Below are 69,269 nucleotides of genomic sequence, written 5' to 3' on the forward strand. Positions count from 1 at the left end.
ATAAGTTGTAAAATAGAATGATATATAGATCATAAAGTATTATAACATAATGAAAACATGAGAAACAAACATATAATGTGTGTTCATCTAAGCATTCAAAATGAAAGTTATGTATTTTCTATTTAAGTGAGAGTCGCAACCTAGGCAGGTTTGGGCAAGTTAGGCGCCCTTTTTAATTGTCAAACGCTTAGGGATTAATCAGGGCATTGGTCAGCCGCCGAGCCCCTAGACAGTGCTAACCGAAATTTTTTAAAACAGTACTCTCAACCACTAATGCATTGTTAAATTCAAATACATCAATAGCTAGAAGTCGTCAACTCACATGAGCGACTACACAACAATTCAAGGGTACATTATTATTAGGGAGTTTTAATGAAAAGCTCACGGTATTGTTCACTTTAACGAAAAACCACATTTTTACACTAAAAAATCAATCCTGGTACTATTGACTTTACCCTTTATTTTGTTTTTATCATTAAAACTCAAATTTTCAAGCTATTTTCATTAGTTTTCTTTTATTATTATAATTATTATTATAATTGTTATTTTAAGTATAACAATATTTGTATACTAAGAGAAGGGAAAGGCAATGGTACATTGTTAGGACTTGGGCACATCCATAATGAACCGATGAGTAGTGGTGACTTTTCTTTATTTGGGCAGCTTTATATATTGGTGGGGAGCACTTTATGTCGAAGGCATAGGAATAAAAAACCAAAAATGGTACAAAGGCTACAGTTTTTTGATCATCGAGTCACAGAGCAATAGCAGCAGCAGCATAGGGAATGTCTCCCTTGTGTGTGGTGTGGTGTTGTTTGCAACTTTGCCTGCTTTCAACTTTTTCACAGTTCGGATAGTTCTCAAAATTGGGTCGATGGAGAAAAAAAAAATGACGAAACATCTCTTTCACTTACTTTCTGTGAGCATCAAAAGGAGAGAGAGAAAGTGGCAACCCATGAATTATGTGAAGCAAATGGGGAACACAGCAATAAAACTAGTTGGCTACTCTTTATATACACACACAAAACCGATACATTCTCTCAACACTTTTTCAAAATAATCGTGATCAGGTGAAATAAACCTCTTGTTGACAAAACATAACACTCCGTCAACACTTTACTAGGTTTTTAAATCTTTTTCTTTCTAGTGAAATGATATAATATTAACGAATATATTTATGCAACATGACTTTAATTCATCCACAAAGATCTAACATGGGTCACAACTTAATATTAAACCTACTAGAAATATCTATTGGCATTGTGTTGAGTGAATCGAATATGATACATGCTCAGACCAAGTGTCACTCAACTAAAGCAACTGATTTGCACACATTCTCTTTGGCCTCACACACTTCTTTTTTCTGTCATTCGAATGAGAAGAATTATCGAAAATAATGGACATGAGTGTATAGGAGGAGAAAATAACTGGCAAGTAGTATTGTGTGATCACGATTTTTGGTACTTAAGAGCATCTTCAAAAGAGATCAAATTTAAAAAAGCAAAATGATATTTGATGCCTTATATCGCAATTTGATATTTTGTACAATTTTTTGCTCCATTCAATATGTTAAATAATAATGTTATTCTACAAATTTTTCATCTCTTTGTGGGGTCTAATTATTGAGACAATCAATCAAATATTTGGAACACACAACATTTATTATATAGTGCATCACATCTATTAAAAAAAATTATATATTGCATCACAACATTTATCAAACGATAGATTTTATCAGATTATATGTTATATTAGCCACCAGCGAGGTTTGAACTTGTCATATAAGGGCTCGACACCTTTCCACAGTTGTAGTAAAGGGCCACTTGCAAGGTTTGCCTTCAATTGACTTAGCGATTGAAGACTCGGTTGGAGAGAATTTACTGGTTTTTTTATTTTATTTTTGTGTATCTATATGACAATTTTGACAATTCTTTTGGAGATGTTCTAAGACAACTTTTGACGCATAAATAACAAAGTAATCATATAATTAAAGAGAAATGCTAAGCAGCATCTCTTAAAAGTTAAACTTTATATAGACTCTCTGTCACTTTATGAGCATTAAAAAAGAATTGACGTTAAATTATGAGATGACAAAAAATTCATAGAAAGTCCTACTTTTAAGTAAATCTCCATAATACTTCTTTGACTAAAATTACCATACTTACATTAGTGGTCCATTGTGCTGGAATATATCCGATATAGTTGTACAATATTATAAACTGCAGGTTTTACCAAGCTCAAAGATTGAGTAGGAGTAAATAATGGAGATGGACCATAACGAGGAGAGGCAGTAAATAGTAAATAAATAAGACCGTATCGAATTGTTTGCACGTATCTCCGATGCATGTCTTTTATTTAAAAAAACAAACCACTAGTGTCTAAGTCACCATATAGTACCATAATTATTATTTGAAAATATGAGAGAGGGAGACAAGAGCATGCAAAGTATCGAGGGCATTGCCATTGGCATTGGTAGTCTCATCTCATGTTTGGACCCCATAACTGAAAAGTGGAAACTCCGGCGCACGTGTGCTGCTCTTGACTACTGTATACTAGCACTACATTTGCACAATCTTTGTTCGTGTTCATCATATTTTACTCATGTCTCGAAAGCAAGGAAGGAAGATCATCTTCAATCGAAAAAATTAAATATAGTTATGTTCATAATTATAATTTTGTAAAAAAATATTTTTAAAATAAATAGTATCATGTCATATTCATATATCATCTTCAATATCTATCATTTTTAATTGAAGGGGTTAAACATAACCTCTAAATAATTGATTAGTTTTAAAGTTTGTACTTTAAACTTATTGATTAGTTTAAGGGAAATGTTATTAGCACTAAAAAAATCTCATTCTCGACTCCAAACTTTCTATATTAGGAAAGAAAAATACACTTGTGAGAAGTGTAGAATAAGATTTTTAAAGTGCCAATAACACTTCTCTAATTTAATTAAACTACCATTGAATGTTTTCAAATCTAGTCATTAAATTTGAATTAATTATTACAATAAAGGAGTTGAGCGCCAAAAAAAGACTAAAAGGGGGCTACACTTGACCAGCATGATGCCCTTTTAGCCAATAATGGTCTAGTGGGCTCTAGGGAAGTCATTAGTTGAATATTTTTTTTGAGAAAATCAAGCAATTTTTTAACTTTTGAACCTTTAGCCATCTTCATTGGATATGGCCTAAGTTGGGTGGATTCATGGAAGCGATTTGAAATTTGAGCTTGTCTTGTTGCGATTGAAGAAAACTAACGAAAAATCTAAAAAAACTTTAGTTTTGATGAAAAATGACAAATAAAGATGTAATGAATAGTACCAGGGAAAGGTAAAAATATGATTTTTCATTAAAAGTGAACTGTACCAGAAATATTTCATTAAAACTCCTTTAAAAATAGGCATATGGGCGGAGAAAAATGTTACTTTGATAACATTTGAGCTTTAAGAGCTCATTTGAGACTATTTTTTATGATAAATATTAATGTCAGAGGTGATTTTCTTGCAATTGCTTTCAAAAACACTTTCAAATTTTAGCGTGTTCTTAAAAAGTTTAGTTAATCTTGTGATTATTTTAATAATTTAACTAAAAAATAATAGTCGTCTATTTGATGAATAATTTTTTTATAGAAATAATTTCTTAAAAATGTGATTAAAAAAAAAAATACAGTTCAATGCATGATGAAGAGCTTAACGAAGATGATCCAAATTAATTCGACAAAAAATAAAATAATAAAAAGATCCAAATTAAAAGTGCTATTTTTCAAGGCCCATTAGGTCCCAAGCCATATCCTTTGAAATCGTATAATCATATAACAGGATTCCATCAACTAATAAAAAATCATTAGTTAATATCACCCGTACATATCACGTGTCACTAAATTTAAGCACAACAAACCGGCACAATCAAGCTCAAACACTAGAAAACTAAGATAGCCTTGGAAAAATTAGAAGAGAGATTATATTCACATACCTTAAATTATTTTTTTTATATTCGTTTAATTTTTTAATATTTTTTTTATTAAATGTTAGTGATGTATAAAAAATATTAAAAAAATTAAAAGGGTATGGAAGAAATAATTTAGGATGTGTGAATATAATCTTACAAACTGGAATTGACTACCGCATGCACCCTCTTGCTTGCAGACATCAGCCAAACTGTATAGATGTAGGAATAAAATGATGGAAAGGGATCCTATTTGGATCCTTTACACCAAATCTTCTTAATCAATCAATCTGGACTTTTGAAATTTGATCCAAGGGTTACAAATAGGGGGCTCCTTTAAAAGTTATGATAACTTTATCCGTTAAATCAAATTTCAAATATCCGGATTAGGTGATTAGGTGAATTTAGTGGAAGGGATCCAGAAAGAATCCCTATCCTAAAATGATGATTATACATATCCGGTACAAAACTTAATCCTTAGTTAATTCACTTTTGAAATACTCTCTCTAGAAACGCTCTTCGGAAAAAACCCTAGCAGCTTTTGCAAGCACCGCTGGCCTCCGGTTGAAGGGCCAGCGGCTTTCTCTCATTTTCTCTCCTTTCCTCCTCCGAGTCCTTTCCCCTTCCCAGTTCCCACAGACACCTCCCCCTCCCCCGACTGGGTTTTATTTCAGAAAATCCCTCTTTTCTTCTCTCTTAACGATGATTAAACATATCCGGTACAAAAAAAAAGAATTGGAAATAATAATTAGGCAACAAACAGCGGATATTCTTGAACCAAGCAAGTAAAAAGCTTTCCCTGTTTCCCATATTGCATGGATACGCTTGCTGGACCATCCTATCTATTATTATCTCTCATTGTTTCTTTGACTCACATATTTAACTATTAATTCTTCTTCTTTTCAGATACTCCCTAAACTCCCAATACTATATGACAGAAATTTAATTATTTTTTTTCAAAAATGGTAATTCAAGTAGCTATAAACTTGTAGAAAAATAGGGCATAGTTTTTATCCTTCTTCCTCTTTTGTTCCATTTTTTTTCGTCCCCCTCATCCTTCTCGTCATTCTTCTTCTACATTTCTTTTACTTAATTTTAATTTTATCAAAATAAAATAAATTCTTAGTTTATTAATATTTAGTAAAAAAAATTAAATCCAGTTGAACGAGAACTGGGCCCCGCATCCTGTCACGTCATCATTTAATAGTCAAATTGATAGAAAATTTAAACGATGTTTGACACTACGACGAATTCCTAAGTTGAGGTATGTCATATAATGTTAAAAAGTTGGGGTATGAGTTTATTACATGACCTAAAGTTAAGGTGGTAAAATATAATTTTATTCTAAAAAATTAAAGTGGCAATTCACACTAACTACCCTCAAGTTTCGCCACAATCGCACTTTACTACACTTTATTTTTTTCGTCTCACTTTCATACTTAAAGTTTGATTTTTCTACCACTTTGATACCTCTAATAAGTACTAGCCCACCTCTTAAATTTTCTATTAACTGATAATGTGGTAGAATCTTAGTCTACCAATTCTTATTTTACTACTCTCAAGTATTGAAAAAAATATTAAAGGTTGCAAAGTGCGAATTTCACGATATTGAACAGTAGTAAAGCGAGATGAGTGGGCCGATATTCTACCATGTCATCAGTTAATGGAAGTATCAAAATAGTATAAAAATAAAACTTTAAATATGCAAGTGAAATGAAAAAATGTAAGTATAATAAAGTGAGATTTTAGTGAAACTTGAGGTAATAAAATAGAAATTACCCAAAATTAAATGAAATTGACCAGCTGAATTTTTTGGACTGAATCCAAGTACCTCTTTTGGAAATCCCTCTTTTGTGTCACAGCTTATTTACTTGTACCTTTCCCACCATAGGCTCCCATCGCCTTCAATCGCGCGTCATGAAACACTGCATTCGTCCTGTCATCCACGTGTACGGCCCACGTTCATTCTCATCCTTTACAGGGACTCAATTACCCCATCACCCCCAACGAATTAACTCTGTCCCACGGTAGAATACTAAAATCTGTTCAGGCCGGGGCAGTATGGTAATTCAAAGGTGTGTATAGATGGATAAAAGTACATTTTTAGCCACTTTGGTATGAAAAAGAAAGTAGTGGAAAAGGAAAAAAGGCAAGCCCAAGGCCATCTGTGATCTGTCCTTTGCCTGCTTTTCTTTCGACTATAGCTACCCAGACTTAAAATCTCAGTACCATTTTCCAGAGAGAGATAGAGACAGAGAGGAGGGAGAGAGAGAGAGAGATGTACTATTACTATTACTCGGTAAGATAAGCATGGAATTTGACCAGAGGAACAGATAACCAACCCATATCTCCCAGTCTTTATTCACCGGAAAACCACTCGTCTCCTTACTTCCTTAGTGGTTTTCCGGCACCATCCACCACATGGCAGATACCGGCTCTCTACGTTTTCCGGGAAATCTGGACCCCGCAGCCCAAGAGTTCAGACCCAGTAACCCAAATCGGCACCCCAACCAAATACCCATTTTTGGGCCTCCTCCGCCGCTGCCACAACTCCTACCACTTTCTCCGTCTCCCCACCAGGTTTACTATCCCTACCCACCACCGCCAATCAGCGAAGTTGTCCCGTACGCGTCGTTCTCCGCACCGGCCACATACGTTAGCGCGGCGGCTACTGTTTGCGCACCGTTGCCGCCTCCGACAGCGGCGGCGACGAGGGCAGTGCTTTTGAACGGAGTGCCGAGTGACGTCAGCGAGGGGATGGTGAGGAGGGAGATGGAGGGGTTCGGGGAGGTGAGGTGGGTGCAGATGGACAGGGCGTGCGACGGGATCGTGACCGTCCACTTCTACGATCTCAGGCATGCAGAGAGGGCGTTGCGCGAGATTCGGCAGCAGCACATGCAGCTGGAAGACAGGATTCGCAACCACTACGCCGCCTTGTCGTTCGCGACGGCTACATCAGCTCCGCCACTTTCTATTTTCCCGCTTCCGTTTCCTCCGGGTCGCGGGCTCATCGCCGGGCAGGCCGTGTGGGCCCAGTTCGTCATTCCGGCCTTGAACGCCGTCCCGGACGGCCACAACCAGGGCACAATCGTCATTTTCAATTTGGACCCGGCCGTCACCACCTCCTCTCTCAAAGATATATTCCAAGCTTTTGGTAACATTCCCATCATATTAATTTGTATTTTCTCGTCTTTATTTTTCCGTATATTTGTGGTTGTGGGGATAATTAAGGGGTAGGTCTCATGCGTCTTTGTCCTACGCTTTTCATGACCAATGGGAGCACATGGGACCTGGATTTTATTTCAATTTTGTAATTTTATCAGGTGCTGTAAAGGAATTGAGAGAGACGCCTTCGAAAAGGCACCAAAAGTTCATCGAGTTCTTCGACGTCCGAGACGCAGCGAGAGCTCTCGAGGAGATGAACGGCAAAGAAATCAACGGAAAATCAGTTGTGATTGAATTTAGTCGGCCTGGCGGTCACAGTAGGAAATACTTGAATGCGGCGGCTCACACTGCCCCCACTCTACTCTCGCCTCAGAATGCCATTGGACCGCCGCAGCGGGCGGAATCGGCCGTGAAATTCTCTAGGCGCTCCAACAGTTTTAGCTTGGCGACTCCGCCGCCTCGTTTGTGTACATCCTCATCACAGGTGCAGTTTTCGTCGAGTAGGAATAGTAATAGATCAAATAATTCTAGCAGCAGCAAGGGAATAGTAATTAGCAGAAACAATGTTGAATCTAAAATGGCGGGTTTAAATTTGGATGGAATTCAAGAGAAGAGGTGTTCGTCTTCGAAGAAGATGAGTTGCGAGAACTCGGAGAGCCTGCAGGCCATTGTAACGAGTCCGAAGCAGCCGAGGAGCAGTCGGGGGAAGAAGGGAAGACAGGCGAAGAAGTTCGATTCAAAATTTTTAATAAAAGAAGAAGCTATATCGGAATCCACCAGCGGAGAAACCAGAACCACCGTCATGATCAAGAACATACCCAATAAGTACAGGTACCGTATCAAAATTTGAAGTGCAATTCATAATTTTTTCTCGTGTTAATGTTGGAATTGTTGATTTGGTGGTGGTGGATTGTGGCAGTCAGAAGCTGCTGTTGAACATGCTGGACAACCACTGTATTCACTGCAATGAGCAGATTATTAGCGACGGCGATCATGGTGGTGATGATGATGAAAAGCAGCCCTTCTCCTCCTACGATTTCGTTTATCTTCCCATTGATTTCAAGTATTTCCATTTTCCCATCTTTTTCTTTTAATCTATTTATTGTTAATATTTGCATTTCTTTCTGAAAAATAGGGGATTGGCTGCAATAAAATGATGAAAATATAAAGTAATTCTACATTTACCACATTTGTACCACTAACAGAAGTAGAGTCCACATGTGTAGAGGCGGTACAAATGTGGTTAGAGTAGCGATTTTGTAAGTTTTAATTGCTGAAACGATCAAAATATGTGAGTTTGTCTATAGATTTCGATTGATAAGTCGTCGTTATTTCATATTTATCATTTCATTCATGGAGTTTTGTAAGTTAATTGTCGGTTATATTAGTTAATTGTATAATAAGTTAGGTATAAAAATACTAAGCGAAATACACACGATACAATTGGTTATAAGGCAAAATGCACACGATACAATGTTCGAAATACACAAGGTTGATATGTTACGTGCTTAGGGTGTTATGTGTTATTAGCTTGTAAATATTTAGTAAATTTTTGCGTGTAGAACGCCGTGAATAGGTTGATAATAACACGCAGTTATATTTTCACACCACGAATCTTTATACGTGTATCTCCGTTTACACTCTTTTTTGTACACATTTCTAACATATCAAATTCGTGCATTGAGGTCTTATGTGAGTGGTGTTATTTGTTTGTGGGAAACAACAGTAACAAGTGCAATGTGGGATATGGATTCGTGAACATGACATCCCCGGAGGCAACATGGAGGCTGTACAAGGCCTTTCACCATCAACATTGGGAGGTCTTCAATTCCAGGAAAATATGCGAAGTCACATACGCTCGAGTTCAGGTACCTACTAATTAAATTTAATCAACATTGTTTGTTAATTTTTTTTATTTTTATTTTTTAAAGAATGATAACTTGCTACAAATTACGATTATCCACATGTTTCGGAAGCAGGAAAGACTCAATTTCAACAGTGTTTTTTAATTAATAAATATATTAAAGGATTATTAATTTTAATGAAATATGATTAACTTTGAATGAAGGGATTGGAGGCGTTGAAGGAGCATTTCAAGAACTCGAAGTTCCCGTGCGAGATGGAGCACTACCTGCCAGTGGTGTTTTGCCCGCCTCGGGACGGGAAGCAACTGACCGAACCACTTCCCATTGTTGGCGTTGGCGCCCAGAATAATAATAAAGCCCACTCCTCCACCACCACTTCTTCCTCCTCCAGCTCCTCCATTGCTCTCCTGCTCCCGCCACCTCACCATCACGATATTGATCACGACGCGCCTCTGTCCGCGTGTGATACGGACGAGGACAGCAACCGGAACGCCGGCATCATGGCTGACGATGATGACGAACGATGCAGCTAGATAACCACCATCTCCTTAGCTAACAAGGAAGAAATCAAAAGGCTTACTAAAAGCGACCTCCACCGCCGTGTTGTATCAGTCTCGTCAGTCTGCAGCAGTATATATCGAACCTCATTGATAGATGTGATGGCTACCCGCCGCTGCTCCTCTAGGTCTTAGCTTCTGCTCCCGACCACCACCCTCCGCGAGTTTTCGTTGAGCTCCGAGCCTGCCCGCCCTACCTCTACTTATAAGTCATAGCTGATCTCTCTCTCTCTCTCTCTCTCTCTCCCCCCATCTGCCCCTCTCCTTATCCTGTCATTCTCATCAGGTTTAGCAGCTGACTTGACCCGTACCCGTCATTTCCATTAATTAGTAATTACTCTCTTTCTCTTGTTTTTTGTTTTTGTGTTTTTGGTTCTTTCAAGTTTGACCAGTGTGAAGTTTGTACCACCAAAAATGTAAGGCCTAATGTTTATTTCTTAATTTTCTAAATTATATGCAGTATTAATTTTAGTGTGTAATTTCTTCTTTCTTCTCCATTTATTGTTGGAACGATATTTGACTACTCAATTATGAGTAGGAACTTACTTAAAATTTTTCAAAATTGTTTATTGTTAATTTATAGAACTTCGTATTTATAATCAAGACAATTCATATTATAAATTATTATGTACATATTGCCTTTGTAATAAATCAATTAAAACTAAAATCGTTTAGTTATCAAACTATTTAAAAATAAATTAACGGTATTGCACCGTTTATGTATTTGCTAATATATTGACTAAATGATTTTAGTTTTAATATAAGTTTTGCACAGATGATTTTTACAATGTGATTCATAGTATGAACGGTTATGATCATAAAAACAAATCTCTTCGATTAGAACACTAAGAATTTTAAATATGAGTATTTACTCATTTTTAAGTAACTAAGTGTTGTTCTTTATTGATTTGCTAATTTAGAAGATTTAATGTATTTTCTTCTTTCTTCTTATGCTACAGAATTTATAATTGTTCAGAAAAAAAAAATTCAAGTGGTTTGAACATTTATAATTGTCCGTAACTTTTCATCCTCTTGATATGTGTGTGTGTGTGTCTATATATATATATATATATATAGTAGCTAGTTTATTTTAGTCGAACTGTTTAAACGCCAGTATATCCGATACATCAGTTTCGACGTTGTTCTTAAAATTCATGCCAAGTTTGTCAATCTTTATTCATTTTAAAATTAAGAAATGATGACCAAACATACCTAGACGCCAGCTTACTCTGTCTAGACTTTCCTATTTCACTATTATTATTTAGACAGAAAATATAAAAAAATTATTTTATATTTTATTTTTTTAAGAAATTATAAGAGATTTATTTAATACTTGGATGAACACTAATTATACGTTTGTTCACCATTTTTTCAAGATGTTATATTACTTTATAATTTATGTTTCATTTTATTTTGCATATAATTATGTATTTATAAGTAAAAGTAGGCATTTATTTTTTGTAAAACTTCATTTTTATTGCTTTAGGATTAGGGCGAAGGTATTATTATTATTATTATTATTGGTTCGTTCTTTGTTTCCATAATAAGAAGATTTGAGAAGAAAGAAATAGTACTTTCAGGAATAAAAGTTAAACGATGGGGTCGATAACACTGACGATCGCGTCTGTGACTGTCCTGCGGAACCCAGGAGTATGCATGCATGTCTGCAAGTTTAAAGGGAAAAGATAGAGAAACCGCAGAGATTACATATCTTATTGCAAATAATTAATCACTGAATCCAACCAGTATCACAACCCTAAAGTGTAAAGAACGACCTCATATATCATTACATTAATTGTAACATTTTGTGTCAATAATATAAAAATATTTAGTATATATGTCCTCGTATCATTACCTTGTAATTCTTCTCCTAAAGTGTTTGAACAAAAAGCAACTAAATTTTGCTAAATATATAGCTTACAAAAGTAAGCTGCTGAGTCCCTCTTTTGCCATCGCTTGTGGAGTTTGGCTCTGTTATCTGCGCAGAGGGAGAGAGAGGGGCTTGCTCGTGAAGTTGGTGACAGGTAATTCGAATCCGATGATAGGAAAGTTGGGTGATATGGCAATATATGTCTTCAATATTCAACGAAATCGAGTGATTCAAAACGAAAATCATACTTCTTGACGAGACAAAGAGCATGGTACCTTTCTAGACAGTTAAATCGCCGTGGTTTGGCCGGAAAATGGTTCGAAAGTGACTGTCTTGGTCTCGAGTTAGCCACTTTCGAGTCATTTTCCGTCCAAAATACGGAGAATTATCCGTTAAGAAAGGTACTATTCTCTTCGTCTCGTTGAGAAGTATGATTTTCGTTTTTGAATCACTTGATTTCGTTGAGTATTGAAGAATTTATGAACGTTTAAAGTTTACCCAGTTTTTGACGAGTTTTCCAGTTTTACTGCAGACCAGTCACCTTTTAGGCTATTTTCTGGTTATCTCTGGCAATCATTGGCCTTCCAAATAGGTATAATTTTGTTCTACACATTCTTATCTTTATTTTGATATATTATGGGTTGAATTTGATTAAGAAACGATTGAGTCGCGAAGCTTTAAAATTTACCCGAACTTCCGGCTAAGAGCTCCGAGACACTTAACCGAGTTTTTAACAGAATGACTAAAATAATAAATAGTAGATAATCTCAGATATCATTTCTATTGATTTTCAATCTCAAATATCAAAATAATGTGTTATGAAAATCTCATTACATGCTAAAATGCCATATATTTAAGTGGCTGTAGAGCCTTTGACCCTCAATGATCCGTACCAGCTAGGGTTGCAGAGTGCCAGGCCCTCCTAACCCTAATGCCCTTCACTTTATAATTTCTATCTCATCGACGTCATTGCATTACTGAAAGCTAGCCTTTCAAGAAAATTTTCAAGTGTACTCTAGTTGCATAATAGCAACCTGCACAATGAACTATCAAAAATTAGTTTCAATCGACTAATTTTGATCTTTTTTTCCCTCTTCGTACACAATGATTTATTTATTTAGATCACATTCAGAAGATGACTTTCTACGCTTTTTACATATATTTTTGCTAACATGTGCTTGTCTTCACCAACTTTAGTATGACATGATTCCCTCCGTCTACGTCTCATACTGCTTTGTTTTCAAACTATGCTGATTTTCCTGATTATCGCTTCACAAATTAATTTGCATATACAAGTTTGACTCACTTTCTTGTTTTTTTTCTTCATCTTGTGATGTTACTTAATTTGTTATGCAGGTTTAGACTGTTGGTTTTAGAAGAGTTAGGTTTCATGTCCTTCCCATCTTTTCCTTGTATTTTAATTGTTTGTGTTTCTAGAATAGTAAAGTTTATGTCCCTTCTTTTTCATTTTTTTATTCATTTTTCTTGTATTATGAGGATTTAGGTTTATATACTACATAACTAAGTGTAATTTCTTTTTCGATATCAATAAAATTTTATTCGTAGTGTCGATGTTTTATCAAAGAAACAAAAAAACAAAAGAAAACAAAACTATTATAAATTAGTTAAATATGAAATTACTTAGTAACATATTATTAAGTTAAACAATGAAAGTTTGGTAGTGTTAGTTGAATAGTTAAATAGTTATAATTTAGTTAATTTAAAAAAAAAAATTGATCTATAAAAGACGAACCGAATAATAGGCCGTTTTGAATATTATACAATACTGCAGAATAAATAGAAGAACAGAAAATTTACAAGGAAAAGTCTGAGTTAGAATTACAGTAGCATCCCTCCAATCCATATGCATTCTCTAGAAGCACACCCATCGGACCATTAGACATTTCTCGTCCCCTACCCTGTTATAACTTTCACACAGTTCTTTCTGCACTCGCAGGGTAGGCTATGGACACCGAGATCCTTTTAAGGGTCTGTTTGATACTCTACTTAAATTTAATTTTTTAAATTTAAAAGTAATTTTGAAGTTTTAGACTTTAAAAACTTGTTCGGTAGGTAGAATTATTTTAAAAAACTGAACTCAAGAGTAACTCAAAAATATAATCTATTCTCTAAAACATAAAAAGTGAGTTTTTATAATTTTTAAACTTAAACTCACTCATTTATTTTCTTTCCCTTCTCTCCTCACTCCAAATCTATCTCTTTTTTCTATTTTATCTTTTTTTTTTTAACATTTTTCATCTTTCCTCTAATCTGCTTTCTTCATTCTCTCTGTTCTTTCTCTCACTCATCTTCCTCTCAATCTCGTCGGATCCTCTTTCTTCTTTGTCTTTCTTTCAATCATCTATTACTTTCTTCCTCCTCTGTCCTCTTTCTCCCTATCCTGACCTCCTCTTTTAAAATTTTTTTATCTAGTTTAAATCATAAGATTTAAAATTTAAAAATCGCAAACCAATTAAATTTTTTAATTTACAAAAAAAATAATTTTCAAAAAATGTTTTAAAAAAAATTAAATAGAATACCAAATAGATCATAATATTCCGAGCTCAAAAATTTTTAAAGGAAGAATTTTGAACCGTTTGAGTTTTAATGGATGAACGAATAAAAATATTGAAATTAAAATTGAACAGTCAGGTTTTGAAAGTCCTTTGGTTCCGGAGAGGACCCATTTAATGTCACGTCTTGTATCTATTGTGGGCCACTTGTTAATTGTCCGGCTCCTGCCAAGGCTGCCATAATCTTCAAGTGATGCTCTGGGGATTTGACACGTGGAGCCCCTGATGTTCCCCACGTCCCGGTTTGAATAATGAATCCGATCGTATGTACAGTAGAGTGGTACTCGCGGGCATATGTGGTGGCGGATTGTGTAAATCTCGCTGTGCCTTTGGGCCCAACTCAACCTCGTATTGTTTGCGTCAACATGCTGACACCTTTGACCGATTCACTCACTTAGCCGTGCAAGACAAATTTCTACAACAGTCGCACCACCATCATGCCTTCGCGTACTTTTACCGTCATTGTTTAGAGATTCAAATTTTACTACAATTTAGAACTTGATCGGTTGAGAAAATCTTCAATTAAATTGGATTATCGTGGAGCTCAAATTGAGAAGAATTAACTTACATGACACGAGAATATAGAGGTGTTATAGGCATAAAAATGTTGTCCCGAGCAATTATGTTTTATTTTATTTTATTTTATGTTATACCAATTAAATTACTACTTTTTAATTGTAATATAAAAAAATGCTAATGAAAACAAAAGCATCACTGGAAATAAAAATTAAAAAAAAAATATTTTTATATCAATATCGTCGAATGAAAAAAAAATCTCTTGAATTAGAAAACCGAAATCAAGAAGAAAACTAATTCACTGGCCAAGCAGATCTTAAATCAGCTATTTCAAACCAAGAAAAAGATGTTGAAGAAGATTATACGGGACCGGACATGAAAAAACATAAAAATAAAAACCAATACAAGATCAATACAAAAACGAAGTTTGATTTCTTCCTAAAAAGGTATTTGTATTTTTAATTGAGATGAGATGATTCTTTAAATAAAAATAATAATAAATAACATCAACGTATACAATTCTGTCACATCCCGGCCCGGGGTGGATCACTTCCTGGGCCTACTCCACCACAGTAGCACGATATTATCCGTTTTAGGCTCTGACCACGCCCTCACGGTTTTGTTTCTGGGAACTCACACGAGAACTTCCCGATGGGTCACCCATCCTGGGAATGCTCTCGTGCGCTACTCACTTAACTTCGGAGTTCCCATGGAACCCGAAGCTAGTGAGCTCCCAAAAGGCATCGTGCTAGGTAGGGATAGGAATATACATTTAAGGATCACTCCCCTGGGCGATGTGGGATGTTACAATCCACTCCCCTCAGGGGCCCGACGTCCTCGTCGGCACACACGCAGCCAGGGTTAGGCTCTGATACCAATTTGTCACATCCCGCCCCGGGGTGGATCACTTCCCGAGCCCGCTCCACCACCGTAGCACGATATTGTCCACTTTGGGCCCCGACCACGCCCTCACGGTTTTGTTTTTGGGAACTCACACGAGAACTTCCCGATGGGTCACCCATCCCGGGAATGCTCTCGTGCGCTACTCGCTTAACTTCGGAGTTCCCATGGAACCCGAAGCCAGCGAGCTCCCAAAAGGCCTCGTGCTAGGTAGGGATGGTATTATACATTTAAGGATCACTCCCCTGGGCGATGTGGGATGTTACAATTCCATTTTTGTCTAAATTGCGGAGTAAATGGGCTTCTAGATGCAGTATTTCGTTAGTGATTCTTCAGGGTCGTTGCTTGTCACATAAGTCTGAATTTCATATTTCCGTATATGAAAAGAAATATAAATATCTCCATATACCAAACGCTCACTAATGAATACTGCATTTTCAGAATTGTAACCTTCCCATGGCATATATGCTATTAATACGTTTTTTCCCAAAGCAAGTTCGCGGCCAACCATAGCAGCACCATCTGCTAAAATGCAACTCGGATTGGTAGTTCTTTAGGTTATCTCATATAGCACAATTCTAGTAAATGGTTGCGTATATACAAAGGGAAATTGTTATTGGCATTCCAAAATTCTCATTCTATACTCCAAACTTTCTATATTTAGAAAGAAAAATACACTTGTGAAGAGTGTAGAATGAGATTTTTGGAGTGCCAATAATACTTCCCTATACAAAAATTGATAAGCATATATCTTTATCGGGCTAATTTTGGAATTTGGTTTTGTTATTTATAGTAATTGTTAAGATTAAGGCTTATTAATTGAAATGTCTTCGGAAATGTCATTTAGTCTCAATTTATCTTTTGAAATTGATTTTCTCTCACTTTACCTTCTGAAATTGGCATTTTTAACTCCTTTGGTCTCACTTCACCTTTCTGTTGAAGAAATGTTAAATTCAAGAGTATTTTAGACATTTCCTTTTCTACACATCTATTTACCTCCAACCTACATAATAAAACAATTTCGATTCCATTTTTGACAACTCTAATTCAACCCATGAGTTTTAGGCCTTTTTAAAAATAAATCATTCAATCAATAGAAAATTTTATGGATACAAAATCATTATATCAACCAAAATAAAAGGTTACAATTTTATTCCTAAAGATTTCATTTAGGCACCCATATACTGGCTCAATGGAAACTTGCACATGAAAAATACTCATTACAACATAAAGGAGACATGATCAGCCTATTCCAAGATATCTTTCTAATCGAAATTGACCTAACAACAAGTTTCACCAATAAGAATATGATCCGAGATCAATTGTACAATATTAATCCCCCAAAAAAAAAACCGTTAAGATATCATGTCCAAAATACTTCCTATGCAAGCCCCAAAACCCAAAAAAATTCATCTAAAGCAAATGTGCACAGTTTACAACCAAAAGTTTCACATTGTTGAGTCACATGTTCCTACTGGCGATAAGTTAATTACAATTTTGACTTTAATTTACATATTTCAAGAGATTTGTAAAAAGTGCAATTTTCAAAATACCCTTGAATTTAATGTTTCTTTAACAAATATGTTGAAGTGAGACAAAAAAAAGTTGAAAATGTCAGTTTCAAGGGGTAAAGACGGAAAAGACTAATAGATGGTCAAAGATGTGGCGGGCGGAGCATGGTCCAATGAAATTAGAGATTTTTCAGTATCTCTAGAACACGGCATGAATGACATGTTATTATATTAGTGGAGGGATAAAAAAAACTTTACTCAACTTATAAATAAGGGTAAACTGCGGTTTGGCCTCCTAAATTATTACTTCAGTTAAAATTGACTCTCTGAACTATTTTTTTGGTAAATTAACCCCCTGAACTATTTAAAATCAGCTAATTAATCCCTTGCTGTTAGATTCCATCCACTATCTTATCAAATTCAAGGGCAAAATAGTATTTTCATCATCAATTGTTATTTGTCAGTTATACCAACCAATAAAATAATGATATTTGGATACAAAATAATTCAAAACTCATAGCATAATAGGAAACATAACGAAACTAAACATTTAAGTAACGGACCATTTCACATTGTCATTACATATTATTATGTGTCCACATGTCATAATTTTATTGATGGTTATAATTGATATGTAAGAATTGATGATAAAAAGATTAATTTTTCCTTGAATTCGGTAGATTAATGGACGGAATCTAACAACAAAGGGTTAATTGGCTTATTTCAAATTGTTCATGAGGTTAATTAAATAGTTTAGAGAATCAATTTCAACTGGAATAAAAATTCAAGAAGTCAAATAACAATTCACTTTATAAATAATGTATAGCATATAACCGTGTTTTAAATACATTGAAAAATCTATTATGAAAGCGGTGGCATGCGTGCGGGTATGTGTGAGTCCTTTTGAGCTAATCAAGGCCACATAAACCTATCTTGATAATTTAATCCAATTTTATTTGGAAACCCAATAACAAGATTTAATTACGCACATGATACGATGCAGAACTTTGGAAAAACACTTGTACGGTTTGCTTGTCTCGTTCTACTAAAGATGACTGTCCTTTTGCTTTCATCACATGGTAAAAGGAAATATCAAATTAAAGATTTGCACCGCATTTAATCCCTAGTTAAGCCTTATATTTTCTCTTTGTTAGGCCTGATTTGGTATTAGGATGATTCTAAAAAGAGCTGGTATAAAAAAAATTAGGAGCTATTTTTGTGTTTGCTAAACATTCAGCTTCAGTTTTTTTTCACATTTTTAGGTTAAAAAAAGCCAAAAACAAGAAGCTGCAAAACTCATTTTTGAAAAACCGGCTTCTTTTCACATCTGTTTTACATAAAAGTTTACCAAACACTATAATATTGCTTTTTTTTTTTTTTCAAAAACACTTTTACAAAAAAGTTTACCAAACACTTTGCTGCTTTATTTTACAACTGCTTATTCTCATAGCACAATAGAAGCAGTTTTTTTTCAAAGCACAACAATACCAAACCAGCCCTTAGTCAATCGGATTTGTGCCATTGATGTTTTGATGGCAAATAATTTTTATGCGCGTACACAAAACTGACATATTTTTGAATAAATATAATTGGTACTTAAGAAAGGAACTGGATCCTCTCCAGATCCACACATCAGAGCCTGCTAAGCAAGCGATCTAGCATGTTGAAATTTGATCTAACGGCTACAAACATGAGATTCTCTAAAAATTATAATAATTGTAGTCGTTGGATCAAATTTCAACGAACGAGATCGCCTGCTCAACAGGCTCATGATGTGTGGTTCCAGAGAGGATCGGTTCCCTTATGAAATACATATATATCCAATAGCACGAAACTAAAGCAAGAAAGAATATTTGAATAAAAAGAAAGGCATAAACTAAAAAGAATGCCTGGGCTTAATTAGGGTCAAAGATTTAGATAAGCCTTTGAATTGAAACTCTTTATTTTATTTTTTATTCCAAGTGATACTATATTTTTAAGTTAAACTACGATGAAGAGGGATGGTTTAAATTTAAGAAGCAGTTAGTTCAAAAAGTATGTCATGTAACCACTAGGAATCGACCACTTGCCTTTTAATCGAATTGACAAACCATATGTTATTAAACTAATTTCAACTCTTTATTTCATTTCAGTTTTCAGTATCAAGAAACATTTATTGTCTTCTAAAATGAAAGGTAAATTCAGTAAAACAGACGTACACACACTATAAACATATATGATAAGGATTTATGCCTCATTTTTTATGACAAAGCTTGATCGCATAAAACTAAACTGTATATGTGTATATAGATATAGTGGCATCATCAAAGTTCTTCCTTGAAGGAGCTGCTTTGGGTGTTGTTTGGTGACGATTTCATAGGGTAAGAGGCATCCATAGCAATTCCACACATCCCTCCTCCTTTATCAACCCCTCGTTGAATCCTCAAGTAACCTTTCTCTCCCCATCCAACTCCCCATGAATTCTTCACAATCCAGTGCTTGGTTCCTTCTTGAGTTGCTCCATATCCCACAACTGCCACTCCATGATTCAGCTCTGTTCCACATTCCCCATTCATCACCCTGTAAATTTTTAACACATGAGTTTACATATACAGATGCTACTTACACTCCTAGTTTGTCATTTTGCACTTATTCGAGGAGTATTTTGAAATGTAAAGAATAACTAACTAAAATGTCTCTTTATTTATTATACCGGCATGGGTAAAACTGGAAATTAAAACAAGGAATATGCTTTCGAAAGAATCTGTATGCTCTTGATAAGGTAGTTTAATTATTTTTTTTTTAAATTTGTTAGGAAGAGATTCTTGTGTACGGCTGTCCATATCTCGTTGTTTCTTTGTACAACAAACATAAAATGATGACCCCACTAGCATTGCATATAGGCTCCCAATGTGTGCACTTCAGTGGACTTAAATGATAGGGGTCTCCTTTCTTTGTGTCCTGGGTGAATGGATGACGTGATTCAACATGCTTTTCGGAACTCGCAGTTTGGAGTTGATAGATTGGGAAATTTGGAACACTTATTTTAAATTATATAGCTCGCATTAACCTATTTCACTGACCCATCCCACATAAATTAAGGTCTAGATCTCTCTCTTGAATAGTTTGAATTTCTTGGTTCGTGAGCTCCAGGCTACGAGATCTGGGAGAGAATTTGAATTGTGAGCCAAGTGACACGAGCAACCGTACCCCATGATTTTCAGATTGTTAACCACGCTAGTTGCTATATATGTACTATTGATGGGGGCTAAAAAAGGTTGTGTCCTATTATTAGGGTTCTAGGAGTGTGCATAGCAACTTACAAAATATCAAGTTCTACTTTTGTATTGATGCTCATTGATCATGTTATCTTAATAAGTGCTTAATTGGTTTAATTAGAAGCCAGTTTACCTCCGCGTAGAATTGGAAGTCTTTACCACCAGCATCTAGTGCAACTGATACAGGTTGGTTTGCAACAGCTTTCATCAAAGCCTTCTCATCGTTTTCAGGTACGTTTTCATAACCATCGATTTGCACCAGAGAAGCATTCGTTATCTGCAACTTTAACACAAAGTTAAGTAGGAAGATTATAGTGTACTATTTATACTAATAACGTAAATATTGACCTGGGTAATTAAATTTTCACCTTGGATGAGTCACAAGGACCATCACTGGCTCTGTAAGGGTAGTTTTGCTCGGTTGTTATTCCACCATTTTTCTTGATGTACTCAAATGCTTTTTCCATCAGTCCACCGTCGCACCCTTCGTTCGGGTCTCTGTTGCAATCAACCGACTCTTGCTCAGACACAGATACTAGCTGCTTTGTTTTGATCTGATTGATGCCCTCCACTCCAACTACAGTTGAAAATGCCCAGCAGCTACCTATAACATCAAAATACCATGCAGTGAATTTTAATCAGCTCTTGATTTCAACCGCATAATATATTGATAATTATCCCTGCTCAACTGCCAATTTGCCACCAAAAATTACACGATCAACACTGATACCAGTTATTTGACACCATGAAAGTTGTATATATGTGTACTTTTAGACCTTTTTTTTAGGGTCAATTTTAGGTATAAAAGTAGGGTGACATATCTGAAACTATTTATTGTTGGACCGTTGTTCAACTAACTGAAAATGTTTCTAACAAAGTTTGGTAGGAAAAATTAAAAAGTGGTTATGCGTAAAAAAAAACACTTGGAAGTATTTTCCAGGAAGAACTACCAAAAATTTCGACTCACTTGTAAAAAAGCACTCATGGACAAAAGTACTTTCTAATTGAGGGATTTCCCAACGTCCCCTTATTTTGCTCATATATAAGACTTACCGCATTTGCCTTGGTCTTTAATTCCAGTGACAGCTCCACTCTTCCTCCAATCAACACTTGCCGGAAGATCGTCGGTCATCCCATGTGTGAAGGCAGTAGCCCTTCTGCTGCCCTGCAGTGATCTGTAGTGGCTAACCTTCGAGCCAGCATAGGAGCTCGCAAACTCATGATTGGTCATGTCTGCAAACTTGTTCAGCTTGAGCTTGTAGGGTTTGCTCATCTGGTTCACCTTGTCAAGATGGTTCACGTTCTCTTTAAAAACATTGAATCGCTTTCGCTTCTCGCCGAGGTCGTGGGAGATTTTGTGGTGGCTCCTCCACCTCTCGTACAAATCCCAGGACTCTCTTCAGAAGCCAAGTCCTTCTCTTGGTATTCAAAGCACTTAGCCAGGCCAAGAACCAGAGCTAGAGCTAGGGCAACCAAAATAAACTTCCCCAAGTTCATCACTCTATGATTCTAGTTTAATCAAGAAAATATGAAATTAGGGTTTTGAGAATTATGTGAGACGGAGGTGTTTGATGTGATCTAGCAATGGAAGCTCATCGATCTTATATAAATTTTTCGATTGGGATTAGCACTATGACTAGTAAGTACGTATCAACTTTATTAGCTTTAGAGAGAAAAACAAGTAAAAGGTGGCATTTTTTTTTTTTTCAGAAGGTGTTTATTTACATTGTGTTACACGATATTATTATTATACTCAAATTCTAACTCGTATATTTGTTTTAATATATTTTAGAAGTGAGAAATATTAATCATAATATTTAGATGTAACATAACACGCAACACTATCGTACGACGCTTGTTCTTGCTATTTATAAAAAGTTTTCCTATTTTTGGAGTGGAATTTATTTTTTATTGGTTCAATGTTGTGCCTGCATGCCAAACACGTTACCTAGTTTAACTTGTTTGTAGATGGTGACAAATGGGTTATGTATGTTGCGAGAGCTTTAGGGCACGATTTCTTGCAAGCCTATCTACGGGTACAGTACAGCGCTTAGGACTTGCCTATCTTGTTGTATGAAACCGAAAACTTTTCCAAAAGGTTGCTAATTTGAAGTGAAATTTGCGTGATTCTCTATATCTGCATGTTATCGATAGTTATCTTTTTCATGATCAGAAGATTACTTTTGGATAGAACAAACATATGATAACGTACGTCATCAGACTTGTAATACTTTTTTTATTTATTAAACTGATATCATTCATCAAAACATTAGACGGAAGAATTTAAAACGCACTACATGATCATGACAAAAGATTTGAAGGAAAGATTTACGTACAAATTACTTACATCAAATAGTCATTTTCAAATCCCCCTTAGTTCATTATATTTACTCTTCAAATTGCTCTATCTAATCTTTTGTGGGACATTTGTAACTAACTTGATCGAAATTCCTCGTCCAAACATAATATTAGTCTCTACTGTAAATTTCAACCTCTCTGTTATGATTGTAACTTTGTTCTTCCTACATTAAAAATTAAAAAATTTGTACTAATTAAAGCAAGGGTGGATTGGATTGTGGATAATTTGATTAGCCACCTTTGATTGGATGATTACGGCTATGAAGAATATCAAACTAAAAGGGTGTGGGTTTGGCCTGAGCCTGTCCAATTTCCATGTTAGTGCGGTTGGTAAATTTTTTTACCATTTCCTTTGTGATTCTGTGAACAGCAAAGAGACAGAAGAGATTGTTACTGGCTACTGTTAAGTTTCTAACATGCAGCAATAGGCTACTCTACTCTACTCAACCGCAGAAACATCACTACATATATAGAACTGACGAATGTGTATTTCGCTTACCCGGCAGGGCCAGAACAGATGATTTTCGGGTAAATCCACTGTCATCGGATTATTGAAAGATTTTACGAACCAGTAAAGCGATTTCGACCGGAGGCAGCTGAGGTCACATATCGCAATAGTGAGTAGAGACTCAGGAGCCAACGCTTTTAGGAACAATCCGGCAACATAGTTTACGTTAAAGAGAAATATGGAGAGTCCTAATTTATAATGTACAAAAACATTATACATCTCCCTATCTTCTCATTGAAACTGATACACATAACATGTGTTACATTTTCGACAAGGCAACGTTTCTATAATGCAGTGCTTCGAAAGATGGATATCAAACCTACTGTGGAGAAAGAGGAGTAAAGTGTAAAGCCATTCGGGGTCCAAAAGCAGAGGATAGCGCTTGCTCGAGCGATTCTGAAAAAACCAAACAAGATGATGGTGTGTTGGAGACTCTAGTCCAACAAGCGCCCTTGACAGTGCGTCGGAGACTCTAGTCCAACAACCGCTCGACGAGATGGTCAGAAGAACATGTGTGATGGTAGCTCATCGGTTGTCTGTCCACACCACAAAAGGAGACTCCATTTCTGTGATAAAGAAGGGAATGGTCGTATAACAAGGCTCACACAATGAGTTACTTGTACAGTGAGAAATGGCGTGGTCTAGTTCTAAAATTTTAGAGGAGTTTTAATGAAACACTTCTAGTACTGTTTACTTTAACGAAAAATGATATTTTTACTCTAAAAAGTCACTCCTAAAGTTTTCAAGCCATTTTTATTAGTTTACCTAAATTTTAAACCTAATGATCAATCCGAAAAGGATTGAACTGCATCAGCTCGTTTTCGGGTTCATGGATGATCAAGGAGTCCTCTTTGTCACAATTATGTGTAAAAAAGTTTCTACGGATGAAATGGATCAGAAAGTGTGAATTCTAAAGGGTTATATTAATCTAATTGTTCATTAAAGGAGCTACGGTTTAGCAAATTTTGTTTTGGGATGGAGTTTTAACACTACAAGAATTGTTTTGGCGTGACTATCTGTTACTAATTTATCTATTATAAAATTAGCTGTTTTAAAATTTAGGGTAAAGATTCTATCTTAAAGCTGAATTTTGATGAATGTTTACTTTTTTGGAAGGGAGTTTATATGAAACAGGTATATTGCAATTATTGCACTTATAGATTTGAGAGATCAAAATGACAATATTCGTGTAATGTAAGTCACTCTCACTTTTTTCGGCCTGCTATAAGGTGTCTATACAAACTGACTTGTTCGAGATGTCATATTTGTTCCAGACAAATGCTTGCAAATTCTTTTTACTTTTTTCCTTTTTTTTTTTTGTATTGAGCGTTTTATTTGTCAACATAAATAATACATAGAATAGCAAAAAACTATTTATACCCGTACGTGAATTTCATGAACTCGGAATAAACATCATTTATTAAAAAAACACGCAACTTGATTACCATCACGAGGCATAAAAAAATTTAAGAAAACTGTACCACTAACTATAAATTACAAAAGAACTAAAATAAGAAAACTAGAAATAATAAAATAATTCAAAGCAAAAAAAACCAGAATACCAAATTAAAGAAGACTGAACCTAAACTCCAGCCAACATAATTAAAGAAAATAAACAACAAACTAAGACACCCAACTCCTAATTAATAATCTTCTAATCCCAGTTTCCAACCCCAAAGCTTCCCAACTTCTGCAGTCTTTGAAAAATGAAGACAAAGTAAAAGGCTGAAACACAAAATAAAAACACATTGCGCACAAACACGAGAGTCTCAATCCTTTAACAAGAGAACAATCGTGACATGGTTTGTTGACACATTCTTGGAATCCTCTAATAATTCTTGCAAACTCTAAGATGCCATTTCTGTACAAATCTAAGATGCGCTTTTTAAGCCAAAAGCGAGTTAGATACTTCCATGACATAATCTAAATTCGATTCAGTTTTTGTTGCAGAAGTTGACGTTGTATTTTATTACATTGATCAGTTGCACATATATTATATCGAGAAAGAGATCCTCTCCGGATCTCTTCCACGAAGGTTACCAGATAAAGTGATCCGGACCTTTGAAATTTATTTAGAGAGAATCTCTTCTCTATAATATCAGCCATGCCGAACTCACACGTGTCGTATTATTAGCACCCCGGAGATTTTCCCAGGCCGGCTGTATATACAAAACCCAGATCATCATCACCAAGTCCAAAGCATTTTCTTGTTGACTTTTCGCCCAGACATGTTTAAAGTATTAAAAAACAAAAGAAAAGCACATGAAATATTTGTTTGGTTATATTTCCTAATGCTGCAAAGAGGCAAGAGCAAAAACGTCAGAAATATAGACAGTTGGCATTAGAGAAACCAACAGTTCGATTAGTTCCTAAGTAATCAAACAAAAAGCCGACTTAATTATTCCAAAAACGTGCTATAAGTTGTAGAGTACATAACCATCCGTTTGGCATCAGAGGAAGTTGAAATTGTCACAAAATACAATAGGAGAAGGCCACCTCTATGAACTTATCTCTTAAAAGATGCTTATTTGTTGCTAAGTAAAGCTGTCACATCTCTTGAACAATGTTAATTAACTTAATTTTATTGATGTCTGCAAGTGATTTGAATAAGAACTTGGAAGTGAGGATTTTCAACTTTTCCAAGAAGGTGGTTGAAGGAAACTGTGTTGTATTGTGTAGTTTGTAAGATGGGGAAGAAAGGTGGAATCTTTAGGTATGCAGATGGTGTCGATAAGTTGCTGATGGTGTTCGGGACTCTGGGTAGCATCGGAGATGGGTTGATGACACCGCTGACTATGTTCGTTCTCAGCCGTGTGATTAATGAGTATGGAGGTGCTACTCTTTCTTTCTCCAATGAAGTTGTGGACAAGGTATGCAGGATTACATTATTTAATGAACTTCGGCTATAATTTTCGGTTTGTATGGCTAACAAAGTGCAACATTTAAATTTTTTTTTTTTTAGTACGGACTCAGGCTGCTAATTCTTGCAATTGGGGTTGGAATATCTGCTTTCATGGGTATGTAAAATTTAGAGTTTTCTTCATTTTCTTTCTTTTTTTGGATGTTGTATCATTGTGTTTCGGTTTCTTTAGTCTCTAAAAACAAGGTAGGCTGCTAGAGATGCAAACTTTACATTACATAACAATAAGGCTAGCTAGAGTATGAAAGTATAACCGTGTAAGTGCAACTCATCAGAAACAGTAATTCGACAGAAAGAATAAAAGGAAAAATCTGCAGACTATATATACTTGTAGGTGTACCCGAGAGAAGATGATCCGAAAGGAACCACCGTTTAGAATGATGTGTGATCATATACCTATCAACATTTGTAATTTGCAGAAGGAGTTTGTTGGACTAGAACTGCTGAGAGGCAGGCGTCTCGGATGAGAATTGAGTACTTAAAATCAGTCCTCAGGCAAGAAGTTGCCTTCTTTGACAGTCAGGCCAATTCTTCCATTACCTTCCAAGTCATTTCTACTATCTCTTCCGATGCTTATTTAATCCAAGACACAATCGCGGAAAAGGTTTGTGATTGATTCTCTATCGCATGCCTTCTTTTCCTTCGTAAACTCTGTAATCTTGTGTTCATCACACTTACGTTTCTTTTCTTCAGATACCAAATTGCTTGGCACATCTCTCGTCATTTATGTTCTGCTTTCCTGTTGCCTTTGTGCTTTCTTGGCGACTGGCACTGGCTGCTCTTCCATGCTCGATCATGTTTATGATCCCAGGAATTGGAATTGGGAATGTAATGAAGAAATTGGGAGGTAAGATAGCTGGTGCCTATGGGGTTGCTGGAGGGATTGCGGAACAAGCAATCTCATCAATCCGTACAGTTTATTCGTACGTTGGGGAGAAGCAAACACTAAAAAAGTTCAGCATTGCTCTCGAAAAATGCACAGAGCTAGGCATAAAGCAAGGCTTCACAAAGGGATTGCTGATAGGCAGCATGGGAATGATTTATGCTGCTTGGGCTTTTCAGGCTTGGGTTGGTAGCAAACTTGTTACAGAGAGAGGAGAAAAAGGTGGCCTTGTTTTCATTTCTGGAATCTGCGTAATTCTCGGAGGAATGTGAGTTACTTTTCTTTATGTTCCATTTTTCCATCTTCTCTTTTATTCCTTACTTGTATCTCAATTCAAGTCTCGACTCAAAGCTTCAATGTTGTATTTCCAGTGCCATAATGAATGCGCTTCCAATTCTCGCTGCCATCACCGCAGCTACTGCTGCTGCTACTCGAATATCTGAAATGATTGATCGAATTCCCGCTATTGATTCTGAAGATGAAAGGGGAAAAGTTTTAACATTTGTGAAAGGAGACATCGAATTTAGAAAGGTTGACTTCTGCTATCCTTCAAGACCTGACACCCTGGTTCTTCAAGGACTAAATCTCAAGGTCCAAGCTGGTAAGATGATAGGTCTTGTTGGAGGCAGTGGTTCGGGCAAGTCAACAATCATTGCTTTGCTCGAAAGATTTTATGATCCAGTAAAAGGAGAGATTCTCCTCGACGGATACAAGTTAAGGAAGTTTCAGCTACAGTGGTTGAGATCACAGATGGGACTGGTCAATCAAGAGCCTATTCTCTTTGCAACATCGATAAAAGAGAATATTTTGTTCGGAAAGGAAGGAGCTTCAATGGAAAATGTAATAAGTGCAGCTAAGGCTGCAAATGCACATGACTTCATTTCTAAGCTACCTCAAGGATATGATACTCAGGTAAGCCACAATATTCTACTCACTAGAAGTTGGTCCCATTCGTTTTTATATACGACTATAAATTCTGTACCTTTTTCTTTAGGTTGGGCAATTCGGAGTTCAATTGTCTGGAGGACAAAAGCAGAGGATTTCAATAGCGAGAGCAATCATCAGAGACCCGAAAATTCTTTTGCTTGATGAAGCCACAAGTGCTTTGGATGCTCAATCCGAAAAAGTTGTACAGGAAGCCTTGGACCAAGCTTCACAAGGAAGAACAACAATCGTCATAGCTCACCGCCTCACCACAACTCGCAAGGCTGATCTGATAGTGGTTCTTCAATCGGGTAGAGTGGTGGAAAAGGGATCTCATGAGGACTTAGTCCAGAAGAACAATGGCGAAGGTGGAGCTTACAGTAAGATGCTGCAATTACAGCAACAGGCAATGCAGAACGGTGTCCCTGACATATCCTATTATCCAGACGATATTATAGACCAAAAAACCAAATATCTGCGAAATCCGCAGACACCAAAAAGTGGGAGATCAAGCTGGAAAAACAGCCCTGCGCCAAGGAGTGGGGAAACAAACTGGCACACACCAAGGAGTGTGACACCAAGCTGGCAAAACAGCCCGGCTTATCCAGTCACCCCAATATTTTCCATCAGCATCGAGAACTCTTTCCAAGCACACTACGATGACTTTGACGATGAAAACATCTCTCATCGTTCGTCCTCCCTCTGGCGTTTATTTCAAATGAATGCACCTGAGTGGAAGCAAGCAATACTAGGGTGTATAGGAGCTGCTGGCTTCGGAGCTATCCAGCCAGTTCATGCCTATTGCTTAGGAACAGTCATATCGGTTTACTTCCAAACAGACAAATCCAAGATACTATCAGACACCAGATTCTACTGCTACATCTTCTTAAGCCTAGCAGTTCTCAGCTTCATTGCTAATCTCCTCCAACATTACAACTTTGCAGTTATGGGAGAGCGATTATCCAAAAGGGTTCGGATGAAAATGCTCGAAAAAATTCTCACCTTTGAGATAGGGTGGTTTGATAAAGATGAAAACACAAGTGCTGCCATCTGTGCACGGCTAACCACTGAAGCAAGCATGGTTAGATCCCTAACCGCAGATCGTATATCAATGTTGGTTCAGGTTTTCTTCAGTGCCTCGATAGCTTTTGTGATTGGACTCATGATCACATGGAGGATAGCCATTGTAATGATTGCGATACAGCCCTTGCTCATAGGAAGCTTTTATTCGAGGAGTGTTCTAATGAAGAGTATGTCTATAAAAGCACAGAAAGCGCAAGCGGAGGGCAGTCAACTAGCTAGTGAAGCTACTTTCAACCATAGGACTATCACTGCATTTTCTTCTCAGGATAGAATACTAAAGCTATTTGGAGATGCAATGCGAGGGCCGCGGAAGGAGAACATCAAACAGTCATGGATTTCAGGTTTGGGTCTGTTCAGCTCCCAATTTTTGACAACAGCTGCAATAGCCTTGACTTATTGGTATGGAGGAAGGCTAATGAATCAGAAGCTAGTGCCGGCGAAACACCTATTTCAAGTCTTTTTCATCCTAATGAGCACCGGTAAGAACATTGCAGACGCGGGAAGCATGACTACAGATCTAGCCAGAGGGGGAAAAGCCATCAAGTCGATATTTTCAATCCTAGACAGAGAGAGTGAAATTTCTTCTGAAGAGTCTAAAGGGATAAAAAAGATTTTCAAGGGTCACATAGAACTAAAAAATGTAGTATTCGCTTACCCGGTGAGGCCGGACCAGATGATCTTCAAGGGGCTGAATCTGAAAATTGAAGCTGGAAACACAATAGCACTAGTGGGACAGAGTGGTTCTGGAAAATCCACTGTCATTGGCTTGATCGAAAGGTTTTATGACCCGCTAAATGGATCAGTATTGATAGATGGATGCAACATCAAGCTCTATACTTTGAGGAAATTGAGGTCACAAATTGCTTTGGTAAGCCAGGAGCCTACTCTTTTCGGAGGAACCATCCACGAAAACATTGTGTATGGTAAAGAAAATGCTACGGTTTCTGAAGTAAGGAAGGCTGCAAAACTTGCCAATGCTCATGAATTTATAAGGTATCTACGCATTTCTACTTCTTCTCCACACTGCAACACATACATTTGCTGGTCTCGATAGAGAGAAAGAAATTTAACTTTTTTTTCTTTCTAAATTGTGCAGTTCTATGGAAGAGGGGTACGAGACTTACTGTGGCGAAAGAGGAGTGCAGCTATCCGGAGGCCAGAAGCAGAGAATAGCACTTGCTCGAGCAATCCTAAAGAACCCAACAATCCTTCTGTTGGATGAAGCAACCAGCGCTCTTGACAGCGTGTCGGAAAATTTAGTCCAAGCAGCATTGGAGAAGATGATGGTCGGTAGAACATGCGTAGTTGTAGCTCACAGGTTGTCGACAATTCAGAAAGCAGACTCCATAGCTGTGATAGTGAATGGGAAGGTTGCAGAAAAAGGATCACACTCTGAGCTGCTTGCCATTGGAGGTGCCTACCATTCTCTGATAAAACTACAAAGCAGTCACCCTCCACACCAACATAACATACGATAAAAAAGAAGACATAAATATATACTAATCTGCATGAACTGTTGGAACATGCAGATAGTGTTCAAGTACAATATTGATGAACAAAGACTATCTCTGTGTGGTCACTAAATCCTATTCATTTCAACACAGAACAACATAGAGTAGTTCAAGCTATTTTAATATATATATATATATATATATATATATATATATATACACGAATTTGATATTTTAAGATGCATTTCAACTGAAACAACTTCTTCCTTTTAGTAGTAAAAAAGGGAGGAAATATTTTTACCCCAACTCGATTTGGTGTTCGTGCCAACTCAGGCCCTGAGCCCTTCGATGTTTAACCCATCACTGGGATCTCACTTTTCTCCCTTATCTTGGAGAAATATTTAATTAGGATACAAGTGGTACATCACGTGTTTTAATAAAAATGGGAAAATTTTTATTTTTTAAATTATTAACTTTTTAGCATACATATTCTACTATTTATATAATGACATGTGATATACCATCCATCTATCGATCACACTGAAAAATCTATCTTCGGCTCGTTTTACCTTTACCTTTCCTTTACATATTGTGGCATTGGCATAGGCCTGAAATTATAAAAGTTGTATGGGCCACAGCGATAAAAAACTGGGGCCGTACATCTAATGTTATATCTTCCCGTACAAATGTTGTTGCAGAAAAAGCCCCAAACATACAAAGCCCCAGCTACGGATAACAAATTACATAGGAGGCAACGGTGGTGATGTACCCATTCCCAATGTATATTTCTCTCGATAGGTGAAGTTGAAGAAACTTTAAAGTGTAGTAGTCTTCTGTTGTTGAGTTATAATATACGTGAATGATATAATGACACATAATATTGCTAAGATGCAGAAATATAACTGACTACACATGTTATAACACAAATAAATTTGCAACATTGCGTAAAAGTATGACTCTCAGATTTGAAAATACTCTGAAAGGTTGGTGTTCACAGCTAACTTTGGGATTGTGCTACATGGCAATTTTATTCGATTAATAATTTGGAATTACCATTTTCGGTCGACATGATACTTTTACCGTTGTTCATAGTTAACAGTCGACATCTGATTTGTTGGTAATGCCGGTCACATCATAATTTCCAATGCCACTTTTATCCCCATATGGTAAGCTATCATTCCATTAGTTGGCATAGGCTAAAAGCCAGATAATTTCTTAATTAAGCTGTGATAAATTATGTTAATTAGATAGACTAATTAACCTTTAATTCTGCAATAAAGAACTACCACTTTGAGGGGGAACAATTCAAGTAGGATTCCAAATCCTTTATTTAAAGTTATTGCTGTACATATATGAATCTGAAAAGGAAGTAAATGTGATGTTAAGTAGAGATTGAGGTTTGTAATCTTGCTGATAATATTCTTAAGATGATAACCCGCTTTCCTAGAACATATATTAGTTCACAACTTTACAGTCTGCCCCTTGCCAAATCACTATATAAAAAATATATATCTGTTGAGAAGTATTATTAGAACTCCAAAAATCTCATTATACACTTCTCACAAGAGTATTTTTCTTTCTAAATATAAAAAGTTTCGAGTGTAGAATGAGAATTTTGGAGTGCCAATAACAATTCCTTATTTGTTACCACAAAAAAAAATGTGAGTAAATTTAAATCTAAAAGTGCCTAAATGAAAGAGTGCGTGTACACGTTCGTACCATCGAATACTCCAAGAATATAGTAAAATAGTGACTTGTACGCACCACGAAAAGACCGTCAACGAAAGTCAACAACCTCGCCTCTAGGTCATTTTCTTCGTTTCATTCTTTTAAACTTAATAAATTCGTAAAATTAGGAACAGGATTGTCACATATACCAATTACCATAACCTTGCGTGTTTGAGTGTATGGAGGATATATACACACACAGCGTCATCTTAAAAGGGATTCCACTCCATTGTTCTCTAAGTTGGATCGATAATCCTTTCGTCTTGTTTGTATGGTGACCGTATATTGCCTACATAGCACTTCTCATACTATAAAGCCAAAAAAAAGGCAAAAAGATTGAACTATAGACATGTGGTCAATACTTGGTCGATATTCTAAAAGTACCCACCTATTTCTCATCTAGGTCTCGTTGAGGCAGCTGGCCACCGTCACAATTAATCCCTAGACGTTTAAAAATGGTTCCTAAACCTACCTAGGCGCTCATCTAGACTCGCTTAGGTCGCAATTCTCATTTATGCATTTTATTTTTTAATAAATTATAAGAGACTTGTTGGATACGTGGATGAATAGTCATTTTGCAATGTTTATACCACAATACAATTATGTAATTTTTAAATGTAAGTAAAAATTTATTTATATATTAAATAATAAATTTAATTAAAATTAACAAAACTGTCTAGACCCCTTAAACGCCTATACCTTAAGTCCCCATCCATCACTCAACTAGCGCCTTGCGTAAAAGTGTGACCCTTAGAATCGAAAATACTCTGAAAGGTTGGTGTTCGCAGCTAACTTTGGGAGTGTGCTACATGACAATTTTATTCGATTAATAATTTGGAAATACCATTTTCGGTCGACATGATACTTTTACTGGTGTTCATAGTTGACAGTCGACATCTGATTTCTTGGTAATGCCGGTCACATCATAATTTCCAATGCCACTTTTTATCCCCATATAGTAAGCTATCATTCCATGAGTTGGCATAGGCTTAAAGCCAGATAATATTCTTAATTAAGCTGTAATAAATTATATTAATTAGGTAGACAAATAAATCTTTAATTCTGCAATAAAGAACTACCACTTTGAGGGGGGACAAAATAAGTTTTGATTCCAAATCCTTTATTTAAAGTTATTACTGTACATATATGCATCTGAAAAGGAAGTAAAATGTGATGTTAAGTAGGGATTGAGGTTTGTAATCTTGCTGATAATATTCTTAAGATGATAATCCGCTTTGCTAGAACAGATAGTTCACAACTTTACATTCTGCCCATTGCCAAATCACTATATAAAAAATATATGTTAACAACCATACCGATTTCCATAATCTTGCGTGTTTGAGTGTTTGCAGGATATATACATACACAACATCATCTTAAAAGGGTTTCGGCTCCACTATTCTCTAAGCTGGATTGATAATACTTTCGTCTTGCTTGTAACCGTATATTGCCTATAGCACTCCACTATAGACCCAAAAAAGGGCACAAATACTGAACTATAGACATGTGGTCAATACTTGGTCGTTATTCTAAAAGTACCTGCCTATTTCTCGTCCAGGTCTTGCCTAGGCGGTTGGGCACCATCACAATTAATTCTTAGGCGTTTAAACAATAAAAACTGGTGCCTAAACCTACCTAGGGGCTCGCCTAGACCCGCTTAGGTCGCAACTCTCATATATGCATTTTAGTTTTCAATAAATTGTAAGAGACTTGTTAGATACGTGGAGGAATAGTCATTTTGCAATGTATATATCCCAATACAATTATGTAATTTTTAAGTGTAAGTAGACATTTATTTATACATTAATTAATAAATTAAATTAAATTAACAAAACTTCCTAGACTCCTTAGACGCCTAGGCGTTAGGTCCCCGCCCACCGTCCAACTAGCGCTTAACACTTTTTAGAATTTTGTGTGTATTATGTATGGTACATGCCTAATTGCTTCCTGAATATTGGAGCGAAATCCGGCTAAGAAGCTGTCCATAATTTATCAAAAGAATATTTTCGACATAATGTTGACATTGAGAGAGAGTGGTAACAAAAAGAAGTATTCAGCCATACTCCTAGGGTTTCCCGAAAGAACTAGGGGGAAGTGTTACAAAGTTGAGTAACTGTACAAATATCTAAGGCAAAGATAATTGTACATATATTTATCCTTTCAGACTGAGAATACCTTAACAATATACATATAGCAAGCGTAAAGTTTCGTCTTTCGTTTTAGTATTGTCTTATCATTTTCCGGATAAGAATTAGGGTTCTTTAGATATAGACCCTTGAAACTCTTATTTTCCAAATAAAAACCCATCTAAATTTAAACATTCAAATAAAACCCAAATTTCAAATAGCCTACCATGTAGACAAATATATGACCAACTATTACAATACAATTACAACTTATGCCATAGAATCCTAATTTGGTCAATAAATGTTATTACTCATCCTAATTATGATGAGCAATTAAATCCATATGGATATTTTACCTTTCTTGTATCATAAATATTAGCAACATATATAAATTAATTTACCAAATTTAAAAGAGAAAGACAATCTTGTACGGAAAAAATAATATTGTTTGAATTATGTAATTACCTACATACAAATTAATTTACCTACTTATAAAATATTATACTAATAAACCTGCATTTTGAATCATGTAATTACCTACATACAAATATTATACTAATTTACCAACATTTAAATTAATTTACCTACTTATAAAATATTATACTAATTTACCTACATTTAAATTAATTTACCTACTTATTAATATTATACTAATTTACCTACATTTAAATTAATTTACCTATTCCAAAAAAAAAAAAAATTAGTGATATTAGATAATGTTCGAATGTTGTGGGTTTATACTTGTAGGCAATTAAATAAACTTTTAATCTAATGCACATAAATCATGTAGGTAAATTAGAACATTTTGAAAGTAAACTAGACCCTTTAAATTTTGGTTTGATGTAATAGGTAAATTAGACTATTTTGTAGGTAAGAATTGTGCGGAACATATAGCTTTTGTTTTGTGTATTAGGGATTGGAATATTAGCCGAAGCTGTTTTAGGTTTATTGTTGTGTTCGTAGGTAAATTAACTTATATATGTAATGCACAAAATTATGAAATTAGTATTATTATTTTTCAATTGGCACGGTATAACAATTTGAAAGTTAATACATTGAATATACAATGAATGGCATGAATTATTTTGTAAAATATATAAAATTAATTAAATGGATATAACAAGTAACTGATCCAAAAACCTCATCCAAGTATTAATAGGGGTAGTTTAGGCATTCAAAAAATACACAATTTGAAAAGTCAAACTTAATTAAAGAATTTGTTTAATTGGAGGCTAGTCAATGGGCTTTATTCAAGAAAACAAAAGCAGATGGGTTTTAGTAGAGGAAAATATAGTTTCAAGGGGTAATATCAAATTTTCAGTAAGAATTATCATTCTTTCTTTATAAATATATAAATATAAAAGACGACCGTGAGACAATATTCCCAAGAGAATATCCACTAAATTTCAGCAAACAAAACAACAATATGCCTCGATCTGATTTTTGTGTAAATAGAGAAGGGATCTTGGCAGTTGTCACTGTAATTCTTGCGACTTATACTTTGTACTCTAATCAAACGAATAATTCTTCCTAGAACGATAGATTATTACAGCGCAAGTGGCATTTTAATATTCTGCAAATTACAAGGAACGAGTCATCTGATAACAAGCGTGATTAAGAAACTAATCTCATATTTGAATCTTACCTGGCTTACTTAGCAGCATTCCTTAAATAGTCATGACTTTGTTTTTTCTTGCATAGCGACTTTCGTTCAACACAATGTTTCAAACATCCCTGAAAACTACTGCATACTTTATGTTTATTTTAAATTATCCGGCTCGGTTGGAAATTGGAATAGATATATGTATGTCCTACACTGGGACTGAAAACAACATTAACGTCCCGAAAAATCCGTATATAAAGTTGTTCGATGGTAATTTTATAATTAAGGATTCGAATTTTTATGAGACAATAGATGTTGAATAAACATTGTCTCTAATAAGTCCGACCATCACACTGACCTATAATATTATTAGTTGATATACTTACGACTACATTTATGAGTAGATGTTCACAACACGTGACAATGTAAGACATGCAAAATGTCATAAAATACATTTGCTTCTTTCTCATTAAAGAGAAAAACTCACTAAAATATGTAACTTTTATATATTTTGGTCACACTCGACTTGCGATAATCTCACTCGACATAAAACTACCTTAATAAAACAGTCATGCCGAAACTTCTCCGAGTCAATTGCATGATCATGGTCGCTGCTCAGACATGCATAGGATAGCCCTAAGCCGACTTGGTTGAACAAGAAACCTCGCTTTCCGGCTTTAGCATCTTCCTCCCCCCGCCCCAAAAAAAAAGCAACTGCCAATTGGCAAAGCCAGCCTCTTCCTTGTTGTCCACAGACGCGTATTGCCCAGTGGATGGACCCCACTTCTTTACCCCATAAAATTACCAACATACCCCTCCCGGCGAAACTCGTCCTCCATCGAACAGACGGGTCTCGTACCGATCGCACCCTTCCCTTTCGTCATTTACTTCTCCTCCCGCCCTCCACGCGGCATCCCACACACCAAAGTCCAAAATCTTCTTTGCCTATATATAGACCATATACATAGTTCGACTCAGCTTTTCTATCACCGACGACGCCATGAGGTTCCGATCCTGGCTAGCCATCTGCTCCGCCAACAGCGAATCCACCATCCCATTCTCCAAACCTGAGACCTCACCATCTCCGACGAAACTCGAAACTTCCGACACGAGCAGCACCTCTGATGTTCCCAGCACTAGCACTAGCGCTAGCGACACCAGCAGTAGCAGCCTCCAAAGCAACCTCTCCCTCCAGACGCTGCCATCTGTCGTCTCCCTCCAGAAACTCTCCCCTCTAGACGCCCTCGACCTCTCCGTCTCCCACCTCTGCTTCGCCACTCTCAGGCCCCGCCGCCCCTCCCTCCCCATCACCTGCCTCGCCATCCACCACAACCTTCTCTACGCCGCATCCGGCCACGAGATCAACGTCTATGATCGGACGACCCATGCGCTTCACGATTCATTCAACGCCGACGATGCCTCCTCGGGCTCCGTTAAATCCGTTAATTTTTCCAACCGCAATATATTCACTTCACACCAGGACTCCAAAATACGAGTCTGGCAGTTGACGGTGGGCAAACGGCACAAGCTATTAAACTCCCTTCCCACCGTCAATGATCGTTTGCGCCGTTTCGTACTTCCCAAGAACTACGTCACCGTCCGCCGCCACAAGAAATGCCTCTGGATCCAGCATGCCGACGCCGTCACCGGCATCGCCGTCAACAATGGCCTGATTTACTCCGTCTCCTGGGACAAGAGCCTGAAGATTTGGCGGGACTCGGATCTCCGCTGCCTTGAGTCCGTCAAGGCGCACGAGGACGCCGTGAACGCGGTGGCGGTATCGAACGACGGGACGGTGTACACCGGATCGGCCGATTGTCGGATACGGGTATGGGCCAAACCGTTCGGGGAGAAGCGCCACGTGTTGGTGGCGACTCTGGAGAAGCACAAGTCAGCGGTGAACGCTTTGGCCCTAAACGACGACGGATCGGTGCTGTTTTCAGGGGCTTGCGACCGTTCGATCCTGGTGTGGGAGAGGGAGGACAGCGCTAACCACATGGCGGTGACGGGGGCTCTGAGAGGTCACCGGAAGGCTATACTGTGTATGATCAACGTCGGGGATTTGTTGTTCAGTGGATCGGCTGATCGGACAGTGAGGGTGTGGCAGCGTGGCGAGGACGGGAGTTTTTGTTGTTTGGCGGTTTTGGAGGGGCACGTGAAGCCGGTGAAGTCGTTGGTGGCGGTTAAAGACGAAGAGTCAAGCGGCGTCGTTACGGTTTATAGTGGGAGCTTGGATGGAGAAGTGAAGGTGTGGCATGTCTCGGTTTCGAACGTGAACAGTTCGCCGGGCTTACTGTCTGAGTTGCAAATGTAATTAATTAGATTAATTACAATTTACGTAAAACTTAATGCGATCATAATCTGGTTTTTTGTGGATGTGATTTGTTTTTTAAATTTTGGATAGAGATGTGATTTGTTAGATAATTGTTACATGGTACGTAAATACCATAATCATTTGGTTTGCTCAAGTCTTTCAGACGTGTTTTTGGTAATTAGCAACTATTCTGGGGTAGTTTTGAATCAGTAATGAGGAACCACAAATACTTTTTGACTTGTCAAAGATGCCAGACTCATCTCTCTCACTCTCTCTCGACCGATGGGAGCATTGAATTCAAAGTCTTTGCATTTTGGAGGAAAGTCGATCTCAGGATTAACAAAATTACCGTCTTGGTTATGCCTCTGCCTCGATATTTTAGATTACGTTCCCATCGTTGCATCACTTTCTGGAAAGAAATCCCAAGTCTTTTTCAAGGAGTTCATATTAGTGATCAAGGAAAGCCGGTTGGAATTCTATATAAACGAGTTAAAAGACTTGGAGCAAAATACACTCAAATCATTCAACGAAATAGACTACAAACTTTCAAACCACAAGCTCTATGCGTTTTACTTGTTTAATTCATTTTACCTTACCAAAAAATCACTTCGAAATCAAGACATTCGAACTTTAGGAAACCTTCTTTTAGACTTTAATACCAATTAGAATTTGCTTTGCTATCATCTCTTTTGCAGTGTCGATTTACCAGCCTTAGGACAATTAGTGTCTTTGGTTGTAAGTTGTAACCCTTTACATAAAGCAATTTTAACCAATCCAATAAGATTTCTATATCGATTGTTCTAAGTTCATATATGTATATACTTTGTTTGCTTTGTGATATACTCAGTAAAATTAATATTTATCTCAGTTACTTATTGTTTTTATCGTGTATATCAAGAAACAATTAAAATCTTTAACATGCAAGGGATTAAAAAGAACTAAATGTCAGCCAAATATTGGCACAACATTAAAAGAACTTTTATTACTTGTGCTGTAAGTATCCAACATACATATCATTTATTCTAAATACAATAGATGATTGATTAGCAATGTGATTGCAGCATCTTCAAGTCCAGTCTCTTTTATGTTTTTTATTTTTTAATGGAGTCTCATTTTTAGTTTATTTTCTTATGAATTGTATTATGTTTTGGGACTAGTTCATTGTTATATGTAGAATGGTTTTTCTATGTTGTTGCATGAAGCAGATGACGACTTCTGTGATTTTATGTAATATATGTGACTTTATTAGTCATCAATTTAATGAAGATGTCATCATTTTTATTTATTTATAAGACCAGATAGTGGATACCCCTCAAATGTGATCCAAATCATGTACAATTTATAAGGTTTGAATCAAGGAAGTGAAAATCTACCAAATAGAACACTATTTAATCGTGTAATTCCAATTAAATTAAGCATTCAATTCATAATGGAAGTGCCCTAGTTTTAATTTTTGTTATTATTTTATTAAAAAAACGATTCTTATTAGATAAACTTCAAACGTGCATCATCACCAAACAGTAAAAGTAATAACCATAAGAAACCAAGCTTACTCTAATCTTCCATTTCAACTCACTGTATTTCGAGTTCAAACTCTACCCCTTTCCCCCTTCTCTTACCATTAATAACAACGTTTAAAAAAAAAAAAAAAAAAAAAAAAAAAAAAAAACTAAAATATAGCAAAAGTGCATAACTAAAACAGACAATATCTGCACTATAAAGCCCATGTCACTAAATGTAAACATAACTTGTAGCCAAAATGTAACATCCCACATCGTCTAGGGGAGTGGATCCTATAGGCCTTATATGTGTATTCCCATCTTTACCTAGTACGAGGCATTTTGAGACCTTACTGGCTTCGGGTTCCGTAGAAACTCCGAAGTTAAGCGAGTAGCCCTCCCATGATGGGTGACCCACTGGGAAGTTCTCGTCTGAGGGCGTGGTCGGAGCCCAAAACGGACAATATCATGCTACGATGGTGGAGCGGGCCCAGGATGTGACATAAAACCTTAAAACTCAAAACAAATAAAACTCTAGTTTAACTCGTACGTAACCCTAAACTTTAGATTATTCTCAATTGATTTGAAAGAATAATATATTGAGGAGCTGGAAGAAGACTCCAAGGCCTCACCATGTGAAGACAAAAAAACACTTTGTTAATCCATGTGATTAACTCCAAGGCCTCACCATATGAAGACAAAAAAACACTTTGTTAATCCATGTGATTAACTCCAAGGCCTCACCATAGCAACTATTGTTTACCCTAGAAATATTCTTGTACCTGAGTTTTGAATCAGCAACGAGGAATCACAAATACTTTTTGACTTGTCAAAGATGCCGGACTCATTTCTCTCTCTCTCTCTCTCTCTCTCTCTCTCTCTCTCTCTCTCTCTCGACCGATGGGGGCATTGAATTCAAAGTCTTTGCAATTTGGAGGAAAGGTCATCTCAGGATTAACAAGATTACCGTCTTGGTTATGCCTCTGCCTCGATATTTTAGATTACGTTCCCATCGTCGCATCACTTTCTGAAAAGTAATCCCAAGTCTTTTTCAAGGAGTTCGTATTAGTGATCAAGGAAAGCAGTTGGAATTCTATATAAACGAGTTAAAAGACTTGAAGCAAAATACACTCAAATCATTCAACGAAATAGACTACAAGCTTTCAAACCAAAAGGTCTATACGTTTTACTTGTTTAATTTATTTTACCTTACCAAAAAACCACTTCGAAACCAAGACCTTAGAACTTTAGGAAACCTTCTTTTAGACTCTAATACCAATTAGAATTTGCTTTGCTATCATCTCTTTTGTAGTGTCGATTTACCAGCCTTAGGACAATTAGTGTCTTTGGTTGTAAGTTGTAACCCTTTACAAAAGCATTTTTAACCAATCCGATAGGATTTAAATTGATTGTTCCAAGTTCATATATGTATATACTTTGTTTGCTTTGTGATACTCAGTAATATTAATATTTATCTCAGTTACTTATTGTTTTTATCGCGTATATCAAGAAACAATTAAAATCTTTAACATGCAAGGGATTAAAAGGAACTAAATGTCAGCCAAATATTGGCACAACATTTATAAAAGAACTTTTATTACTTGTGCTGTAAGTATCCAACATACATATCATTTATTATAAATACAATAGATGATTGATTAGCAATGTGATTACAGCATCTTCAAGTCTCTTTTATTTTTTTTATTTTTTTAATGGAGTCTCTTTTGTAGTTTATTTTCTTATGAATTGTATTATTTTTTGGGACTAGTTCATTGTTATATGTAGAATGGTTTTTCTATGTTGTTGCATGAAGCAGATGACGACTTCTGTGATTTTATGTAATATATGTGACTTTATTAGTCATCAATTTAATGAAGATGTCTTCATTTTTATTTATTTATAAGACCAGATAGTGGATACCCCTCAAATGTGATCCAAATCATGTACAATTTATAAGGTTTGAATCAAGGAAGTGAAAATCTACAAAATAAAACACTATTTAATCGTGTAATTCCAATTAAATTAAGCATTCAATTCATAATGGAAGTGCCCTAGTTTTAATTTTTGTTATTATTTTATTAAAAAAAACGATTCTTATTAGATAAACTTCAAACGTGCATCATCACCAAACAGTAAAAGTAATAACCATAAGAAACCAAGCTTACTCTAATCTTCCATTTCAACTCACTGTATTTCGAGTTCAAACTCTACCCCTTTCCCCCTTCTCTTACCATTAATAACAACGTTAAAAAAAAAAAAAAAAAAAAAAAAAAACTAAAATATAGCAAAAGTGCATAACTAAAACAGACAATATCTGCACTATAAAGCCCATGTCACTAAATGTAAACATAACTTGTAGCCAAAATGTAACATCCCACATCGTCTAGGGGAGTGGATCCTGTGGGCCTTATATGTGTATTCCCATCTTTACCTAGTACGAGGTCTTTTGGGAGCTCACTTGCTTCGGGTTCCGTAGGAACTCCAAAGTTAAGCGAGTAGCGCTCCCATGATGGGTGACGCACTAGGAAGTTCTAGTCTGAGGGCGTGGTCAGGGCCCAAAACGGACAATATCATGCTACGGTGGTGGAGCGGGCCTAGGATGTGACACAAAACCTTAAAACTCAAAACAAATAAAACTCTAGTTTAACTCGTAACCCTAAACTTTAGATTATTCTCAATTGATTTGAAAGAATAATATATTGAGGAGCTGGAAGAAGACTCCAAGGCCTCACCATATGAAGACAAAAAAACACTTTGTTAATCCATATGATTAACCCGCGGGCGGGAGAACGCTATTAATCAACCAATCAATGTTTAAGAGAGCTTGTTACTAATATGTTTCCCTAGGATTACTTTATTTTAACTAACTTTAACTACAATTAGTCAATTACCAATTTTTTGTCAATTAGTCAATTACCAAATTTTTTGTCAATTAGTCAATTACCATAGTGATTGTGTTCATGCATATATCGTTTGGGAAATTAGATGTGCAAACCAACCGGCGTGCATTCCATATCACAAGGCACGCATTTGCGTCTCCTCTTGAATTGCGTCTTAATTTGTTCCAATTACTTAATTAAGATCACTTAATTAAAGATTAAGTTAGTAGAGTTGCACAAAATTACTCATTGTTAATTGGTGAAGTACATCTGAAACTCTGGGTTGTTTTATAGAAAAATGAATACATTTGGTTTTACACGCAATCCACGTATCTATTAGTCATTTGAGCCTTTCGTATTCTTTTTGGTTTGATGAACCGCCAAATTTAATTTTTGATGTCTTAATTTCTAACTGTACTTATGTTTAAATGAATAAAGCCGCTATCGTTTTAACTAAAAAAATTAAAAATTAATCATTTGAGGCTTAATTAGGTGGTGGTTTAGTAGTTCATCAATCTCAGTTTCGTCTAATTCTCTTAGTTTTCTTTACGTACAATGTTACTAGACCACTTCATAAATTAATCGCAAGTTGTCTCCTCATTGTCTTTTTGTAAAAGAAGGGCGATTAAACATCACCAATTAATTTATATTTAAACTCAATTTAGATCGAAACTAAATTGAGAAGTATTATCCTAACGAATGAATATTAAGAAGGATAATGCTTGTGGCGCTGCTTTAAGAGGGACTTATTTGTCCCTCATTTACAATTAACGAACTTTTTGGACATCATAATTGGAAACGTTCATTCTCTTTATCATCATCTAAGTATCATATATGCAAAAAAAATATTCAACTTGAGATCTTTTAATCATTCATATGCATAAAATAATAGACGGTTCTTCATGAGCTATGTGTTACCAAAACATTTGATTGATTTAACACGTATAGATGACTAAATGATCTTCAAATTACATGATTTTTGCACGTATGATTTTTTGATGATGATAAACAGAGTGAACGGTTTGAATTATGATGTTTGGACAGTAAATGTTTGTTAGTGGGAGGGAGGGAGGGAGCCCCGGGGGGGGGGGGGGGCGGGGGGGAGGTACACAGGCATTTCGTAATAATGTTGAGGCCTTGGTTGGATTTTGGGACACAAGCATTTTGTAATAATGTTGAGGCCTTGGTTGGATTTTGTAGTTTGGAGTTTAGCTAAGTAGCCATAGCTATGTCTCTTAAAACAAGAGGTCTTAGTTAAATTCCCCTCCTTGAACATAATGCTTGGATTAATACGCCACTAGAGAGGATAACCATTCTAAAATACAAGTCTCTTGTCGCATGTTCATGCGGGTGGCAATGTGCTATTTTACATTTTATTTTGTACTAGCCTCTCCGCACGCACTAACGTGCATGCGAGAGACATTTTTGCATCACGGACGCTACGCGTCCCTAAAGGTGTATTGTGTTAGGTTTTTTTTCCATTGTAATTGTCAAGATATATTTTAAATGTATTGTGCAAACATATGAAGACAATTAACAATGTTGTTCTATAAAAGAGAAATTAAGAGAAAGTAGTCACTAGTGAGAGCCAGAACTTTAATTCCTTCAGAATCAAGGAGACAAACCCTAGTAACCAATTTGTGATCTCCTGCCAATTCACTAGCATTTGAGTTGTTGGCCTCTTTACAGGATATGAGGAGGAAAAGATATACTTGCCTGCTCATATGTAAGATATTTTCTCTTCCTCTAGAAAAATACAATTTGACACGTACGAGTGAATTTTTTTTTGGTGATTTTAATGAGTTATCATCATATATATATCAGACTATAATTTACAAGTAAAAATAATAACTCCTTAAGTGTAAGAGATCATTGGATATGTAACATTATTTTGTTTGTAGTTAAGTGAGGGTGCAGTGCACCATTAGTAATATTCCTCTAGGTTTGAGACATTGACAGAAACCTCATCCATTTAACCTTTTCATTACTGTTTCCAGATACATGATGAGAGCAGTGTTCTCCACTATGTCACAGCAGATGATCAGGATATCCCTTCCTTTTAAAACTCTTATCCACTAACAATTCAAGTAGTAGCCTTATTATTCTTTATGTCCCAGTTTTTCTGAACGTTGCATGCAGGCGAACAAGGTCACTGTCTCTGTCGAGTTTCAACTTTCAACCGGGCTCTCTCACATCTAATATGTACTAGTAGTGCTTGTGCTTTTCCCCACCGTTGTTTGATAATTCAGCAGACACAAAAGCTAAAGCCTCGACCAAGTGGGCCTCTGTTGACTTGCATATCACTCACCAGTTTTCCGTTCTGAAAGTGTCAGCAGGATACCAAGGTAATTAAATTAAGTTCGGAATTGACAACAGCACGCCCCTATAGCTCAGTGGTAGAGCGTCAGTCTTGTAAACTGAAGGTCTGTAGTTCGATCCTGCATGGGGGCATTTTTTATTATTTTCATTTGTTTCTGTCTTGCTTGAGTTCCTGACTCAGTTGCGCAAATGCGAGGTTGTGTGCAGGATGAGTGCAGGGGAGTTTTCCCACTTCTCTATGTCATCATACAAATGATGAGATGTGCGTGCTAAAAAGTTAATAATTTAAAAAATAAAATTTTTCACCACTTTTATTAAAGCACGTGGTGTACCACTTGTATTCCCATCGCAACAAAAAATTTATCCTTTTGATGAGATGGGCCATTCAAACCTCGCCTGGGTGGCGTAGGTCAGGTAGGCCATTCAAACCTTCAATGGTTTTTCACTTCTCCATAAGTTTTAAAGGAATATGTATATTCTTTCGCACTTTTAAATAAAATATTTTAAGTTCGAATTCACGTACTAGAATTTGATAGCAATTATTTGTCCGCCCCTAAATATTTCGTTGTGTGTATATATAAAGAAAAAGAAAAAGGAATACGTGTAGTGAATAAATTGTGGGTCCGTTTCCTTAAAATTTATGGCCTAATCCCACAAACTCGAGCCCATCCCAACCAAGTCCCATAACTAAGCCCAGACCCACAACAGAGCTTCCTTCCACGGCCCCAATGGCATTTTCGTTATATACCACAAAAACAAAGGGGTTGTGTTGGACGTCCAATCCGCCGCGTTCTTCTATAAAATCCCGCCCCAGCGTTCTTCAACCCTAACGCCGCTGCTCCTTCCTGTTTACACTTGCGCTTCGATATCGATTTCGATTTCGATTAGTTTATATTCATTAGGGGTTTTATGCATTAGGGTTTAGGGTTTGTGGGTCGCTTCTGATAGGCGTTACGTTCATCAGCTGGTTTATAATTCCAGAAGGACGTGTCAACGGAAGCGTAAATCAGCTTCGATTTCCATCCCAAATTCATCAAAAAAAGCAGCTACGCATTTTTCGAAATGGTCGTAGACTGCTGTCTGGTTTTGGGCCGGAGTCGAGACATTGTCTTACAAATCACTGTCGGTGTTTTTGTTTTTTGTAGCTTAATTTGTCGGGGGAGGTGGTGGTTGTTGCTTCATATGGTGAACGCCCTGTAAATTTCGATTGGATTGGGGATGTTCTAGTTTCCGAAGCATAGATTAAAATTACGAATTACCAGTATTAAACAGCACCGTGTCTGCTTCTTGCTTTTGCACTGTGTTACCTGTCTCCTGGTACATTTATTTATTATTATTATTTTGTTAACTTTTTGAAATAATTTTTTTATGAAATTTGAAAATAATTGAGCAGTGACGATGAATCAAACCCTTGGCTGTAGTTCTGATCTGGTAATTAGTAGAACCAGAAGCTGATTATTAAGGGATGTCTCTGAGCTCACCTCAATCAATCCTTCATCTTTGTTGTAAGGTTAACCACTTGTGTTTTTGCTTTTGATATGCCGGTTGATTTTGAATGGTCGGACAGGAAACGAGATCGCATGATCCAATATTTTTCCTCCAAATTGGGCTCATGATGAAATTTTTAATATCTTAGCGGATTTCAGTGAGACCTTAGTGCCAATGATCTCAATGTTACGCACACTGAAGTCCCTAAGTTTGTATTTTTTTTGGTAATCGCTCTGTTCATTTGATTTAACGCAAGTGAGAGTACAGGAGATATGCAGAAAGAGAGAACGGGAGTGGGATAACCGAAAATAAAAGTTGAAGTGGAAGATACAAATATTGTAAAGCAACACGCACTACATTCACACCAATAAGGTAAGTAGCAGCAGCATATAAATATGTAAACGAATGTAAGTAGAAATCAAACTGGTGCCTTTTGAGCTCAAGCTCAATCGAGGCAGCAGCGGAACATGGAGAACCTCTCCATAAGTCTGCCGCACTCAGCGCACTGCACCGTCTCGGGCATGATTCCGGTTGCAGGCAAAATAAGACTGGTGCAGTGGTGTGGAGCTTGTCTGTGCACCCCTTCTAGGTGTTCATTCAGGGCTGGAATGAACCCTACTTCAGATGACCTATTTTTCCAGTCTTTAAACGCCCCCAAGCTTTTCAACATGTGCTCTCCATTTGCCCTGGACATGACTGGGGAGCCTTGGCTGATCACTGCCCATCCGCGGTCGCTCGAGCCAAAGCTCAGCATCGATATGATCCCCTGCATTATAGGATCGCTTTTCAAAGGATCAGTTGGGGAATGGGTTTTGCCTTGCTCACTTAGAAGTTGTCCTTTGGATTGCCACATGCTCTCGAGACGAATCCAGAAGAACCAAATGAGGTTCAAGTCAAGGATGTGGCTTAGCTTCTCAGCTTGGATGATGTTCATGATGTTCTTCACCACGTTCTCCTTAGGCTTGCTCCGCCCCACATATAGCATTTCCAACTGAATGTTGGCTTCAACAGCCACGTTTCTTGCAGCCTTCGTGAAGTTTCGGATCCACTCTATGTCTTCTCCGCCATACAAGCAAATGTACTTCTTTTCCGTAATCTGAAATTCATGCAAAAATCACATATTCAAGAATCCGGATTGCACATTTTTAGATGCAGCATCTTAAACAATGATTCATATTCAGTCTAGTAGTAGCATAAGATGCAAATACGATAGAATAGTATGTACCCAAGTACTTAAGTTCGGATCAATGGCATCAGCCAAAAGCTCGATCCTCCAGGTTTCTTCTTCCCAAAGCAATCTCTCTCTCTGGTTAGTGAAAGGGAAGGCAATGCTTCCCCAAATGCACATCATGTGAACAGCATTCTGGTGCACAATTTTGCCTTGAGGATCCATCACAACAAGCAGAGGCTTCTTGGCAAAATTCCACTTCCTCGGGTCCCTGATGTACCTGACCACAATCGGAGACACTACAGAAGGGAGGAACACGGTGTGCCATTGCATGCTATCTTTTAGACTCTCGAATTGCTTGTACTTGGCTTCAGTCCATGCATCCGTAATTGGAACCCACACAACCTCGTATTGGCTCTCCGGCCTTGTAGGGTTTTGTAGCTTTTCCGAGTACATTTGTAGGACAATAATGTACTCGTTTTCGTGGACAACGTCTAGGTCTGTGATGAACAGAATCACTACTTTCCTCTTCAGCACATCAATGTCAACCTGTATTTCAGAAAGTTTTCAATTAATTGGGGAACAGAGTCGCTGACATTCAAAACATAGTCGCTCCGAGAAGAGAAAAGAATGTGAGGTTTTTAAAGCCAACCCTCTTCTTGTTGTAGCCGTCATATAGTGCAGGCTGATCATCCTTGTAAAACAAAACCCTCAGAGGCTTCGAGTTATCCATGTGTGGTGTTTCCAAGATGCGCGCGATTGTGTTGAAAGCTTCCTCTTCTTTGTTCTTCCCTGCATCACATAATCAATTATTTAGTTATATAAACAATTTATACAGGACAGGCCTAACAAGTGTTAATACTCTGTATCTTTTTTAGGTTAACACGCACAGATAAGTTGATGTAATCTGTCGAGGATATCTTCAAGGTGATCGAATATGTTTTCGAGCTTATGGGCCAGAGATGATAGTTCCCACGCCTCTGTCACGTACCTGATACAACACAGTCATTTGAGGTGGTCCAAATAGTTTTGTTCTCGAACAAATTAGAGCATGCCACAAAACAACTTACTCTGGCTCTGAGCCTGTGATTCCCAGAAGTTGTGATGCAGCAACTACAATAGCCCGAATTGTCCAGTAAACTGCTGTGGGGGTCTGAGCAGTGGCAGCTGTAGCTTTGATTTCGGGGCTTAATTGGGGATCGTTGTGAATCTCCTGTAAGTGAACAATGGTCTTGGTCACTTTGAAAATGGCCCTAACCAGACTGTTGTATGCATCGAACTTCGTTTTCAAACTAGTCCCCGCACGTTCCAAGATCTCTTGCAGTTGCTTAAGCTGTCCAACCGCTCTGGCGAGTGGGTTGGTGGTGTATTGCTGAGCCACGAGCCAAAACTCGCCATCTTTGATCGCAAATGCTCCCAAGGCAAGCACCACCTTTTCATCCCAATCGTAGTGTTGCACAATGTCTAGTATGTCCATTGTTGTCTTGTTTGCATCTTCCCCTTGCACAAATGTGCACATTAACTGTTTCCCATCAATCAACAAAATTGGCATGTTCGTATTGTTAGACTGTCAATTGAAATCGCACTTATGAATAATGTTGCGTCACAATTGGAAAATAAGTACATATGTAGAGGCAAACCTTGGAGTGAATTGCATTGAACACGCTGCGTGGAACATCAACGCTGTCGTGGAGGGTACTCAGGTTAGCATGAAGGGTCTTCTCATGCTCCAAAGCATCCACGTGTGTAGCTGCCGGTGCTAATGCTCCCTAATTCACACACAAACAACATCGAAACAACATAATCGATCAGCAACAAAGTAACGAAATTAAATTAGCAGCAGCTACAGAATCTATGTACATAATTAAGCGAAAAAATTAGACACGGACGGACCGGGACTAGAATGCCATCATGGATTTCAGGTTTGGTGACGCGCGAAAGAATGGCCTCAATGGTTTGAAGAATTTGCGTGACTGCAAGAGGAGGCACTTCGTAGGGATGGTCATGAGACTTATCAGTCAGCATAATTTGGTTGACCAACGCACTGTCATCTGCTGTTGTCGAAAATTGACGATGTCTGTCACGCCCTTGTTTAAGCAGAGGAGGGCGATTATGGCCGGCTCCTCTGCTTGTTGGGTTGACAGCCTTATTGTGAGGTACCAGGGCCATTATCGAAGGTCGGGCTTTCTAAGCTATGAGGGGATGGAAGGATACCGGCAATGACTTCACTGTGTTGGTTGCAGTTGGTATTAGCTAACTAGGGTTTATATAGTAGTTACATGGTGCATATCAAATGTTAAAAAAAAAAAAAAAACAACAGTGTAAAGCTGCTACCTTGCTTGCATTAGGGTTTAAACTAAAAAGAGTTAGCATTAAGGTTCAAACATTCTTACTCCAGGAATATCTTTTTATCTACTGACGTCATGATGCACTGTCACCATTCTGTATCTTCTTTCACCTTTGCAAATTTGTTTTTGTTGCATTCGGAGTTTGCATCGAGTTTCAAATATTTATCTGAAAACGTTGATAGATCGTAGATTCCAAAGCTAACAGATAAACAATCTCAATTAAAATCTCAGACGAGAAAGGATTTAGTTATTGCCTATGTAAAAGAAATAATATACATATCTACGATCTATCGCTAATTACATTGATACTATCTTTGTCTTGTATTTGATCAAATAGCACATCAGGTGTTAGGTTTTATTACAAAAAAACCTCATGTATAGTTAATATTAGAATCATTCATACTTTATATTGTCAAATTTCCGATGTAAAGTTCGTACATTCTACAATGATTAAACAATGATCTCCGGACTCATGAAGCTTGTGTGAAGAATTATAAGTTCTTATTCAGGAGTGATCAAGAGACATAAGCTTCTGTCCGATAATTGCTTAATTTGTTTATTATTGTCATTTAGGGCTAATTAATCTATAACTTTAAAGGCAGACTATACAAAGCTAGGCGGCTAAACTACTGTTCAAGTCAAATAGACCCCAGTAAAGAACCCTAAACTAAATTATTATGATTATCTCTCTGATAATTCTTTAATGAACGAATTACTTCGGTTCATTAGCTACTTTTTAGCCTCCACTTTTCATCATATCCGTATATGTTAATCTTAACATGTAGCCATGCATGCCATGAGAGGCAATGCTTCCACCTCTAGTACAAATTAGGAGTGGAAAATGACAATAGTAACATTAATTATAGTGTTAAACTTATTCACTAATTTGTTCACCAAATAATATGTCAGGATGTGTAAATATTTTATTTGTTAATAACTAATAATGGATCCAGGTTTAAATCAATAAAAAATTGTCATATCATTTGGTGAACGAGATCAATATGCTAACAGTACTCTAATAACTTATTAAAATGGACCCAAATTAAAAATGAATAATTGAAATTTGTTGGTAGCAATAATACTGGATCATAATATGATAGCACACTGTAGGTGGCACCTAATGCACTGCCATAATTCAGGTGTCACATTTATTGTCATACACAAATATAGCACTTCGAGTACTAGTAAAAAGCAGCAACAGTAGCTTGCAATCAGGTAGGGAAACTCAACGTATCATAAAAAGCAGACTTGTGGTCCGGTGCAACAGAAGCTGATCAATCAGTGCAGCAGCGGAACATGGTGAACCGCTCCATGAGGCGGCCACATTCAGCGCAGGCCACCGTCTCAGGCATGAGTCCGGTGGCAGGCAATATGAGACTGGTGCAGTGATGTGGAGCTTCTTTATAAACCCCAGTCAAGTACTCAATCAGTGCAGGCACAAACCCTATCTCGTTCACCCTTCTATTCCACAAGTTATACTCGCTTAAACTTCTATGCATGTGCTCTCCATTAGCCTTAGCCATCTCTGATGAACCGGCGCCAATCACAGCCCATCCACGGTCACTTGAACCGAAGCTCAACATCGATATGATCCCCTGCATCACTGGATCATTCTTCTTGTTGTCGGTCCTAACTCGACCAGACCTAACCTCAGACTGCATCTGGTGTCCCTTGGATTGCCACATGCTCTCGAGACGCATCCAGAAGAACCAGATAAGGCTCCACTCAAGAGTGTAGCTTAGCTTCTCAGCTTGGATGACGTTCATGATGTTCCTCACCACTTTCTCCTTAGGATTTCTTTTCCCCACATAAAGCAATTCCAACTGGATCCCAGCTTCCCGAGCCACATTTTTGGCTGACCTTGTGAAATTTCTGATCCAATCTATATCTTCCCCGCCATACAAGCAAATGTATTTCCCTTCCGTGATCTGAAACACGTTGTGTCAAAAATTAGTACTAATATAAAGTGACATATTATGCTATCAAACTGTAAATATTCTGAAGCGAATATTAAATATTATAAAGCGAATATGGATATACCCAGGTAATTAGGTTCTGATCGATAGCATCTGCCAAAAGCTCGATCCTCCAATCCTTCTCTTCCTCCCAGAGTAATTTCTCTCTGTTGCTAGTGAAAGGGAAGGCTATGCTTCCCCAAACACACATCATGTGAACAGCATTGGTGTGCACTATTTTTCCTTGAGGGTCCATCACCACAAGCAGAGGCTTCTTGCCATAGTTCCATTTATCCTGCTTCCTGATGTACCTGATGACAGTCTTAGGGACAACCGAAGGGTGGAACAATGTGTACCATTCCATGTTCCTTCTAAGATCCTCGAACTGCTGGTACTTGGCATCGGTCCATATGTCCACAATCGGAACCCACACAACCTCATACTGGCTCTCCGTCCTGGTTGGGTTCTGCCGTTTTTCCAAGTACATTTGCTGAACAATCATGTACTCGTTTTCGTGGACAACGTCTATGTCCGAAAGGAACAGTATCACAACCTTCCTCTTCAGCACATCAATGTCAACCTGTTTGATGTATACATTGGGTATGAGGGAGTTAATTGGTTAATTAAACATTGAAATCATAACTTTGACATTAACTTTCTTCCAAGTATGTGCTTAATGCAAGGAAAGTGCATGGTTTAATTAAAAATTAGAATTCAGTTGATTAAAAATTAAGTACTTGATGCAGTCATCCAGCTCTTCTATATCCTTATTACTTTTTTTAATCAAGGTTAGTTGACCTGATGATATTGAAAATGATCTTGGTTGATCAATTCTATTGATTATATATATATATATATATATATATATATTTATTGTAGGGATAGAAGAGAAGTGAGATTTCAGAGCGAACCCTCTTCTTGTTGTAGCAATCATAGAGTGCAGGCTGATCATCCTTGTAAAACAGGACCCTCAAAGGCTTGCTGTTGTCAATGTGTGGTGATTCCAAGATGTAAGAAATTTCACTTAATTCTTGCTCTTCTTTCTTCCTCTCTGCATCACAGCAGACCATTAATCTCTAGCTAGGCATTTGCATAAACATATAGGGTAATTAAGCTAACTCTACTTGTTAACTAGACTCACTGATGATGTCGAGTAATCTGTCGAGATTCTCCTTGAGGTGGCTGTGTATGTTTTCGAGCTTATGAGCCAAGGAAGACAGTTCCCATGCCTCTGTCATATGCCTAATAGAAGCCAAATAAACGGAAAACATAATGACTTTAACATCGCGTTTTCTTGCTTGCCAAATAATGTTAATGTTGTCAGACTATGGATATAAACCAGACACATGCATTCAGAAGAACGAGTACTTACTCGGGGCCCATGCCAGTGATCCCCAAAAGCTGTGTTGCAGCAACTACAATACTCCGAATCGTCCAGTAAACAGCTGTGGGGATAAGAGCAGTGGTAGCCGCCGACTCTGCTTCAGTGGTCATGACGGGGTTGCGGTGGAGGTCATGTAGCTGAACAATGCCCTTGGTCACATTGAGCACGGCCCTAACCAGATTGTTGTAGGCGTCAAACTTGGGCTTCAAACGAGTCCCGGCATGTTCCAGTATCTCTTGCACTTGCTTAAGCTGCCCAACCGCTTTGGCGAGAGGGTTGGTGGTGTAAAGGTGAGCCACAAGCCAGTATTCACCATCTTTCACAGCAAAAGCTCCCAAGGCAAGCACAACCTTTTCATCCCAGTCGTAGTGTTGCACTGTGTCTAATATGTCCATGGTTGTCTTGTTGGCATCTTCCCCAGACAGCCACTTGCAGAATATCTGTCACATATTTGAAGTGCCAAGACAATTAATAGGCCTCTTATTTTGTAAGTTCAACTAGAGGACCAAATTGTCCATAATGCCGATTGTTTTGCAATAGTGCTCATTATCTATCGCGAGAAAAATGTTTTTTTTTTTTTCATTGATTGAAAATCTAGATTATTAATCAAGTTGATTGTTGTCTGAACGTGCGATACAAGTTCACATTTAGTTGTAAGCTATAGTATGTATGTTATAAACCTCGCAGGAAATTGCATTAAACAGGCTGGTTGGAACATCGTAGTTGTCAGGGAGACTACTGATGATAGCATGGGAAGCCTTCTCATGCTCCAAAGCATCGGCATGTGTACCCGGCACTAGTGCTCCCTATTTAGACACAAACAATTTCACGCTATGAGCAACAACATACCGTTTATAAAACTAAATTATTGACGATAACATTTCTACCAAGTGATTTCTTGTGCGATTGTGAGAGCCAAACTTACCGTGACGGTGCTGTGGATGTCAGGTTGGGTGACGCGGGACAGAATCACGTCGACGGTTTGAAGAATGTGCTTCAAAGAAAGGAGAGTGACATCATAGGGACGGGCATGAGACTTGTCACTAGCCAGAATTTGGTTGGTCAGCATACTGTCATCAGAAGCTGTTGAAGAAAAGCGACGCCCATCTTTGGGTAGCGGGCGGTTATAGTAGTCTCCTCCTCTGCGTCCTCCGGCGGTGGGCTTATTGTAATACTGAGCACCTGGTGCCTGGGGTGCATTATAACTCTCAGCACCTGGTGCCTGGGGTGCATTATAACTCTGAGCAGCTGACACACGGGCCGGATTGTAATTTTGAGCCGTCGGCATAGGGGTAGGATTGTAATTCTGGGCAACCGGCATAGGGGCAGGATTGTAATTCTGAGCAACCTGCATAGGGGCAGGATTGTAATTCTGCGCAACCGGCATAGGGGCAGGATTGTAATTCTGAGCAACCGGCATAGGGGCAGGATTGTAATTCTGCGCAGCTGGCATAGGGGCAGGATTGTAATTCTGGGCAGCCGGTGCAGGGGGGTTATTATAATTCTGAGCAGCTGCCATTTCGAAAGGTTGAGGCTGTAAGCTTGCTTGTGAGGGGATGGGCAGGAGAGAAATGACTTCGATGTTTATTGGTTTCAGTTCAAGCCAGTTAGCTAGGGCTTATATAGTTGATGCATGCAATTAAAATGGATAGAAAAGAAGGGCAAAAACAATATGTGGTAGCTGCTACCTTGCTTCCATTAGGGTTTGCTCCAAAAGCGCCAGTAAAGACTAATATTTGATATTTTCATTCTTTAGAGACAAGGGATTGTCTATAAATTTGTCTGGTCGCATTCGAAATCTTTTTTCACCTTCACGAAAGGTTACATGCATGGCAATCCTGATATTCTTACTCTAGGAATATTATTGTCATATATAGTTTGCCTATGCCGTGAGACACATGATTCACGCATGTTGTATAGTGTTTTGTTGTAACTCGATGAACTGTTATTACTGAATAACTACATGCATTCATCAACACAAATATAACATGTTTACTTGAAATGATAATCAAAATTATTCTAATTGTTGACTCTCATTGTGTTTAGACTCAGAACCGAAATGTAGACGGGTATGACATTACAAATTGTAATTCATGTCCAAAAGAACTAGGGATTGGAATGATTTGGCAAGTAAAAAATCTCATACATGATTGTTTTTTTTTTAGAAGAATAACTTCCGCCACTTAGTACTACGGTCTAGTGGTATTCCTTTTTACTTGTAAGTGAGAGATTTTAGGTTCGATTCTCGCCAAATACGAGTTTGAATCACATTATTGCTAGCCCATTATGAAGCTAAGCCCACCTCCTCTCCTTAGTGTAGATAATATCACTTGTTCAAAAAAAAAAAAAAAAAACTTACAATTCGAACACCAATGTTGTAGACTGTAGTATTTCAAACCAATCATGCAATGTCATATAAGAAAATTAAAACACTTCAGGGTCTGTGATAGGTTTGAAACTTTATCACCTAGCGTTTTGGCTGTATGTAAGTTTCTCTCATACTTCAATTCATCTGATACTTTAAGTCATCTGGATCAACATAAAAAAGCAAGATGGTCTTGCTATTCTAGGGCTAGAATTTTCCAATTTGTTAGGTATAATACGAGGTACTGATACTATCATTTATTAATTTTGTTAATTCAGTGTTAGCTAGTAGTATAGATAGCTAGCAGCTGGGATCACTGGCCTTTTGGCATTACCCAGAAGCAGAAGTGAGGAAGAACCAAGGAACCAGTTTAGCGTACGGAAGAAGAAAATGCAATTAGAAAGTTCATTGCCTTCTTCATCCCACCAGTAATTTGATATTCTATACTTAAATGGTTTAGTGCCTTTTCTTTTGGTCTGAATATATGTTTTGGTGCCCTTTGTACTCAAAAGTATAATAAGCTATTGGTTCTTTTACCAATAAAGAAAAGCATATAAATTTAGAGCTAGTGGCCAACTGAAAAATCCTACTCTGGAAGGGAAAGAAAACGAAAACACCTGCGTTTGAGATGCTTCCCAAACTTTTTTTTTTCTCCTTGATTTTCTAACTTTTTTTTTTTGTTGACGTATAGATTCCGAGACTTTCATCATGCTCATGAGGGACCAGGGGATTGCTTGACATACAGTACGAAACAAAAAGGAAAAGTGTTGCTATATATTATGCTATATATGAATGACAAGATACGAACGGAAAAAAGCCTCCAGAAATCCAAGATAAAAGGTCATATTATTACTAATATTACCGTTCAAGAAATCTACTAGCTGTGGGGCGTGGACTACATTCTTTCGTCCAGAAAAACCAAAGGTTCACTAAGTTGGCTGTTGGGTTCATAATATACAAAATGAGAATAATTTATATGGCACGAGTATACTGCTACGTGGCTTCTCATGTTAATAAAATCAAAACATGTGGGCAAAAACTTACACATATCTTTATTTCATTGGCATAGAACGTCACTATAACAATGTATTTGTATCATGTAAGTCCTTATACAAAACTGATAAATTGATCTTCAAACTCAAGTTTTGATAAATTTTTTTTATTATATTCCTTGAGTGAGTTTCATTTTTTAAATGTGGGCCTGGTTGTGAAGATCAATTTTCTAGGATAGTAGTGAATAGAATTTTCCTTTTTTTTTTTTTTTTTTTGGTATAGAAAGAATAGTAAGCCATAGGCCTCGTCTTTCTTCACTTTTTTGGTTCATCGAAAACACATTGAATATCCAGAACTTGAATGCTTTAACACTATGTTGGATGACAAAATGTAAGTTTTTCAAAATGATGGAAATTTATATTTTAAAATTTGTAATTTTTTTGTTGACTAACTCCTAAAAACTACAAAGTCTACATGGCGTGCATGCCGAGTAATTAATGAGCTAATTATGTCATTCGGTTGATACGGGGCATGCCAACTCGTCGGCCGAGGAGTAAAATTTGTTGATGTTGCGTTGAACGCGCTACTGACTTCTTGATTTTGCAACTGCGACCGAGGAAGGAACACGTCTTGGCCTTCAGGTTCTTGAACCTGAAGATAAGGCTGCTAGTTTTGCGAAAATCACGAATCGTCGGCACCGGGTTTGGTCACGGTGATTATATTCGTAAGAGTATAAGAACGGCGAACCGGCTCCAAACTATACGAACACATGTACTCAAAAGAGATGTATGTCTTGACAGTAAATGTGGTTCGGTCGTTAGAATGCCGAACTCTGAAACTCATTTGTGAGTATCCAATCATAAAACCACTCGACGTTCAATGTGCCGAATGTAGTAACTTGTAACACCTCACTTCGCCGATAAGGCTAATAAGATGACCTCTGCCAATAAGGATTTGGAAACCCTTCTTGATCGAGACTTGGATATGTAACCAGTCGACCTCGATGCAGTGCTGTTTATCCAAACTGAAGGTGTTCCTCGGTCAGTTGATTCTACGGCAACAGTTCTGTTTATCCAAATTGAAGATATTCACCGGTTGCCTTCACAGTGCTGTTTATCCAAGCTGAAGGTGTGTTGGCGGAAAAAGAAAATAAAAAATCTCAAGATATTTGAGAAGTTTGTGTAGGGTAGTTTGTGTGTTGAATTGGAGGGCTCTCGAATGACGCATCCCTTCCTATTTATAGCAACTAATCTCATATTGGCTGAATCAGAACTATACTCGAATTAGGATTCTTCATCCTAGTCCAACCAAGGCTCGGCCAATCCTACTCCTACTAGGACTTTGAACCAAATTCTCTATCTGGCCACCTTCACTTTTCAAATCTCAGCGTCCTTGCTTCATTGAGACTCCTTATCGTACTAGGACTTCGACCCATCTGCTCTTATCCAAATCACTCATTCTGGCAATAGGACTTGACCGCCTTAACTGAACGGCTTCTGACCACTAGACAACCCATAGTACGTTAGGAAAAGTTTTGGGCCGAACATAAACTTACGCTCGGCCCAATAATATTATTTTGGGCCCAAACACTAACCTAAAAGAATAAGAAAATTCAAATACTAAATTTAATGTGTATTTAAAGTCAACAATAAATATATGAAAGATAATAATTAGGAAATATACAAGTGGAGGTGGTGATGATGGTGGGTGGTGGTGGTGGTCGTGATGGCAGTGGCGGTGATGATAATATGTGGTGGTGGTGACAGTGACAAAGATGATGGTGGCTGGTGGCAGTGGTGGGTTGTAGTGGCGGCAATGATGATGATGGTGGTTGGCAGTAGCGTTGACAACGATGGTAATAGTGATGATAGGTGGTGTGGCAGTGGCAGTAATGATGGTATGGTGATGGCAACGGCGGTGATGGTGATGGTGACGATATTGATGATGGTGGTGGAGGTGATGATCATGGGTGATTGCAATGGAGAAGGTGATCATGATGGTAAGCGGTGGTGGCGATGACGGTGTGTGATGGCCACCGTGGCAACGATGATGAATATGGGTGGTGGTGGAAGCAGTAACAATGGTAGGTAGTGGTGGTGGTGACGGGTGCGACTTGGGTTGGGCCAACCCGGAACTCGCGCATATCCAACCCAACTTTAAACGTGATTGGGTGAGTTTTTCTTAGTCATAACCCGTCCCAATCCAACCCGACCATTTATTGAGTTGAGTTGGGTTGATTTTTTTATCTGCCCATACCTAACCCAAACTAATCGATCAATCTACTTGATTGTAGCTCAAATCAAACTTATGCACATATTACACCAAGTCCAACATCCAATAACCTTCCTATTATTATTTAAGCTCTATATGAATTAAGGATTTTTACGAGTGGGTTCAAATTTGTAGTCTCAAGCCTTATGCTTCACTAACTTTATTCTTATTTTTAATTATAATCGTTTATTCAGCCACCATCAACATTGTTAATTCAAGAAATAAGATGGTTTCTAAAGAATAAGTACAATCTGTGAGGATTGAAACTGCTATGATACCAAATTGACACGCCTGATCCTGATATTCCTCAAACAACAGGATAGGCACGTGCTGGCTGATACCCAAAGGTGACGAAGCCATATTAGAATGTATGAGAATAAGAAATAAATAAGACTTATAAATTTAAATAGATTAATATGCAAATGAGGAACGTGTTCAGAGTATACAACTAATTTAGAACACTAAAAAGAAATAATATAAAATTTAATGAATAAGCGAATGAGTCCTACACCGGGAGGACTTGAAGCTGCCGATGTAGAAGTGCATTAATGTCGAGATTATACGCCTTGATTCTAAAACCTGAGAGGGCGTAAAACAAACATGAGTGGACCAAGTTGATATATGTGACAGCCCGTCCCGGGAATGTTAAAATGTACGCGTGAAAAGACAGTTTTGCCTCTAGTTTGTTTCCTTTACGTTTATTGGTTGTTTTTGAGTTTTGGTTGGCATGTTTGGAGCCACACACACCTTCCCACACACCACAGCCTTTTCCTCCTGTTTTCTGCACCTGTCCCAAGCCCCATTCCCTTCCCATTTCCTTTGGAACGTACAGACACACCCATAAACCTATCAAACCTTCACAGATCGTGGAATCCAAGGCCATATTCGAGTTCGTGAGGCTTGTAGGAGTCCAACCATGCCCATTTCAGGTAAGAACACCATCGTTTTCACGTCGAATCCACGATGTCCGATTTCGAGTACTGTTCATGCACACGTGATTTCTCACGTTTTAGGGAATTTCAAGCTTGTAGGTAGCTTGGTGAGGTCCCTAGGAGGCTCGGGGTGGTTCGTTTGAAGGATTTGGACGTCGGGATCACTAGTTTCGAAATCGGCCGGAGTTGGGTTGAATTTTCAGGTGAGATTTCATGGTTTTTAACCCTTGAAAGTAGTATGATTGTGTTCCTCTAGTTCTAAGCTTCATTTTGGTACCAATTTTGTGAAATTTGGATGAAAAACGAAGAAGATATTGAAGTTTGAATTTTTCCCGATTTTCCGGCGCCGGAGGCTCGCCGGAGAAGACGACGGAATATTCCGTCAAGTCTGACGGAATATTCCTGACGCCGTTGACAGAATCTGTTAAACTTGACGGAATATTCCCTACGGCGTCAGTTGACGCAGTCAGCGTGCCAAGCACGTGCCTGCGCGTGGTCGGCGCGTGCGGCAGTGAAAAATTATTTTAAAAATATGGGGATGTTCCTGAGGTTGAGTAGATCACGTTGGTGTATTCATACACCCCATTTGAGCTTTGTATGAGAAGTTATTTCAAAAGTTTGGTTATGTGCTTTAAAATTAACGTTTTTGTAGTTATTTCGCATATAGGTGATACCTATCCCGAGGACGAGCGTGGTCACTAGAGGCAGGGGGGCTACGACCTTTCCACATACCAGTGAGTGGGCTTTTGGTTTTCCGTATATACCTATATACTTATAATTTCCAAGAAATTGATTTAAATTGTCATTTGCCATATGCCATGCATTAGATTATCGTTATTTATGCATTGTTAGTTACATTATTAGTTGTATATATATACATATGCATATTGGGTGCTGCGGACGCACAGGTAAGTGACAGGTAAGTGTTATTCATATTTACATTCAGTAGTGATTTGAGATGCTTAGAGAGCTCATAACCTGCACCCCTGGTGTTAGTGCTCCCGCCCAGAGTAGGGCACAGTCCTTCATGTGTTGTTCACCTCCCGCACCACACGCTCAGCTTGGATCCAAGTTAGGTGTACAGTCCTGTCGTACAGACCACTTTAGGTGGTTCCGACTCATAGGTGACCCGCGATTATTCGCACAGCCTTCACGTGATCGTAGCACTTGAGCGTTTATAGGTATTACACCCAGGCCTGTCGTACAGACCACTTTAGGTGGTTCCGACTCGTGGGCAGGTTTAGTTATTGAGATTGAGATTTGAGCTCTAGATGCAGCCGTGCAGGTCACGTTAGGTGACTCCGGCTGCCAGACTATATGTTATTGATGTGATTTATACCTGAGCACTTGCATTTCATTCTAAGGTTCCGACATGGCATATTCTTGAGCATGATTGGTATATATATATATATATGTGCACATATGTTTATTTTCTGGGAAGTATACAGGTTTTACGGCGAGGGGTTAGAACTTATTTTGTTAAATGGTTTTCGAAAAGCTTTGTTTTTACCCACTCACGCTTTTGTTTTGCGCCCCTCCAGGTTCTAGCTGTCTAGCAGGTTGGTGGTTTTCCAAGAGGGCTTTCCCGGCATTTCTGACAGACGATCACCAGTGTAGGGCCACCTTCGGGTGTACTGTTGTCGCGTCATTTTATTCTGGACTGCTTTAGGCTTTAATCTGGACTGCTTTAGGCGTTATGCTCTGAACTTGTGTCTCACTTACGCTAGCACTTATTACTATTACCTTATGTATGCTAGTTTTTAATTATTCATACTTCTTCTATTATTGTTTTATTAGCTTTCACACTGTGCACATGGTTACGTCACCTCCGCGTGATGGCCAGCACGCCCTGATTTCGGTCGGGGTGTGTCAATATATATATATATATATATATATAATAAAATAGTTATCAACATATTAACCCCCAAAGTTTTATGAAAATTAATAGCATAATAGGTAGTAGGTTTCCGAAACCCTAGCATGCCTTAAAATCTTTCATAAAACATATCTTGTATATAGTGGGCTAAATAGTGATATCCAATAACAATATCTCCCGATCCAATGGCAGCTACTATGTCTCTGCGCCCTAAGCTAGAGATTATTTCTCCCAACCCAATGCTAGCTCCATGTCTCTTGGCCCGAAACCAGCGATTATTTCTCCCAGCCCACAGCTAACAACCATATCCCTCGCTCGTTGGCGAAACAATGACCACTAAATAGGCACAAAACCATTGAACATAGTCTTTCCAAATATAGGTACATATATCTCAAAACATCTTCATAGTATAAAGTCATCCATCATCTATATTATAAAGAAGTGTGTAAAAGAATATTCTAAATAGCATATAGTCATTCATCTATATACTATAAAGAACATCAGTTCGATAAAATATGATATCTCAAAATATTTGCAGTAAGCATATGTTGGAAAAAAAAAAACGCAGAGTACACAACTCTAACACAAGTGTTGGAGAGACAATACAAGTAAACAAATTAATTGTATTACACAAACAAAATATTACAACACAAACTATCAAAGACACTCTTGACAAGCTATGACACTCACTTACTTTCTAGAGACACACTCTAGGTCACTCACACTACTACAAGACTATTCTTGCTTCTCACTCTTATTTGATTGCTTGCTTGCTTGATTACAAGCTTACTTGTTGATTTGTTGATTTGTTGATACAAATGGTGTGGATGCCTTCTCCTTTTATAGGCATGGATGGAACCTTGGAGAAGCATGGACACACCATGCTAGAGATATTTAGATAATTCCACTAACTTCTTAAGCTAGAATTATCTACACTAATCTTGCATGTTGGTAGAAACCTCACCATTCTTCTAGACTCTTCCACCAACTTAAGAAATAACATTCTAGTCATTTCTACAAAGTACTACTTTAACTTGGATAATCTAGCTAACCAAACTTAGTGAATGTTCTAGAATTCTTTATTCTAGATTTGTGTAGGTCCTTTAATGACATGGGGTTGATTTCTCTAACACTCCACCTCAATACCATCTCATTTTTCTCTCTACACTGGGTTGACAACGCTTCATCTTGAACACCCATTTGTATGAGATGGGTTTCAAATTTCTTAGCCTTGCCACTGGATCCCAAGTTTGATATTTCTTTAACGCATCGACCTCTTCTCTTAGCTTTGCACCATTCAAAATTCTGTGATGCTTCTTCAAACGCCTCAGGTTCTTTTGGTGCTCCATCAGTTATGGCAGCATTGGCATATTTAGGATTTGGCTTTCGTACTCTTGTTGACCTTCTTAGTTGTGCTTGTGGAGTTGATACTTCCACTCTACTAGGTCTAACTTCTTGTGGTTGTTGGTACACACCTGTTTGCCAAGGACTCTTAGGTACTTCTTGCTCGACATTGTCTTCAGCAAGCAAATCTTTAGGCTCATCTGGACTTGATTGGGTTTGGGCAACTTGGTCTCCCATTTCCTCCTGCAACATATCTTCAATCTCTCTTGAGTCAGGCAACACTTCATATTCTGAGCACCACCAAGAAGATGCTTCAACATCCCATTCTTCATCTATAGCTAGATATGCTATGGCATCCCAATAATCTTCACTTTTCTTCTTTGAGTTGGCAACATTACTTTCTACAGGCCTTTTGAACCAGCAATCCTTCGCCATGTGGCCATTCTTTCCACAATTGTAACACTTGCCCTCAAATCCTTTATTATTCTGGGACTGACCACGGTTGCCGTGATACTTCGGAGCTCCCCCTGGCCGAGAACTCCCTCCTCCTTGATGACCTTTTTCCTTGTCACCATTTCTTTTAGATCCACCACCAGCACGCTGCTTAAAGCTGCCTTTACTTTTGGTGTAGAGCGCTTCCTCTTCACCTTTTAACGAGACCCCTCCCATTTGCTTTGCCAAAGCTTCTTGATCGATAAGCAAATTCTCGAACTCAACAAGTGATGGTTGGGTCGGCCATCCTTGTACAGCGGCAACGAAGCCTCGATATTCGTGTCTCAATCCATGGATAATTATTCTTTTTATCATGGATTCTACAATGGCAGCACTAGGATCTAATTCAGAAATTTCACGGCAAATAGACTTTACCTTGTGGAAATACTGCGCAATTGTCATGTCCCTGTGGGCCACTGATAACAACTCGTTCTCGAGAAGCTGCAGTCTTGTATCGTTCCTCTTTGAAAAGAGTGTGGCGAAGGTTTCCCATGCTTCTTTTGGTGTCTTGGCCTTCCGTATGTGCTCTAACATGTCATCTTCAACTGTAGTTTTTAAGGCAAACATGGCCTTACCTGCCTTGATCTTCCACTTCCTCAAAACGCCGCTGGTGTCTTCTTCTGGCTGCGTAACTTCATTACCGCCGATGACATCCCAAAGATCTTGGCCTTGTAGGTAAGACTCCATACACGTCACCCACGTGTTGTAATTTTTGTTGTTCAACTTCTTGATTGCTCCAACAACTTGAAGATCTGCCATCGTGTCGGCAAAGCTTCGATAAGCCGAACAAGATTAACGAATAATCTTGTGAAGTACTAAACTTCTCACGATTCTCAAAAGTTTTAATAGAGACGGTCCCTGATCGTACCGCTCTGATACCAATTGTTGGAAAAAAAAACTCAGAGTACATAACTCTAACACAAGTGTTAGAGAGACAATATAAGTAAACAAATTACTTGTATTACACAAACAAAATATTACAACACAAACTATCAAAGACACTCTTGACAAGCTATGACACTCACTTACTTTCTAGAGACACACTCTATATTACTCACATTACTACAAGACTATTCTTGTTTCTCACTCTTACTTGATTGCTTGCTTGCTTGATTACAAGCTTACTTGTTGATTTGTTGATTTGTTGCTACAAATGGTGTGGATGCCTTCTCCTTTTATAGGCATGGATGGAACCTTGGAGAAGCATGGACACACCATGCTAGAGATATCTAGATAATTCCACTAACTTCCTAAGCTAGAATTATCTACACTAATCTTGCATGTTGGTGGAAACCTCACCATTCTTCTAGACTCTTCCACCAACTTAAGAAACAACATTCTAGTCATTTCTACAAAGTACTACTTTAACTTAGATAATCTAGCTAACCAACCTTAGTGAATGTTCTAGAATTCTTTATTCTAGATTTGTGTAGATCCTTTAATGAGATGGGGTTGATTTCTTTAACAGGATATATCTCATAACCCGTCCAAATCCAACCCGACCATTTATTGAGTTGAGTTGGATTGATCTTTTTATCTGCCCATACCTAACCCAATCTAATTGATCAATCTACCTGATTGTAGCTCAAATCAAACTTATGCACATATTACACCAAGTCCAACAGCCAACAACCTTCCTATTATTATTTAAGCTCTCTTATGAATTAAGGTGTTTTATGAGTCGGTCCAAATTTGCAGTCTCAAGCCTTATGCGTCATTAAATTTATTCTTATTTTTAATTATAATCGTTTATTCTGTTACAATCAACATTGTAAATTCAAGAAATAAGTTGGTTGCTAAGAATAAGTGAAATCTGTGAGGATTGAAACCGCTCAGGGTTCCGATATTTATGGTCAAAATGGAGGATGGAATAAGGGTTTGCCACGGTTGCTTCTTGGTGCTGCCAATGCCACGGCGTCTGGTGATCATACTTTTCATTTCTTCACACAATATTTCTAATTCTAAAGTTTGACGACACGAACTCAACACATATAAACTCGAATCCAATTAAATTCAAATTCGAATGAACCCGAGTGAAATCAAACTCGAATCCAAATCCGAGTTATGATGGTTGGGTTAGGATTGAATTAACCTTTCAACCTGCCCAACTCACCTGGTTGGAGAATAGTAAAGATAAACAACTTTGTTAAACATAACCTTGCTATTCTAATACAATTAAGGAGTGCATTTTGCTCACCACCTTCAAGTGATGGTAATGTTCACCACCCTATTTATCACCATTAAATGTATTTGAATTTTAAGATTTGTGTCTATCCACTACACAAATCTTGAAATTCAAATTCATCTAACTGGGATAAATAAGGTGATGAGCATACAACCGTAGTTTATGGTGGAGAGCAAAAATGCTCCCCTTTTTTTTCCCTATTTTTACACATATTTGAATTGAACAAATAAAAAAAATCAGGAGATGAAAATAAAATAACGAGAGTATGCAAATGAGAAAATGGGTTTGCGTAATCATTTCTTTTTCAAATTTCATTGGGAATTGTTATTAGCACTCTAAAATTCTCATTCTACACTCCAAACTTTCTATATTTAGAAAGAAAAATATACTTGTGAGTAGGGGTGGGTTCAGTTCTTAACGGTTCGGTTTTTTCTTAAAACCGAAACCGAACCGAAATTTCGGTTCGGTTCAATTTTTTTTCGGTTCGGTTTTTTTCGGTTCGGTTTCGGTTTTTTTTTTTTTTTTTTTTCCCTCCAAAATTGAAAAAAAAATGGAAATATGAAAGTTCACATTCAAAGTCACTTCTTCATAGTCATCCACATGAAAACCTACAAGTATGAAATCAATTTTACACATCTACATTTGAAGTGGTACTACTATCATAACCTTAGAGACCATATTCAACAACAAAACCACAATGAGAATCCAAAGTTTAAGTCTTCTAAGTTCCAACTAAATTTGTGGATCCACCATGAGTAAGAGGAGTTTGTTGAGTTGCCACCATGGGGGGTTGAGGTGGAGTTGATTCACCAACAATGTCCTTCAAAAATAAGAGTACGAATCATTACAATTAATTATTAAATAAATTGAGACATAAGAACCATTGAGAAAGTATAGAGATGACAACTTACTTGCGATGGAGTAGAAGTAGATGAGTTTATTTTTTCACGGGAGCTATTTGATGATCTCATTGAGTTTGAGCTTGAGCTCGAGGCCTTTGATGCACTTGACTTCATCTAATTAAGATACAAAACATATAATAAGCAAAGGTACGATTCACATGCAAAAGCTATGAATGCACATAATAAAGAGTGTGACATTTGTGTTCCAATACCATTCTCTTAACCAAAGCCTTAACCATGACATATAACAAATAGATTAACTCATGCACAAAAAATCAATAAATTCAGTAAAAACTGAAGGCAGGGAGTAAATTCAAACAATTGAGAAACATACATGAAGCAACACGTGGAGAAAAAGTAAAAAAATTGAGTAAAAATGAAAGGAAAAAATAAATGCAAACAATTGAATAATATATATACACCCCCCACCAACTTAATTAAAAGCAAGTTACTGAGAAGAAGCACTTATGCTCTTAGAGAATAGATGCTCAACTTAATTTCACCCCCCACCAAACCAACCAAGAAGCACAACCCAGAAACCTATAAATAAATTACTAGTACAATTATAACAACACAAAGCCTACAGTCAAGTTGGCTTGCAACAACCAACCCAACCCGTAGGGAAAGGGTTCAAACCTCGACGGCAACATGTATTTTTTAGTATTTATATATGATTTTTTTTTTCGGTTTGGTTCAATTCGGTTCGGTTTCCAAACCTCAAAAACCGAAACCGAACCAACCAAATTTGGTTCGGTTCGGTTTGGTAGTTTCGGTTCGGTTTTTTTCGGTTCGTTTTTTCGGCCTCGGTTCGGTTTGGTTTTCGGTTTTTTTCGGTTTTCGGTTTTTTGAACCCACCCCTACTTGTGAGAAGTGTAGAATGAGATTTTTAGCGTGCTAATAACACTTCCCATTTCATTTGAAGTTTTTAATAGCTCCAGGATTTTTCAGATAAAGGCAAATAGTACTATTTCAATTTGAGCAATCACATCATTTATACATAACAAACTTCTTCATGGGGTGCTTACACTTGCCACAAACGACCACTCCTTCACCTTGTTCTTTACTAGGGTAAGTAAAATCATGACCACAAGGCCTAGGAAGAATAGGTGGTGCAAGGGCATGTCTAAGTGCACCAAAAAACCCTAACTCAGCCAAATTTCCTCCCCAACTAGGAAACAAGTCTAAGCATTCCATGATCTTTGGTCCTTCAAGTCTTATTATATCAATCGAATTAGATCCTCTCCCTATGACTGCCCAATTTTCGTCATTATTATCGATATCTAGCAATGCTGACACCTCATCTAAAACATTGTCAGTGTAGTTCTCTGGCTTGCCTAGCCGGAGTTTTGATCTTCTTATACTTTCCAACCGAAGCCAGAAGAAATGCGTTTTCATGGAAGGCAATGCGCTGCTCAAATTTTTGTAACGTACATTGGCTAAAATGTCCTTCACATGCGGGGTTGAGTTCCTTTTGCCGACATACACCATCTCAAGCTGCACTCCTGCCCTTTTAATAATCTCCATCTTAGCAGTGAATTCTACAATCCAATCTATGCTGTTACTTCCATAGATGCAAATATTTCTGCCTTCTTCCACCTGAAAACAATGCAAACTCACAAGCATAAGCACCCAAAAAGAAAATAATGATTACTAAATTACAAGAGAGGATTGATTCTACAAAGTAAATACTCATACCCGCTTAGTCAGCAGGGGGTCAATTTCATCAATCAAAAAGTGCAATGTCCAATTCTGCTCTTGCCAGAGTTCTTTCTCTCTTGATGCCGAAAAAGGATATGCTCTAGCACCCCAGATAAACAGCATGTCAATTGCATTAGGGTTTGAGACTGTTCCCTGCGAATTCAACACAACCAAAACCGGCTCACTTTTGCAGTACCATGCTTCTTTTATGAATGTCACCACTGCTGAGTTAGGAAGCCAGGGTTGCCTTATTGAGTACCAAGGCAAAGAATTTGATAAATATTCAAAATTTTCCTTTTCGGCATTGGTCCAAGTACTGGAAACTGGAATGGGAACCCATACAATTGCATAACTGGCCTCTGCATCTTTGTTGTGAGGATGATTATGTGTTTGCTGAACCAGAAGGAGTGACTCCTCTATCGAAAGAAACTCTGGCTTTGAGATCAAGAGTATGACTACCTTGCTCTTCAGATCAGAGACACCAAGCTGTGAACAAACCCTAGTGAGTTGGTAAAACAGTAGCAACTTATCTCTGTAAAAAGTTTAAAATTAGTTTACACTCCAGCACCCTAGATTTGCAGTTTTGTCAAAATGAAGGCAATCGGGTAATACGCGCTAACAGTAAATAAGTACCAAAGATTAAGTGTAAAATTAGCACAATATTAATGTTTTTATGTGTGATGGCATCTTTGTAATTGGAGTATTTAGAAGATACATTGTGACTGTGATCAGCATGGGATTTTAAACCTGCCTTTGCTTGTGAGGAGCATTGCTTGAGTGGAAAGTCATCTCTCAAGGCAAAAAGCAAGCTAAGCACCTCTTGGTTGTCCACGTGGGTCTCCTTGAAGATATTCAGCAGCTTATGATACAGCTTTGTCTCTGCAAGTTATGCCAAAAGTGTCAAGAATACATACCAATTGCTTCAATACTATGCTCAATGCATGGATCATAAACAAAATAAAAAGTTTTCAAATTCATCCTCTAAATGTCGACTTGTAACCTGTTTGGTGATGGCACACTTCCACCTGCTGTCTGAGGTGATCGTAAATGCTGCGCAGCTGATACGCCAAACTTACAAGCTCCCATGTTGCAATTATGGTTGAATCTGAACA

The 69,269-nt window shown here is 37.5% G+C and overlaps 6 protein-coding genes, 3 non-coding genes and 1 pseudogene across 9 annotated transcripts in view; 6 read left to right on the forward strand and 4 right to left on the reverse strand.

Annotated features, from left to right (window-relative positions):
- The first annotated feature begins 6,074 nt into the window (after window positions 1-6,074).
- Window positions 6,075-10,013, forward strand: LOC103949847 (protein terminal ear1 homolog). The gene is made up of 5 exons (XM_009360975.2): window positions 6,075-7,101; window positions 7,271-7,943; window positions 8,032-8,175; window positions 8,839-8,980; window positions 9,181-10,013. Exons 1-5 carry the CDS (start codon window positions 6,369-6,371, stop codon window positions 9,508-9,510), a joined length of 2,022 nt encoding a protein of 673 aa, XP_009359250.2. The 5' UTR covers window positions 6,075-6,368; the 3' UTR covers window positions 9,511-10,013.
- Window positions 10,014-19,207: 9,194 nt separating this feature from the next.
- Window positions 19,208-21,658, reverse strand: LOC103949939 (annotated as a pseudogene).
- A 3,672-nt stretch (window positions 21,659-25,330) lies between these two features.
- LOC103949938 (putative multidrug resistance protein) lies at window positions 25,331-30,315 on the forward strand. Its single transcript, XM_048585107.1, has 7 exons — window positions 25,331-25,897; window positions 25,990-26,044; window positions 26,367-26,551; window positions 26,641-27,098; window positions 27,202-27,742; window positions 27,825-29,830; window positions 29,934-30,315. The coding sequence occupies exons 1-7, from the start codon at window positions 25,715-25,717 to the stop codon at window positions 30,313-30,315; spliced, it is 3,810 nt and encodes a 1,269-aa protein (XP_048441064.1). The 5' UTR covers window positions 25,331-25,714.
- Window positions 30,316-36,730: 6,415 nt separating this feature from the next.
- Window positions 36,731-38,213, forward strand: LOC125468287 (protein JINGUBANG-like). Its single transcript, XM_048584670.1, has one exon. It carries the CDS (start codon window positions 36,746-36,748, stop codon window positions 38,057-38,059), a length of 1,314 nt encoding a protein of 437 aa, XP_048440627.1. The 5' UTR covers window positions 36,731-36,745; the 3' UTR covers window positions 38,060-38,213.
- A 6,603-nt stretch (window positions 38,214-44,816) lies between these two features.
- On the forward strand, window positions 44,817-44,888 carry TRNAT-UGU. Its single transcript has one exon. It is a non-coding gene; the product is annotated as a tRNA-Thr (tRNA).
- Window positions 44,889-45,611: 723 nt separating this feature from the next.
- Window positions 45,612-49,687, reverse strand: LOC125477533 (protein SIEVE ELEMENT OCCLUSION A-like). Its single transcript, XM_048584710.1, has 7 exons — window positions 49,306-49,687; window positions 49,053-49,181; window positions 48,483-48,934; window positions 48,303-48,403; window positions 48,065-48,204; window positions 47,470-47,961; window positions 45,612-47,340 (listed from the first exon to the last, which is right to left on the reverse strand). Exons 1-7 carry the CDS (start codon window positions 49,579-49,581, stop codon window positions 46,690-46,692), a joined length of 2,241 nt encoding a protein of 746 aa, XP_048440667.1. The 5' UTR covers window positions 49,582-49,687; the 3' UTR covers window positions 45,612-46,689.
- On the forward strand, window positions 45,929-46,081 carry LOC125477894. The gene has a single exon (XR_007258765.1). It is a non-coding gene; the product is annotated as a small nucleolar RNA snoR137 (small nucleolar RNA).
- LOC125477893 lies at window positions 46,363-46,448 on the forward strand. The gene has a single exon (XR_007258764.1). It is a non-coding gene; the product is annotated as a small nucleolar RNA R11/Z151 (small nucleolar RNA).
- Window positions 49,688-50,802: 1,115 nt separating the features above from the next.
- Window positions 50,803-54,701, reverse strand: LOC125467847 (protein SIEVE ELEMENT OCCLUSION B-like). Its single transcript, XM_048584767.1, has 7 exons — window positions 54,025-54,701; window positions 53,780-53,905; window positions 53,088-53,539; window positions 52,857-52,957; window positions 52,627-52,766; window positions 51,801-52,295; window positions 50,803-51,688 (listed from the first exon to the last, which is right to left on the reverse strand). The coding sequence occupies exons 1-7, from the start codon at window positions 54,616-54,618 to the stop codon at window positions 51,035-51,037; spliced, it is 2,562 nt and encodes an 853-aa protein (XP_048440724.1). The 5' UTR covers window positions 54,619-54,701; the 3' UTR covers window positions 50,803-51,034.
- A 12,707-nt stretch (window positions 54,702-67,408) lies between these two features.
- The window catches only part of LOC103949937 (protein SIEVE ELEMENT OCCLUSION C), a 3,713-nt gene continuing 1,852 nt past the window's right edge, over window positions 67,409-69,269 (reverse strand). Inside the window, exons 4-7 of the mRNA XM_018648107.2 lie at window positions 69,158-69,269; window positions 68,909-69,036; window positions 68,155-68,643; window positions 67,409-68,055 (exon numbers count right to left, since the gene is read on the reverse strand). Of these exons, the coding sequence (XP_018503623.2) occupies window positions 67,447-68,055; window positions 68,155-68,643; window positions 68,909-69,036; window positions 69,158-69,269 (1,338 nt within the window). The 3' untranslated portion in view covers window positions 67,409-67,446. The remainder of the gene's footprint in view (window positions 68,056-68,154; window positions 68,644-68,908; window positions 69,037-69,157) is intronic.

This window comes from the organism of the source record quoted next, unplaced genomic scaffold, assembly GCF_019419815.1.
Source record: "Pyrus x bretschneideri cultivar Hongxiangsu unplaced genomic scaffold, Pyrus_bretschneideri_v1 Contig22, whole genome shotgun sequence".
Classification (NCBI taxonomy): domain Eukaryota; kingdom Viridiplantae; phylum Streptophyta; class Magnoliopsida; order Rosales; family Rosaceae; genus Pyrus; species Pyrus x bretschneideri.

Coding starts and splice junctions, on each gene's coding strand:
- LOC125467847 (XM_048584767.1), bottom strand. CDS start 54,618: ATGGCAGCTGCTCAGAATTATAATAACCCCCCTGCACCGGCTGCCCAG. Junction 53,906..54,024: donor ACATCCACAGCACCGTCACG/GTAAGTTTGGCT, acceptor GTGTCTAAATAG/GGAGCACTAGTGCCGGGTAC. Junction 51,689..51,800: donor ATCAGAACCTAATTACCTGG/GTATATCCATAT, acceptor AACGTGTTTCAG/ATCACGGAAGGGAAATACAT.
- LOC103949938 (XM_048585107.1), top strand. CDS start 25,715: ATGGGGAAGAAAGGTGGAATCTTTAGGTATGCAGATGGTGTCGATAAG. Junction 26,552..26,640: donor AAGACACAATCGCGGAAAAG/GTTTGTGATTGA, acceptor TCTTTTCTTCAG/ATACCAAATTGCTTGGCACA. Junction 27,743..27,824: donor CTCAAGGATATGATACTCAG/GTAAGCCACAAT, acceptor CTTTTTCTTTAG/GTTGGGCAATTCGGAGTTCA.
- LOC103949847 (XM_009360975.2), top strand. CDS start 6,369: ATGGCAGATACCGGCTCTCTACGTTTTCCGGGAAATCTGGACCCCGCA. Junction 7,102..7,270: donor AGATATATTCCAAGCTTTTG/GTAACATTCCCA, acceptor TAATTTTATCAG/GTGCTGTAAAGGAATTGAGA. Junction 8,981..9,180: donor TCACATACGCTCGAGTTCAG/GTACCTACTAAT, acceptor CTTTGAATGAAG/GGATTGGAGGCGTTGAAGGA.
- LOC125468287 (XM_048584670.1), top strand. CDS start 36,746: ATGAGGTTCCGATCCTGGCTAGCCATCTGCTCCGCCAACAGCGAATCC.
- LOC125477533 (XM_048584710.1), bottom strand. CDS start 49,581: ATGGCCCTGGTACCTCACAATAAGGCTGTCAACCCAACAAGCAGAGGA. Junction 48,935..49,052: donor TCAATGCAATTCACTCCAAG/GTTTGCCTCTAC, acceptor GATGGGAAACAG/TTAATGTGCACATTTGTGCA. Junction 48,205..48,302: donor CAGATTACATCAACTTATCT/GTGCGTGTTAAC, acceptor TATGTGATGCAG/GGAAGAACAAAGAAGAGGAA.